Below are 72,089 nucleotides of genomic sequence, written 5' to 3'. Positions count from 1 at the left end.
TGTGGCAGGACGAATAATGTCCCTCCCACAGATAATCCATGTCCTAACCCCCAGGACCTGTGAACGTTACCGTATGTGCAAAAGGGATTTTGCGGATATGGTCAAGGGTCTGGAGATGGGGAGGTGATCCTGGATTATCCGGGTGGACCTAATGTCATCACAAGTGTCCTTATACAATGGACGTGAGAGGAATCAGTCTTACAGTAGGAGATAGGGCAAGAGGAGGGAGTGATGTAAGGGGAGGGCCACCAGCCAAGGAATGCAGGCGACTGCTAAAAGTTGGGAAAGACAAGGAAAAGCTTTCTCCTCTGAAGCCTCCAGAAAGAATCTGCCCTGCAGACACCTTGATGTTAGGCTCCTGACCCCAGAACTTTGAGAGAATAATTGTGTTTAAGCCATTAAATCTATGGTAATTTGTTATAGCAGCAATAGAACACTAACTCATGTCCAAATTTTGGGGAGCTATACTGAAGTGTCACATCCTGGGGTACATGGCCTCATACAAACACCCCACCCACCCACGATTTTTCCCAAGGGCATGAGTCAAAAGTGTTTTCAGTGGCAGGTAATGCGATACCAGACACCTGCTACCTTATCTTCCCCAGTGTGGAGGTCAATGCAACATGGCAGCTCTTAAAACTCTGCCTTCAAGGTGCCAAGGAGGCTGCTGTGACTCTATAAATCACAGTCACACCCAATCCTAGAAGAAGGGATGCCAGGTGCGTCAGTCCCTTTTATCATAAAGTGAACGTTTTCCCAGAAACCTCCGGAGCTGTCTTACCTTTTAGTCTCATTGTCCAGAACACGGTCCCATGACCATCTTTCATCTTCAAGGGAGTCTGGGAAATAATAGAACAGGATTATAAGAGTTCGCTTAACCCAAATATGATCCATTGCCTTGACACACTGGTGTTGCAAACAAAACCAGGCTACATTAACAAGGAACAAAGGTGCTAGATGGGCTAGTGCCCCTGTAATAGCTGCTCTGCCCTCAGCACCCATCAGCCCAAGTTCCAACTGCCAGCACCCTTACTCTTTTGCCTGAGGGTGGGAGCGGCAGGAGGTGCTTCAGGGTTATCACCCGCCCCCAGCAGCACTCCACCCATGATGGATGGGAGGTGGCGGGAAACCTCCCAGCTTCCTTCGTCCCTCAGGTGAGATAACCCTGTGAGTGCTGGGCACTGTCTACCAGAGCCCCCTCCGCAGGGTCGGGCTCCAGTTGCCCACAGTGATAACCTACTTGGTGGTGAGCTCTTTACCAGCTGTCGCCACATGCTGCCTCATCTCCCCACTCCTTCAGCGTGTCTCTCTGGATCACATCCCAAATAATCCACTTGCACACAATTCTCAGGGTTTGCTTCTGAGGCGCCCCAAATGACGACAGCCAGTAAAAGAACTTTCTTTATTTTGTCTCCAGTCCCATTCTCATTCAGGAACAGGAAGCATCAATGCCCACCCCAAAAGATCCTTTCCAAAGCAACTTCTCAACAAAAGGGAGATTTTGTTGCTAGAACTTCTCCACAAAGTGTTTGAAAGTAGGAGCTTTCTCCATACCATTACACGTGCATCCATTTATCAAGGAACTGCTGAAGGTCAACAGGACTGGATTCTGGGTTGTTTGCTGGGTTTCCTAAAATGAATTAGATACAACCCCTGCCTGCAAGGAGCAGCCAAAGTAGAAGGAGGGGAGATGAGAAGGCCAGGCAGCCAAGGAAAGGAAGGGATCAAACTTACCGGAAGGATGTCTCACGTGGGAGCTGGTCTGAAAGGATGAGAAGGTCAAGTCAGGGGAGGAAAAGGTTATTTAAGCCAGGGGTACAGCATAGAAAGCCAGAGTAATGGCAGAGAGACCACATTTGGGGGCCTCGTGAGTCAGGTACAAAGGCCGGGTGGTGGGGAGTTACGTATTGGGGAACAGAAGGTGATCTGGAGAGAAAGACAGAACTGAAGAAAGAATGTCCATTTGGAGAAACAACACCCACCTCTTGGGTGTCATCATCTGCTGAGTTCTCAATCCTAGTGTTCATGAAAACAGCCTACTTCTCTCTCTAAGGTGGATATTACTAAACCCTTTCATTTACACAACCATTTACAAGGTGTTGTAACATAGATTCATATTAAATCTTCACCACAAACTTTCCCTCTCATTTCTCAAGGAGAAGGTCAGTCTCTAAATGATAAAGGGTCTTTTCTAAGACCACACAGATACCAGGCAGAACATCCAAGATTTGAATTGAAGTCATGTTCATTCTAAGGAGTTCTAGCCACACTCCTTTCAACTAGGAAAATAAACAGACGAGTCCATTTGCCTAATACACCTGGTTTCATTAATGGCAAGTCTCCATCGTTATGAAAAATATTTTATCTTCTTATCATGTACTTCAAATTCTACTATATAGTCCAATATAAACATAAGGCAAGCCTCTTGCATAACTTTTAATTTTCTAATACCACACTTTCAAAAGAGTAAAAGGAAACAAGTGCAATTAATGTTAATGATATAATTTATCTAACCCAATACACCCAAAATAGCATCATATCAACATGTAATCAACATTTAAAAATCATTCATTATTATGAGATATTTACATTCTTTGGTTTGTACTAAGTCTTCACAATGCAGGTATATTTATACTTACAGCACATCTCACTTTGAACCAGCCACGTTTCAAGTGCTCAAAAGCCACATGCAGTAGTGACTATCATAATTGGCCAGTGCAGCTCTAAAATCACATGCAGAATGGCGCAGTGGTTTGTGCCCTGACTTGGAGTTGTAAGATCTGGCTTGGATTTTTCTCTCAATCTCCATTTCAGGTCCCATTGTCAGCTTTTACGAATTCTGATCAGTGGAGAAAATGGGACCATTGAGCAAGGCCAGGCCATGTGGACCCAAGGACTAACTGGTAGCTAAGAGGCCAGTGATCTTGTTCAGAGGTCAGCCAGCTACAACCCACTCGTGGGCCAAAATCAGTCCCCACCCAGTTTTAATACAGCACATGCACTATGATTGGTCTTTCCATTTTCAAAAGGTAGTAAAAATAAGCAAGCAAACAAATAAATAAGAAGGATATGCAACAGCAACTCTACATGGCTGGCACAGCCTAAAATATTTATTATCTGTCCCTTTACAAAAAACGTGTGCTGACCTCGGGTCTAGTCAATTCTATATGTGGTTTCTTTTACATCAATAGGGTTTATAGGATTTAGATACTATTCTGTCACCATAATTCTACAGGTTTTTACTATTAATTCAATGTTTCTGTAATTTCATTTTTCACCATCCATTCTTTCTCCATAGTGTCTCCATTCTTGAGTTCTTCATTTGATTCTGTGCTTGGTTAGCTGAATTTACGGTCAAGGATTTTTTTTTTCCCAAGAAAATAACTTCTATGATCTGTTATCTGATATGCTACTATTGGACTGACAGTCCACGTTTTGTCTGTTCGTGTCATTATACTTAAGGAGAAAAATTAGGCTCAGCCCCTCCCATTATGGGAGTCATATTTCTTTCCCTGGGGACTTTACATATCACCCCTCTGTCTTGGGACATTGAAGCCTGCACAACTGTTCTTAGCACCATCTTCTACTTATCTTTTGGTCTACTGGACTTTGACATAGAGAACCATTTTCCGCCAGAGTTTCCCAGAGCTCCATTGCCTAACTTCTTTCACATTTCAGAGTACATGCCTGTTGCATTTATATCTGAAACACAACTTTCCTGGGCATAAGATTCTTGATTCATACCTCATATCACTTAGAACGCCATAGCCACTGCTCCATCTTGGTGTGTGACATGTTGCTGGAGGGAAAATCTAAAGCCATATTCTTCTTTCTTCCAGGAAACTTGTGTTTTCTGCTCAGATGTCTGAAGATTTCCATTTACGTTTGATGGTCAGTAAATTAAACAGGATATGTCTTGGTATCAAATGTTCTTTACTTTTTTTATAAAACACAGTGTGGCCTTTTAATATGAATACATTTTCTCCTTCTTTTCGGGGAAATTTTCCTTCAGTTGCATCAATGATTTGTTGGCTTTGGTGTTTCAGGGCCACAGATTAATCTCATAAGGCATTATCTATCAGCCTGCACACTAACACCTTTCCTCTGATTGATTTAATCTCTTTACTTCCTCTTCTGCATTCATCTCAAGCACTTCCTTAATATCAGTAATTCAGTATTTCAACCGCATCATTCTGTTCTTTTGTCATTTGTGATTTATGCATTGATTCAGGCATGCTGTTGCTTCAGTCTCAGATTGTTTTCTTAAGCCCATAACATCACTTTTCTTCTCATCCCGTGATTTTATTGGCTCATCTCTAAGTTCCTATTTTACTAAACTCATGGTCATATTATATTCTTCTATAGTACAAAGCAATTGCTGGGAGTTTTCTTCAGTTCCTGGGGTTATATTTTCTTCAGGACTAGGTTCTTCATTTGCGCTTTATACATACTGTTCTTTAATTTTTGTTTTACACTTAGCTTTTGATGTAGTATATTTGCATAGTGGCCAAACTGTTTCTTTTCATCCAACTTATGCTAAACAAGGGCATCTCTGCCCAGACCTTCTATTTTCTCTGATTAAAAAAAAAAAAAAAAAAAAACTTGCTGTGAAAATTGGGATCAGATCTCTCCTCTGAGATCCTGGGCAAATGTCCTGGACCACTGGTCACTCCGCCCTGTAGCAGTTGCTTCCCTTTCTGATGGCAAGGCCACCAGGGAGGAACATGTTTTATAACTCCAGAAAGAAACAACAACTTCACCTCCAACTCTATCCCATTTCTACCTTGACTGATAAAGGCTAATTGTGCATAAGGATGACTCAGTGAATTATCCTCGACTTTTCCCAAAGGTTCCTATTCGTACCTTCAGTCTGCCTTTTTCAAAATTAGAAAAGGGGGCTATTGGCAAAAATTATTTGAGAATTTGTTCAACTCACTTTTTCATTCCTCTATTACTTGGGGGTATTGGGATAATATGCAGACAGTCATTTCAGAATCTTTTGTTTCTTCCTCTGGCTCTCACTGTTGCATGTGAATAGCATGAGATTATGTTCCATTAATTGCTTTGTTGAATTTTTTTATTCTTGGCTTGTTCTTATTTATTTTTATCCACTTTATTGGGTGTCACAGAAGGAAGATTCTGTGGTCCATCTTTATCTCATCACATGTACTCAGAAGTTCCCTCCCTTTCATAATCCCAAACTTCAGTAAATTGGAATCTACTCCTCCTTTTCTCTATTCATTTTCCCACAGTGGTCCTTTTATCAGCAATACCCTTCCTCTTATCTTCAAATACCTAAATCCCAAATATCCTTTAACACCCAGATCAAATGACGCTCCTACATGAAGTCTTCCTTATCCACTCCACAAAAAATGACCTCTTCATTCCCTTGAAAATGCCCTCCCATCATCTGCTCCATTCTTACACTACTCACCACTCCTTACCTTGTACTAAATTTTCCTGTGCCCATGGAAGTCTCTCTGGCTACATGGTAGTGTCCATGATGGCAAGGTCTGTATGCGATTCACACCTGTATCCTTTATACTTAATGAGGTAAAGAACAGAGTACAAGCTCAGTTAATGCTGTTAAATGAGTTAAAATTCTGTTCAGGAGAAAATTATTTGTCTTATGTCGATGTGTATACACAGAAAGCATAAAGGGATGTGAGGTAGAGCTCAAGTAGAAGATTTCGGATCCACGATAAATCCCATTGTGATGAATGCCATCAAAGCAAAGCACTCTGAGTGACAGTTAGATCTTTAGCTGGACCAGATAGCCCATTTGTTTATAACATGATCTCCACAATAACACAGTAATGTGGATTGACACCATATTTACAATCATTCCGTAGTTATCCAAGTGCCTTCATACTTATTATCCCATGTCATCCTCAGAACAACCTGGGTAAGTCAGTCCTAGTCCAATGTTACAGATGAGGAAAGTGAGGAGTAGAGATGTTAAGAACTTCATCCCAAGTCATACAGTTAGCGGGCAGCAGAGCTAGCACCAGGACAAGTCTGTCTGCTTGTCCCACGACATCTGAGATGCTTCTCTAATCAGTACTTACTAGGTCTCATTGATGACAGGCAGGACCACCCTGTACATTGGTTGTTGACTACACAAGGGCATCTGGATGAGGGGCCAAGCGAGGAGGGAAATCCAACCCATGCTCCTCTTATCAAGTTGTGTGTCCTGGCACAAGGCCACATATGCTTAGAAGGAGCTCCTTTTTCTAATTCACATGAAGACTGGCAGGGGAGCTAATAGCAGGGATCACATTTTCCCAAGTTCTCTCTCCCCAAAGACTTACTCTGCACCTAGCACACAGTAGGCATTTATAACTCATTTGTTGGATAAGCATGTTCTCATTTCCAAAGCTCATTTTCATAAATGACATTGTCTAGTTCTCATAACAAATTCCAGAACAGACAAAATTCTGAGAAGCGTGAGGGATTTCTGGTACCCCTCGGCCCTCCTAGTGGTGGAATTTGACCAGCATGTTGCATGAGGAGTCCAGGATCACTGCAAAGTCAAGGAGAGAGAGCGTGCTCTTCCTCAGCCCCAGAAGAAGTCAAAAAAAGCAACATTTTTCCTTTCTGCTGATCCCATATCTGATCCAGCTCCAGATGTGGGCAATGTGTTCTATGATTTTTAGGGTTAAATTTCCCAAATTTTTCCTACCATCTGTGAAAGTGAAAACCAGGAAATTAATGGGCTGGTGTCTCCATGTAATTAGATGTGCATGACTTTTCTAAAAATGCTGCAAATATGTGGGTCCAGCCATTAGGACACCCAGGTCAGCAGGAGACCCTTAGTGAGCTACAGTGTTCAGAACAAGCAACAAAGAGGAAGAATTTATGAAATCAAGCTGCAGAGATGCTGTGGGGCTTCCTGGGACACCCATGGGAAAGGGTGATTGAGGGATGAGTTGGGAGAGGAATGAAGGGTGGGAGTCTTTGGAGAGGGAAAGGGCAATAAAGGGGAAATGGATGGTGTCCACAGGGCTGAGATTAATCTCAATTTTTAACGGGAAAAGAATCTGCTCACTCGGTCTCAGTTTGACAATCTGGGGAAATATTTCTGCTCTTTCAGGTCTCAGTTTGACAATCTGGGAAAATGCATCTGCTCTTTCAAGCCATAGGACCCCTCTGCTGGAAGAATAAAGACTACCTTATTCATTCCTTCATTCATTTATTCATTTCTTTAGGCATGCATTAAACAAACATTTTCTCTGTCTCCTTTGTGCCAGGTCCTATGCTGTGTACCACAATTCAGAAGGTAAAGATGTGATCCCAGCCATACGAAGTTTATATCCTGGTGGGACAGATGGATCTGGCCACAAGCATCTCTTTGAGAAGTTAGGAATGGTCAGCTAGGGAGGAGAAGAGAAAGCCCTACGAAAGTTGAGAAGAAGGTCAGTCCATGCAGGATGAAGGAATCCACTCAGGAGGCTGCCTTCTTATGAGGCCACAGGTGAGGAAGGCCTGGTGGGCTCCAAGCAGCACAGAAGGATTCACATCCTCACTTTGCTCTTCCCTGAGCTCTCACCAGCAAATCACATCACAAACTCTAAGTCTTCCATTGCTGCAGAGGGAAAGGAGGAGTAGGTTGGGACCACCAGCCCCGCCAAAATCCTTCATGTCCCATGGTGTAATGATCCTTAAACCAGCAGCCCCCAGGTATAGCCGAGTGCCAGGCACTGTGCAAAGCGCTTTCCTTGCCTTATTTCATTCAATATTCGCGCCCACTACAGAGGGAGGCAGGAGCTGGACCACATGTGAACAGATGCTGAATGAAGTCAGGGAGAATGTCCTGTGAGCATCTCGGGGGAGAGGGTTCCAGGTAGACGGAAAGGTAAGTGCAGAAGCTCTGAGATATTTGGAGAGTCCGAGGCAAAGCAAGGAGCCCGGCATGGGCCAGGTGGCGTGAGGAAGGCAGAGAGGGGTGGGGATGGGTCAGAGCAGTAGCAGGGGCTCTGCCCTCATGGTGGTACCTGCTGTGGTTCAAGGACCTTGGCCGTGACTCTGAGCCAGATGGGAAGCCACTTAGAGAATTGGACAAGAAAAGTGACATGATTTTATGTATGCTTTAAAAGGATCGTTATAAATGTAAATTATACTCCAAAAACTGTCTTAAAAGGCTATTTTGATGGCTGTGTTGCTAATAGACTTGGGTCAGGGAAGTAAGGGAGAGGCAGTAGCAGAGAGGCCAGCTAGAAGCTATTTGCAAAGTAACAGCATCATCGTGCAGGGCACAGAGTGGGTAACCTTAGAGGAGGACGTTGTTATAACAGCCCCTGCTCAGCCCCATGCCAGATGTAGTCATTTGCAGAAGACTGAGTAGACCCAGTCCTGCCAGGGCCTCCATCTACTGCAGCATAGTTTTCCTTTGATAAGTGTTTTTTGAATGAATGAACGAATCACTCCTCTTGTATTTCCAGGCCTAATGGGAAGACCAACAGGGCAACAACTGAGATGCTGTCAGGCAGATGTTACAGTAGAGAGTTATACCCAGTGTCCCAGAGGAAAGGAAAGCTGACTTTTTCTGGAGAGACAAGTGGGATGTGAGCAAAGTCCTCACAATGGCAGTGATATGGAGATGGGTGCTGAAGGGTGCATAGGAGTTTTCCAGGCAGATGGGGAGACCAGGTACACACAATAGAAAGGTCAGCATGAACAAGTGCTCAGAGATAAGAAGCATGTATAATGTTCGTGAACTCACAAAAATGTTCTATACCTGGAACATAGTAGGTGCTCAGTGAATCTTTGTTGCATGAATGAATGATTGCTTAGGGGTGACTGAATGCAAGGCTGTCAAGGCAGCCTGGGGCTCAAGTGGACTTTTCCTAGAAGCACTGAGGAGATATTAAAGTGGTTATTGATGTAAATATTCTGTGACCTTTAAATAAATCCCCGGAGGACAAGAATTGTGTGATTGTCATCTCTGAATTCAAAATGCAGGACTAGGGCTTGAAACAGAGTAAGAGATATTCACTAGTAAATGTACTTTTCTGTACCAGCCCCAGCCTCTCTCCCTGAGTCCAAGCTCTTGTATCCTAGTCCACTTACACCCTTGGACACTTAAGATCAATATGCATAAGGCAAAACTCGTCACCACCTGCCCCAGCCTTGCTCCTTCCCTGCAGCAGTGGACACTGTCAGAATTCACATCTATCTGGTCCACCTCCTCTTCTTGGCACACAGTTTGTTGCCCCTTCTCAGGCCCCTGCAGTGAGGCAGGATGAGGGCTGAGAGCAGAGAGTTGTGTGCACTTCTTGCTTGGGATCTCCATACTCTGCCTTGCCCTGCTCAGGAGGACAAAAGTTTCAGAAGGTGCAGCTACAAAGTAGTGGTTTGGTACCCACCTGCGCTGTTGACATACCATGAACATAAATAAACTTTAGCTGTATTAACACATTGAGATTTGGTGGGGGAGGGGATATTTGTTACCAAGCATAACCTGTCTCACACTGACTAATACACCCTGTCTCTACAATCTTAATTAATAATACTTCTCACTTAGGCCAAAAACGTATAACATCTTTCTTTTTCTCACGCCCTGACATACACATCTAACCCACTGCTAAGTCCTGTCAGATCTATATCTAAAATATTTTTGGAACTCATGTCTTTTCACCATCTCCATCCTGTCCACTCTGTTTGAAACTTACCTCAGGGGTTGTAGCAGCTGCCTAATTGAACTCTCTAGTTCCTTTCTTGTCTTCTCCCCACAGAAGCAAGAGGGACGACTTAAAACATTTTCCATTTCTATTATTTCTTTGCTTACAAAGACCCACTGTCTGGAGATTAAATCCAAATTCCATGTTGTGGTTTACAAAGTCCTGAATGACTGGCTCCATGTTATTTCTCCAGGCTCTTCTGTGACAGTTAACTCCACATTTCTCTAACTCTACCCCAGGCACCCTGGCCTCCCTAAGGTCCCCCCACCCCAGGGCCTTTGCACCAGCTGCTCCTGTTATCTGCAGTGTTCTTTTCCCCCAGCTCTTCCCACACTTGGCAATTACCTATTATCTCTTCTCAGATAATCTGTCACCTCCTCAAAGAAGCCTTCCCTGATACCTCTCAGTTAAGCCAACCATCCTCTCCCCAGCAATGCTATATCACATCACTCTGTTTTACTATCTTCACAAAACTTAACTCCAAATTAAAGTCTTTTTGCGTGTTTGCTTGTTTTTTTTTGACTGTCTATTCCCACCAGGACGTTGTGCCCACCAGATTCCTAATACCTAGGAAAGGTCTCAGCATGTAGCAATCTCTCAATATATGGTTCATGAATGATTGGATGGATGAATGAGCCACTAGCATCATTGTAGCCATTGATAGAATCAAATGAGATCACAGCCCACAACATTAGGACAATGATTTTTTGGGCCCAGCATTGTGTTACGATTCTATCCCCTAATCTAAAATGAAGAAGGAAAAGGAAAACGGAGAAGGAGACAGAACGCCAGAGACTAAAAAAGGATTGTTTGCTCCCCTGCTCAGGGGACCTCTCATGCCTGACAAATAATGAATTAGAGAGAGATCAGAACATCCAAGACCAAAACAGTCATTAACTGCCACTCCCCCCAGACCCCCTCCCCAAACACACTGGCTGCCAGAAGCCATCCCAGACAGTCCAGTCAGGAAACAAAAAGATGGAACAGAAAGACCCCTTTGAGCAGCCCGGTTATTAAGAGCTCTAGACGGGGGGGAGAGAGTGTGCACAGCTTAACTCAAACATTTGTGCAGAAATGTAAAAAACAATTATGACATTCAACTATTCCATTAAGTGAAATTAACCATTCTTCTTGTTCTTTGAAAAGACCAAAGGAAGCACAGATCTGAATAATTAGGTCAGTGAAGAATTGTGAGGAAAGGATGTCTAGACTTTTATTTTCATTAAAAGTAGGAGGGGGTGGTGCATTTGGGCTGTGTGTGTGTGTGTGTGTGTGTGTGTGTGTGTGTGTGTGTCTGCTTGGTCTAAGAGCGCCTTTGAATTCCAGGGGTGGTCATATCCGCAGCTCTGCCCTGGCAGGTACGGCCAAGTCCGGATCAAGGAGTGGCATTCCCACTTTGATGTTGACTGTCACGCTCTGTTGCCTGACGATCTCTTTGGCTGCCTGCAAGTCTGTTGTCCTGGGCGACCAGGTAAACCCGGCCAGGAGTACAGACCCTGCCTTCCATCCTCCCTGGCACCCCTTGCAGAGGAAAGAGGGAGAGATGTATAGGTGGAGACGTCCCTCATCGCTCTTTCAGTTCCGAAGAGGGATTTTGACCCTTGATCATCATCCACTGAAGCTCCACAGGCGACACACATGCATATACCTGTATGCTTACGTGCGTGTATAAACACACTCGCCCACACGGCTCAACTGTGAAGTGAGAGAGGGAAGGGGAAGTGGAAAAACAGCGGTCATCCCCAAGGCCCTGGGTGCATCATTTATTCTCTCAAGCCCCATGTTTGCAGCTACAAATGAGGATAAAGATAAGAACCCACCTGAGCAGGTGGCTGTCTGTGACAAGAATGCTGCCACCTCTCAGCGTCTCAACCCAGCATCTGACTTCCCTGGTTCAGCACGGCACGATTTCTCCAACAAACTATTTCCTATTTCAGTATGTGATTCAGAAGCCTGTAAACATTAAGTATCAGTGCCTCCCGGGGTTTTTTGGAGTTGTTTTGTTTTGTGTTTTTTAAACTGTCTGTCAAGTGGCACATTTCTCCAAGGGTGCCCGGAACATCAAACCTGCTTCTTTGTGATAAGGGTCTCTGTAGTTTAAAAGTTTACACCATGACAAGTCCAAAAGCATGTAACATTAAACTATGCCCTGGACATTGCTTTAAAATAGCTTCCTAAATTTTTTAATCTTTTAAAGTTGTGGTAATATATACATAACATAAAATTCAAATCTTGACCATTTTTAAGCATGCAGTTCGGTGACATTAAGTACATTAACATTGTTTGCCAGCCATTGCCACCATCCATCCACAGAACTGTTTTCATCTTGCAAAACTAAAGCTCTGCCCCCCTTAAATACTAACTCCCTATTCCCCCCTCTGTTCAACCCCTGGCAGCCACCATTCAACCTTCTGTCTCTATAAATTTGACTCTTCTAGATACATCATAAAAGTAGAAACATACATTATGTTTTTTGTGTCTGGTTTATTTCACATAGCATAATATCCTCAAGGTTTATTCATGCTGTTGTGTGTGTCAGAATTACCTTCCTCTTTATGGCTGAGTAACACTCTATCATATGTATAGAACACATTTTGTTTTTCCATTTATCCATTGATGGATACCTGGGTTGCCTCCACCTTTTGGCTATTGTGAATAATTAGCTATGAACATGGGTGTACGAATAGCTCTTCTAGTTTCTGCTTTCAGTTCTTTTGAATATTAAGATAAATATTAAAGGAGAAAACAATAAAAATATCATTTTCTATTCCTGGAAAGGGAGATTCTATTTAATGTATTGAGCTGTTATAGCATCATAAAAAGTATATATTCTTTGTATTCAAACAGAACCTGGATTAAAATTTTGGTTGTAACACGTAAAAGCATTGTCAATTTAGATAAACTAACTTCTTCAATATTCATTTGCTTGACAAGCAAAGTGGAAAAAAAAATAGTCCCTTCCAACCTAGAAAGGTGACTGTGAGAATTGAATTGATGAAGATCAGTTCCAGGAAGACAAGGAAGGAACTGGCCTTGCTCAACATTGTATCCCAAAGTCTTGCATGATGCCTGGCACAGAGAGAGCCCTTAATAAAAAAGCACTCCCATGAGTCAATGTGTAAATGAATATGTAAGGTTCACCTTAAAAGTTATGGGGTACATAGGATGTACCTGGTAACAGGGGGCTGGTGTTACTTTCACCGTCATCTTGGTGATCTCAACATATTCAGTCAGGAAAATCACCAAGGTTCACAGGCTTGACAAGGAGGACTGTTGAGCACAGAAGGGAAGGAATTTGGCCGAGGTCACAAAACAGATTAGAGCAAAACCAGAGTTTAAACTCTGCCTCTAAAGTGCCAGTCTATGGCTCCATCTCATGTATTTCTTGTTTCAACAAAATAGATCAGTCATAGCTCAACAAAAGCCCACCACACGGTCCCCCACATGCCACCTTACAAACCTCCATCTCCAGGGGTGTATCACACCGTAGCAGTCATCTCAGCTAAGAGCCTTGGATTAATTTCCAATAGCTACCGCAACAGATCAGAGGCTGCCTGCATTCCTTGGCTCATGACCCCATCCCTACATCATTCCAACCTCGTGCTTCAGTCATCACCTTTCCTTCCTCCCCCTCTATGGTCAGATCTCCCTCTCTCTCCCTCTATAAGGATACTCATGATTGCATTTGTGGTCCACACAGATAATCCAGGATTGTCTCCCCATCTCAAGATTCTTGACTTAATCACATCTGCAAAGTATGCTTTGCGATGTAAGGTAACATTCACAGGTTTGGGGAAGTAGGACTTGGATACCTTTGGGGATCATTATTCAGCCTAACACAGACCTCCAAGGGGACCCAAGACTGAGGATATATGGCTACCGGTATGTTCTCAATAACTGAGTCCAGAAAATACCAAAAGTAATGGAGGCTGATGAGCCAGGGGAATCTTGACTAAGGATCTACCTCAAGTTTGACCCGACCCCTTTCCTTCCCCTCCAGCACAGCACTGACCCCACCCTCACAGGGTATCTCTGATGGAACCCCCCTCCCTTTCTGCTCCTACACCTGCTCCAGGTCAGGCCCTCATGTTTCATGTCTGCACTCAGTGTTCTTCTTGCCGTCTGCCATCCCAAGAGCCACGAGCTAAAAGCCCAGTGGGGCTGCCCACTCCAGCTTGGGATAGTCCCAACTACTGCTGCAAGTCCTTCGTTTAGTTGATCAGAAACCTGAGACTCTGTAGCTTCTATCCATTTGTGAACTGAAGCTTTGCAGCTTGAGGTCCCAGAGATGAAATCCACTGTCCTTCTAAATGTGGGCAAAGAGGGAGAGGGGAAGTCCATAGAAGGCAAAAGATCAGAATCCAAGGCTACAGAAGGAATATCTGCAAACATCTGCCAAGTTTGATGAGGAAACAGAATTTGAGATCCTGTGTGTTGAGTGGACAGGACTAAAGCAAAGAAAGAAATTGGTTGAAAGCCAAGATCTAGGAGGTTAATAACTGATGTGGCAGCAGCAAGAGAATCACCCTCCCACATGCCAGGTGAGGGACTACGCAGAGGCTCATGCGGAATGGATGGTCTTGGAGAGCCCAGTGGCAGCAGAGCTGATGCCTGGGCCTGGAAAGTTCTAACTGTCATGAAGTAGGGCCCAAAGAATGTCAGTCACAGCAGATGGGGAGCAGCCCCAGCCTGGAACCAAAAACTCAGTGAGAGGCCAGATGCTGCTAGGGAGGTGCTAGAAAGAAGCACTGTTGGGTGTTCATATAGAATGAACCTATGTTTCACCGGAGACCAGCTCCAGCCAGGCCAATGTAAGCAAGGAAGAAAAGAAGACTTCTGGAAACAGCCAGCCCATCACTGTCACCTAGGATGGAGCAGGAACTAAAAGGCTCTTAAGTGACTCAGCAATCACTGGGCAGAAACCACTACAGGGTGTGCCAACCTGGTTCCATTGATGATATAATTGATATTACGCCCATTTTGCAGATAGGCAAATTGAGGCTCAGAGAGGCTGATTGGCCCAAGGACAGTTTGGGGGAACCAAAGAGCTTGTGTTCTCTTCACCTGACTGCTACCCGCTCACTGTCTTAACATGCAATATTTAACTGTGACTCAGCTGGGTGTCCTGACAATCAGAGGGAGTGTCCCAAATACTCAACACAGAGAAGGCAGACACCCAGCTAATCAGAAGAGACAGAGGCCGTAGGGCTGAAGCAGGGTCCCAGAGACACCCTGCAGGGCTGGACGCTGACCCTTCGGTACCTGGATGGTGGATCCCAAGGAGGAGGCTGAGGTGGACAGGACAGCACTCAGAGACCCCGGAGAGAGGCTGTTTACCAACTAGGTTTTTTTGTTTTGTTTTGTTTTGTGTTGTTTTTATTTTTATTTTTAACATCTTTATTGGAGTATAATTGCTTTACAATGGTGTGTTAGTTTCTGCTTTATAACGAAGTGAATCAGCTATACATATACATATATCTCCATATCTCCTCCCTCTTGTGTCTCCCTCTCACCCTCCCTATGCGACCCCTCTAGGTGGTCACAAAGCACTGAGTTGATCTCCCTGTGCTATGCGGCTGTTTCCCACTAGCTATCTCTTTTACATTTGATAGTGTATATAAGTCCATGCCACTCTCTCACTTCGTCCCAGCTTACCCTGCCCCCCTGACAAAGATGTGGCACATATATACAATGGAATATTACTCAGCCATAAAAGGAAACGAAATTGAGTTATTTGTAGTGAGATGGTTGGACCTAGAGTCTGTCATACAGAGTGAAGTAAACCAACTAGTTTTACTGAGAAGTATTTTGGTATTTGAGCGTCCAATATAAAGGGGGCTTTGCCCACACACTGAATGCAGTAAGTCCCCTACATATGAACAAGTTCCACTCCTAGAGTGTGTTCCTAAGTCCAACAGAGTTAGCCTAGGTACCCAACTAACACAATCGGCTTTATAGTACTGTACTGTAGTAGGTTTATAATACTTTTCACACAAATAATACCTAAAAACCAAACAAACACAAAAAATAAAGAAAACATTTTTAATCTTACAGTACAGTATCCTGAAAAGTACAGTAGTCCAGTACAACAGTTGGCACACAGGGGCTGGCATCGAGTGAACAGGCAAGAAGAGTTACTGACAGGAGGAGGGAGAGGAGGTGGGAGATGGTAGAGCTGAAGAATCGTCAGCAATAGGAGACGGAGGCAAGCTGCAATTTTATTCACTCCTGACTTTGATGGCAGAGGTTCTCGTTCCTTGCTGGATTCAGTTATATTCACACTCTTGAAAAAATGATCCAATGGTGTCTGGGTAGTAGCTCTTTCTTTCCTGGTCATCGATGACACAGTAGCACTGGATTTCATTCTGAACGGCTACTGCAACTTTCACGTACTGTTCTGCGTTCCGGTCCTTTGCCTCAAAAACTAACTGTGCCTCCTCAGAGAAAATCCCCTTGCCATTTCCTGCGTCATGAATCTCTTCGGTTCTTCAGTTACTTCTTCTTCTTCTTGTCTCTCTTCATCCTTTCTCTGAGCCTCCAATTCCATGACGTCTTCATTAGTAAGCTCCATGTTCACATCTTTGAGAGTTTTCCATTCGTAGGTGGGGGACTTCCTGTATCAGCTCTATTTTTATGGGATAGGTTTTAGGTGTACCCTTGGGTGTCAATGGGACCCAGACTCAGGCTATTGGTATAAGAACAGTGAAACCCTCAGATATTCTGCTTCGGAAGCTTCCTCCCTTTCTGGGGGTTGCCTCGTCTGGAGAATTGTGGGCATCCCCATAATTCTGGGTCAGTGGTAAACCAAGGTGGCCCCAGAGCCTCCACCTGGCTCCCCAAATCTGACCAGCCCCCTGGGGTCTATGTTAGATCAGAAGCCTCCAGAAAGCCCCAGGCTGAGCCTCTGGAGCCCAGATGTCCTTGTGGCATCAAATCCTGAGGTTCCAAAGTTCCAGGAAGCAGCCCAAGCCAGCAGAGTCTCACAGGCTCTGAGATGGAAATGCAACTCCAGTTCACTTCCTGGGCCAGGTTCTATCCAGGGAGAAGTCAGGAGACATCGGAGGAACCCCAAGGCCGACACAGCCATAAAAGAGCTCTTAGCGGGCAGCGTTCCGATGACTGGAGTATAAATGAATCAGACACATGCCGACCACATTTCCCCTGGAAGAGGCATGAGCGCGCATGTGCACACGCACACGTCCACACTCCTTCATACACACTCCACACACACGGAGTCTTTCATACACAGGTACTCACACTCACGCATACTCACTGACTCACCATATGAGTCTCCTTATTGCTGTTGTAACAAATTGCCACAAACGTGGTGATTTATTATCTGGCAGTTCTGGAGGACAGAAGTCCCCAGGCATCTCACCAGGCCAAGATCAGGGCTGCATTCCTTCTGGAGGCTCTAGGAGAGGATTTGTTTCTTGTCTTTTCCAGCTTCTGGAGGCTCCCACAGCCCTTCTTCAATCTTCACGCCTGGCGACAGCAGGCGAGGTGCATCTCCTGTAACAGCAGCCTGCCCTCTTCTCCCGCCTCCCCCTCTCACTGCTAAGGACCCTCACCCTCGTGATGACATTGAGCCACCAGGGGAACCTCCTATGTCAAGGTCAGCTGTTAGAAACCTCCCTCCCATCTCCAGTCTTAATTCCCTTTCTCCACGTTAACATTTAACATATTTGCAGGTTCTGGGAATTAGGACCTGGACATCCAAGGAGCCATTATCCAGCCCACCACACACATCTACACACCATACTAACTCATACACACACACTTTTGAAAAACGAAAAACAAAATAACTTGGATGGGTCTCCTTAAGGTTTTGCTGAGCCCGAAACATTTGGCAATAAATGGTGACATCAGACCCATCTACAGGCTGCCCTCCATTCTCAATCTGTTCTTTCTTTACAGGGGTACAAACACCAACAGAAGCAGAAAGGTGTGCCCTTCTGATCTATACTCTCTGGCCAGGCAGCATTCGAGGGCTCCGCCAAGGGTGTCAGAGCCAGCGCGAAAGGACCCTGCACGCAACAGGTGTTGCCCTGGATGACTGGGGAATGCAGATCAGAAGGAATCGGAGGAAGCCAATCAGGCCAGAAAGGCGGAAGTCCCAGTGTCTAAGGACCCCTGAGCCATGCAGACCCCCACCTGTGCAAAGGCAGTTTCCAAACGCCCAAATTTGGAGCCAGTAACTCCTGTGCAAGGATGGGGATGCTGAGGAACTTGGAGTCCAAGGGGGATGATGGGGCTTATGCTTGTGACAGAGTTTATTAGGACCAAAGGGCTCTAAGTAACCAGATTGTCCAAGCACCCATTTTGTAGACTAGGAAACCGAGGCATGGAGAGAAGAATCTGGCTCAAGTTCCTGCAGCTGGTGCAGAAGCAGAGCTAGAACTCAGTGTCCCAAGCTCCTAGACTGGGGTCTTCTCTGCATCACATCTGGCGCTCACCCGCTTTCTATGGAGTCGAAGCTTCCCTGAAGTTAGGTGAGCTGTACCTTCATTTCCTGGTGATGATATCTGTGCCTCCGTGGGACCATCCTCACATGTGCGTATCCAGCATATTTTTACTGCAGACCAGCTCTGCCCCAGGGCCTGGGACTGGCTGGGCACCGAGGCCTCAGAGGTGGACAAGATATGGCTGTGGCCTCAGCGTCACTTTCCCATCACAAGACAGACGGGACCAGGGCTGGGACGGAGGTGGTACCCTCTCAAGAGGGGTGCACTCAAGGCCGTGGAGCACAGGGGGCAGCAGGGGATGGGGAAGAGTTCAAAAAGCAAGAGGACTTAGGAGTCCAGCAAACCTGGACTGAAATCTCAGCTCTGTCACATGCCGGCTGTGTGACATGGAGAGAGTTACCTAACCTCTCTGAGAACCAGTTTTCTCAAGTGGGACCTGATTCATACGATTATCATGAACTTAACACACTTTATCAGCTCAAAGGCACCTCTGACCCTCCCATATCTGAGGTGCCTGGGTCTACATGGCTGAGTGTGGCCTGACTGACCACTCACAGCAGGTTCTGAGAAGTTAGAGGAGGGTGTGGAGAGGGTGGATGGACAGCCCCTGTGGAAAACAGTATGGCGGTTCTCCAGAAAGTCAAACATGGAATTACCATATGATCCAGCAATTTCACTCCCAGGCATATACCCAAAAGAACTGAAATCAGGGACTCGAATAGATACATGTACACCTATTTGTAGTGTCATAGGAGCATTAGCCACAATAGCCAAAAAAGCAGAAACAACCCAAGTGTCCTTGGTGGGATGATTGGATAAGTAAAATGTAGTCTTTCCATACATTGGAATATTATTCAGCCTTAAAAAGAAAGGAAATTCTGACACAGGCTACAACATCGGTAAACCTTTAAAACAGTATGCTAAGTGACATAGGCAAACACAAGAACAAATAGTGTGTATTCCACTTGCATGAGTATCTAGAATAGACCAATTCATAGCGAAAGAAAGTATAATGGTGGTTACCAGGAGCTGGAGGGAGGAGAGGGGGGAGGGGAGAATTATTGTTTAATGAGTACATTGCTTCTGTTTGTGGTCAAGAACAAGGTTTTTCATGGATGGATGGTAGTGATGGTTTCACAACAATGTGAAGGTACTTGATGCCAGTGAATTGCACACCTTAAAAAGGTTACTATAGTAAATGTTATGCTATGTATATTTTACCACAATAAAAAAGGTGATTTAAGAGGCAATGGCCATTGGCAGAGTGGCTGTGCCACCTAGTAAAGCAGGGACCAGTCGGAATGATCATGAGTGCTCCATGAGAGAGAGGAGAGGGTAAGGGGACAGTAGTGTGTCCACCCCGCAGAGGTGAGAACCAAGAAGAGGCAAGAAGAGTGAGACCCTCACACTCCACCCAACATCATCCATCCAGTGCCTGTCAGGAGAGACAACAAAACAAGCATGAGAACCCAGAGTGGGGACTCCAACTTCATCCCTATGCTCCCGTGCATGAGACTTCCTTCCACCGAAGGTCCACTTGGCGCCATAACCCAAAGGCACCATATTGTCACCCTCATCCACTCACTCAAGGGGGTGATTTTTTCTTCCAGGAACACCATTCTTTCTCTTTTTTTAAATTTATTTTACTGAAGTATAGTTGATTTACAATGTTGTGTTAATTTCTACAGCAAAGTGATTCAGTTTTATATGTATGTATATATATACACACACACACATTCTTTTTCATATTATTTTCTTTTTTTTTTTTCGTTTTGTTATTCCATGGTTTTTTTGTAGTTTTTTTTTTAACATCTTTATTGGAGTATAATTGCTTTACAATGGTGTGTTAGTTTCTGCTTCATAACAAAGTGAATCAGTTATACATATACATATGTTCCCATATTATTTTTCCCATGGTTTATCACAGGATATTGAATATAGTTCCCTGTGCTATAGAGTAGGAGCTTGGTGTTTATCTATTTTATATATAATAGTTGGCATCTACTAATCCCAAACTCCTAATCCATCCTCCCCTCCTCCTTGGCAACCACAAGCCTGTTCTCTATGTCTGTTTGTTTCGTAGATAAGTCCATTTGTGTCATTTTTTTAGATTCGACATATGTTATGTCACATGGAATCTGTCTTTCTCTGTCTGACTTATTTCACTTAGTATGATCATCTCTAGTTCCACCCATGTGGCTGCAAATGGCATTATTTTGTTCTTTTTTATGGCTGAGTAATATTCCATTGTATATATGTACCATATCTTCTTTATCCATTCATCTGTCAAGGGGCACTTAGGTTGGTTCCATGTCTTGGCTATTGTGAATAGAGCTGCAATGAACACCGAGGTGCAGAACACCATCCTTTCTCTTCTTCAACAGAGCAATTGCTCCAGACTCTGCCCTGGGCCCCCCAAGTTAGCTGAGCCTCACCCACCCCTCCCATCACTCCTGTTCTCATCTCCATCAGTTCACTCACCACACCAAATTATACATAGCCATTTCCCCATCAGGACCTACTACAAAAGTTAGAGTTTCTTAAGGTTGGGGACCCCATGGTACTTGTGCAGTACACTCAGCCCAACATGTTCCCTGGCACTAGTAGATATTCACTTTATGGTCTGTGGGTAAGTGCTGTAAGTGAATGGATGAGAGTGAATGAATGCATGCATTGTAGCGATGGCAGCTCTCATTGGAGGGCAGGATGCAGTGCTCTGGGCTTCACATCTATCTGGCCGTTTAATGCACACAGCAATTCAATGAAAGGAGCTCTGTTGTTACTGTCAATATTCAACAAGAAAGGTGATATTTCAAGCAGTGTTCACCCAGCCAGAGATGGAGGCACATTTTGAATGGATTAAAGGAAACATGAGTGCCTACTCATTGGTCCTAGTTTATTCTCCAGCTTCAATTCCAAAGTTTAGAGACACCACCTCCCCACGCCCCAAGCTCCCCATGTTGGGCTCCCACCAGAAATTGCCTTTGTTTTTACACAATTCAAAATGGTGCTTAAGAACATGAGATTTGGGACTTCCCTGGTGGTTCAGTGGTTAAGAATCCGCCTGCCAATGCAGGAGACATGGGTGCGAGCCCTGGTCCGGGAAGATCCCACGTGCTGCGGAGCAACTAAGCCCGTGCGCCACAACTACTGAACCCTGCGCCTAGAGCCTGTGCTCTGCAACAAGAGAAGCCACCGCAATGAGAAGTCTGCGCACTGCAAAGAAGAGTAGCCCCTGCTCGCTGCAACTAGAGAAAGTCTGCGTGCAGCAAGGAAGACCCAACACAGCCAAAAAATTTTTTTAAAAAAGGAACGTGAGATTTGGAATCACACGGATTTAAATTATCACCTTGGTCCTCCTACTTCCTGGGGCAAGTCAGCTTCTCAGAGAGCCAGTTTCCTCGTCTGTCAAATAGTGATAAGTGTAGATTAGAAGCCACCACACACATGAAGCCCTTAGCACACAGACATCAGGCAACAAGAGGCCAAGTTTATCATCCATGGGCGTCGGATCAGGGCTCTTGGGAGATTGTGCATTGGCTGGTCATTCTCATGAATCTAATCAAGAAGATATTGCCAACAAAGATGTGTGGTGAGGAGGAGAGGACCGAGATCAAGGCAGGAGGATGGGTCCCAGATGGGTTTCGAGCTTGGGATGCAGGACACAGGAATCCAGTTCCAAGGTTTGGAGTAAATAGGGCTGGAGACCCAGGAGAGAAAGTCAGATGGGAGAGTGTGCGCAAAGAACACACTGTGGATTCCAGAGACAAGAGGTCATGCCCCAGGCTGGGCTTTTGCTTTTGCTTTCTTTTGCTATTTCTTTTTCTTTACTGAGCTCCAACACACAAGTGCATGGGTGGGCTGGTCCCACTTACAGGGGCGTGTGACAGGAAGGACCATATTCCCCACAGCTGGAGACTCTTGGCACGCTGGAATTCAATCCCCCTTTGGATGGGTGGTCTGCTGTGCCCTCCGCCCCCTCCCCGCCCTTATTCCTATGTTGGAATATGTCTTTGCAGCTCTGGATCCAGCCAACACAGAACATTTTCCTTGCTGCTGAAATTAGCACATGAGAAATAACTAGAGATAGAAATCACAGTTCACTTAACACTCATTATTTCCCTGGAAATGAAGATTAATATTGAACTTGTTACTTGCAGGGAGGAGTGTAAACACACACACAGGCACACACCCTCCAAGTAAACGTGCAGATCTAATCCTTCAATTACTTCAGACCCAACACACCAAGCAGCTCTGGTGGCTAAATGTTTCCTAGTTGGTTGCTATGATCAAATCCAGGAATTGGGGGATGTTCATGGCTGGCCCCAGTGGTAGAGACACAACGCTCTACCTAACTCCGAGGAGACAGGAGTTCCAGGGTAACTGGGTGAGTTCTGGGGCTCCAGTGTTCCCCAGAGGTGTATCCATCCTCCCCAAAGGGACAACAGGTGTCCAGGTTTGCCTGCCCTGTGTCCGCAGCAGCTCTGTAAGAAACTCTGGTTATAGAAGCTCAGACCACAGAGCAGTGAGTGGATGGATGAATGGGTGAGGGACCTCATGAGTAATGAGTAACCGAGCAACAGTGAAGCAGCTCACCCAGGACAAGGAGTCAGAGGTCCCGATGCCCAGTCCAAACCTTGGTCTATCCTGTCGTGTACAGCCTGCTACCAGACAGGCTTCACAGAGGAGGCAGCATGGGAACATATGTATATGTATAACTGATTCACTTTGTTATAAAGCAGAAACTAACACACCATTGTAAAGCAATTATACTCCAAGAAAGATGTTAAAAAAAAAAGAAAAAAGTAGGCAACATTTTAAGGAGTGAAGGGTATTCCCGCAGAAGAGTCAGTAGGAACTAAGATCTGAAAGCAGGAAAGTTGGAGGCATAAATGTGGAAGAGTGAGAGGTGTGTGTGTGTGTGTGTGTGTATTTTCTCTCTGGCAGGAACAAAAAGGATTGGGAGGGATAATATTAACCACATTTGTGTGGTAAGCTCTGGGGTTTACAGAGCACTTTATACCATTATCATGGGGAATTCTCAAGGCGGTTCTACGTGGTGGGTATCTGCCCCATCAAGGAACCTGACATGCGGGGAGGTGAAATAAATTGCCCAGAGCCACAGAGATGGAGAGTCACGAAGCAGGAATGTGAACTTCAGCCTCCTGGGTCCAAACCGAGAGCTCTCTCCATGCCTAGGTGCCTTAAAGTGGGGAGAGGCTTCGAGCACCTGTCCAAGAAATGAGGCTGGCGGTCTCTCCATCATCAGCAAGTTCCGTCAGGATCCCAGTGATAATAGGGAGTTCAGAACTCAGCTGCCGGGCACTGCTCACCTTCTGAAACATCTCCAGCTATTCAGTGACCAGGGTAGGAAGACGAGAGGTGAAAACTGGGTCTTTTATCATCAATTGCACATTAATTACCTAAACTTCATAGCAGCCATGCCATGCTCCCCAAACCTTGCACATCTGTGTGCCCCAAAGTTATTATTCCCAACTGCCAAGCTATGGTGTCCCTGAGATAGCATTTGTGATTCAAGTTCAAGTGCAGAGTAAAGATTGTCAGCTGTCTTACCCTTCTTCCCCTGCTCAACAAAGCCACTACAGACCCAAACATACACCTCCTGACCCTTCCCTGCCACAGGACTCAGGCTGGTCCCCTGAGGTTACTGATCTGAGAAAAGCTGAAGGAAAAATAAGGCTATTGCCTATCACCTCTGTGTGAGCCCAGTGTGGGTGTATCCAGAAAATTCGGAGCAAGGGACTCACTCCTGTTAGCTTAGTCCTGCCAGCTCAGAGACCACAGGACAGAATTTAGAGCTACACAGATGCAGGTTTAAATCTTAGCTCCACCAGAATGCAGTGGGGTGACCCTGAACTAGTTCACTAACCTGTCAGCCTCAGCCATTCCATGTGTCATAAAGTGGTCATTCCACCTGGCAGAGGTGTCCTGAGGATGGGAGAGTCACCTGTAAAATGCCTGGCATACTGAAAATACCCAGTAAACATCAGTCCCCTCTTTGGGGAGACTGCTTATCAGTCTTAGAGGCACTAAGTATCCTAGGTAGGGCCTCCCCTTGGTAGGAATGAAACTTACATGAAATAAGTGCTTCCAGTGGGGAGGATTGGGTTCAACATGCCCCATTCTAAGGCTGGTCGTCTGTAAATCACTTTGGGGGACTTTGGCTGCTTTCCAGGCTACGTCTACAGCCTACGTCTATAGGATCCATGCCTTTGGGAAATGGGAGAATGAATGTGATTTCCTCCTTCTGGTCGGCAGGACTGCAAATATGGAGACTGGATGTGAGTTCTTGAGGAGGGGATGGTGGCTAAGGCAGTGTGAACCCTGAGGAACATCATGGCCAGCAGGGCACAGACCAAGACCTGCTCCAACCCTCCCTCTGCTTCAGGATTCCCTTTGATGTTCCCGTCTGGGAAGCATGCGGCCTCGGCGTACACACGCAGTTGGTGGGATCTCACTATCCCTCAGTGGGTCCAATCCATCCTTGAACGGTGGCTATTAGAAAGCTGGCACTTAGTTGGGAAAGACAGGAGCAAATGCTTGAGACTGAATGGTAAGCAAATGAAAATGGTCCATTAAAATTGATATTCATTAGTGTATGTATAGCATACATACATAGCAAAGTGACTACAATGATATACTAAAACGGTAAGTTTTTAATCAATGGATGGCAGGATGAGGGGTGATTGTAAGCTTCTCAATCTTTGCTGTATTTTCCATAATGAATATCTGTTTACTTTTCTAATCAAGAAGAAATTAAGCATTAATCAAAGGAAGTGATTCCTTATGTCAAGCAGATGTGTGTGTGTATATATATATATATATATATATATATAAAATACCTTTCTAAAATCCAGGTTTCTTGATTGCCAGCCCCACGCTCTTATCAATAAAAGGAATAATGTAGATGGAAACATTTGTGAGCTACCTGCGTTCTACCAGGCTGACTCATAATATAATTAACATGTAAACTCCAGCACATAATAAAAGGATGACCCTTCACTGCATAAAGAGATTCTTTACTTTGTTTAAGGAATTGCCAGAGGTACATTAAGCTGACACACACAAACAGTCACAGATCAATTGAAGAGAGACCAAGGGCTCAGTAGCCCCGAAACAGTGTTAAAGTAGGTGGTTTTGATGGCTGGTCACTTCACAGACCTTTCAGTGCCTCAGTTTCCCCAGGTAAAGACAAGTTGGACTAGATGATTTTGAAAGGATCTATGAGCTCTTCAGGAGTGATCAGAGGAAAAAAAATTTTTTAAGTTGGCATCCAGACATTAAAACTCTGAAAGCAACTGATGATTGGATACCCAACCCTTAAGAATCTCCATATCTAGAGATTCAAAAGATCCAGACTCAGCATAACTAAAACAAAAAAACTAATATCAGTGAAAATTGAAACTAGTAAACAAAATATCAACATTTGAGAACCATTGCCCCTAGAAGATCAGATAAGAACAAAGACAAAACAGCTCTGAAATGTTAATATGAGCCAGCAGAAAAGTAGACTTTATCTGTAAAAACCACACACACACACACACACACACACAGCACTCAGATATGACACAGGAAGCTTCACCTATTGATACAAACCATCTAATTATTTTAAAATAGTAGAAAATTATAGAAGGGTCTTCAGAGATCATGCAACCACTGCTTTTCAATATTTCTTTTAATCCACAAAACCCTTTCTTCAAATGAAATCTTACATGGAACCGTTAAAAGCAGAGCTTCTCTGATTGAAGGTGTGCAGAGATACATGCCTGCCGTGTGGCACCCAAAGGGGACACCCACGTCTTTCCACAGAACATCGGGAGCTCCACAGAGCACAGGTGAAAAGCCACTGGTCTCACCGGGGCCCAGAGAGGACACGTGACTTGCTTAATGTCACACAGCAAGCTGGTAGCATATTGAGGATTGGCCCATGATGCAACATCACGCTGCCTCCAAACCCAAGAGGATATGACCAGAGGTCAACTTTTCAGGCTCACCTGCTTGTTCCACATCAGACACCCCAATCACCTCTCACCCCTGGCAGAGATATCCCTGGACCAGGCACACTTGGACATCATCCTGTTCCCCGCTCTCTCCCTTGCACCCCACATCTTATTGGTCAACTTGTCGTTTTGATTCTACCTCTTTAATCACTATTATCTCTAGGGTGAAGCCAAGATTTAGGCTCAGATCTCAAGACAGCTCAGCTCCTGCTCTGCCCACCTCCAGGGCTGATCCAAAACCTCCTCATTAAAAGGATCTCAGACCTTCAGTGGCCTCCAAAAGACCCAGCCACGTGACCATCCACGAGTGTCGGCAAACACAGAACTTTTCCCGAAACCAACAGCAGAGGCAGTCTCTCTGTGAAGTGCGCACAATGGCCATAACTTCCTTGAAAATGTCATTTCTTTTTTAATCCTTCTTTTTTTTTTTTAATTTTGTCATGACGCTTTGTTTTTCTGTTAAAGGATGAACGATAGCTCCTGGTAAAACTGATGACCCTGGGATTTGTCTCCATATCTTAGCAATCTGTTCCGTAGTCCATCAAAGAGGTGGTGAGACAGTAATGATGCTTTTATTAGCAACCTTTACACTTTGTCAAAATTAAAATGAAAACACAACATTCATATGTAAATGCAGTTACCTTTGAGGTTCCCCGTATCCTTTATCCCTTTCACAAAATTACAGATTATTAAGAAATGTTTAAAGAGTGGGAGACAGGTTTCAGGGGAGTGTGAAAGAGGCAGAGCGAGACAAAGGGGCAGAGAGGATGAGGTGCTTTGACCTTGTCCTTCTCTTTCACACTCACTAGCATCTCAGTCTGTGGTTCAGCGCTCATCCTTTGTCCGACACAGCCAACCCCTGGCCGAGCCTGACTCACGTGTCACAGTTCCCCCAGACCCAAAGCCTGGGAAAGGACAGTAGGAAGGCATAAAACAGGAAGGAGCTCCTGTTTACAAAGATTTCTCCTTGAGGATGAACTATTTATAGCAGAAGATGACCATGGACACTGATTGGCAAAAGGCCTTATTTAAAATTATGCAGCCAAACTCCCTAACTGACAGGCACACACTGCTATATTTAAAATAGATAACCAACAAGGACCTACTGTATAGCACAGGGAACTCTGCTCAATATACTGTAACAACCTAATTGGGAAAAGAATTTGAAAAAGAATACATACATGTATATGTATAAATGAATCACTTTGCTGTACACCTGAAACTAACACAACATTTCTTTACTTTGTTTTTTTAACATCTTTATTGGAGTATAATTGCTTTACAATGTTGTGTTAGTTTCTGCTATGTAACAAAGTGAATCAGCTATATGTATACATATATCCCTATATACCCTCCCTCTTGCATCTCCCTTCCACCCTCCCTATCCCACCCCTCTAGGTGGTCACAAAGCACAGACCTGATCTCTCTGTGCTATGTAGCTGCTTCCCACTAGCTATCAATTTTACATTTGGTAGTGTATATATGTCAGTGCTACTCTCTCACTTCGTCCCAGCTTATCTTTCCCCCTCCCCGTGTCCTCAAGTCCATTCTCTACGTCTTGCATCTTTATTCCAGTCCTGCCCCTAGGTTCATCAGAACCACTTTTTTTTTTTTTAGATTCTTTATATATGTGTTAGCATACAGTATTTGTTTTTCTCTTTCTGACTTACTTCACTCTGTATGACAGACTCTAGGTCCATCCACCTCACTACAAATAACTCAATTTCATTTCTTTTTATGACTGAGTAATATTCCATTGTTTATATGTGCCACATCTTCTTTATCCATTCATCTGTTGATGGACACTTAGGTTGCTTCCATGTCCTGGCTTTTGTAAATAGTGCTGCAATGAACGTTGTGGTACATGACTGTTTTTGAATTATGGTTTTCTCAGGGTATATGCCCAGTAGTGGGATTGCTGGGTCATATGGTAGTTCTATTTTTAGTTTTCTAAGGAACCTCCATACTGTTCTCCATAGTGGCTGTATCAATTTTCATTCCCACCAACAGTGCAAGAGGGTTCCCTTTTCTCCACACCCTCTCCAGCATTTATTCTTTCTAGATTTTTTGATGATGGCCATTCTGACTGGTGTGAGGTGATACTTCATTGTAGTTTAGATTTGCATTTCTCTAATGATTAGTGATGTTGAGCATTCTTTCATGTGTTTGTTGGCAATCTGGATATCTTCTTTGGAGAAATGTCTATTTAGATCTTCTACCCATTTTTGGATTGGGTTGTTTGTTTTTTTTTGATATTGAGCTGCATGAGCTACTTGTATATTTTGGAGATTAATCCTTTGTCCATTGATTCTTTTGTAAATATTTTCTCCCATTCTCAGAGTTGTCTTTTCGTCTTTTTTATGGTTTCCTCTGCTGTGCAAAAGCCTTTAAGTTTCATTAGGTCCCATTTGTTTATTTTTGTTTTTACTTCCATTTCTCTAGGAGGTGGGTCAAAAAGGATCTTGCTGTAATTTATATCAAAGAGTGTTCTGCCTATGTTTTCCTCTAAGAGTTTTATAGTGTCTGGCCTTATATTTAGGTCTTTAATCCATTTTGAGTTTATTTTTGTGTATAGTGTTAGGAAGTGTTCTAATTTCATTCTTTTACATGTAGCTGAGCAGTTTTCCCAGCACCACTTATTGAAGAGGCTGTCTTTTCTCCATTGTATATTCTTGCCTCCTTTATCAAAGATAAGGTGACCATATGTGCATGGGTTTATCTCTGGGCTTTCTATCCTGTTCCATTGATCTATATTTCTGTTTTTGTGCCAGTACCATACTGTCTTGATTACTGTAGCTTTGTACTATAGTCTGAAGTCAGGGAGCCTGATTCCTCCAGCTCTGTTTTTCTTTCTCAAGATTGCTTTGGCTATTCGGGGTCTTTTGTGTTACCATACAAATTGTGAAATTTTTTGTTTTAGTTCAGTGAAAAATGCCATTGGTAGTTTGATAGGGATTGCATTGAATCTGTAGATTGCTTTGGGTAGTATAGTTATTTTCACAATGTTGATTCTTCCAATCCAAGAACATGGTATATCTCTCCATATGTTTGTATCATTTTTAATTTCTTTCATCAGTGTCTTATAGTTTTCTGCAAACAGGTCTTTTGTCTCCTTAGGTAGGTTTATTCCTAGGTATTTTATTCTTTCTGTTGCAATGGTAAATGGGCATGTTTCCTTAGTTTCTCTTTCAGATTTTTCATCATTAGTGTATAGGAATGCAAGAGATTTCTGTGCATTAATTTTGTATCCTGCTACTTTATCAAATTCATTGATTAGCTCTAGTAGATTTCTGGTAGCATCTTTAGGATTGTCTATGTATAGTATCATGTCATCTGCAAACAATGACAGCTTTACTTCTTCTTTTCTGATTTGGATTCCTTTTATTTTTTTTTCTTCTCTGATTGCTGTGGCTAAACCTCCCAAACTATGTTGAATAATAGTGATAGCACAACATTGTTAATCAACTGTACTCCAATATAAAATAAAAAGTTTTAAAATTAATTAATTAATTAGTTAGCTAAATAAAATAAAATTATGCAGCCAAATATGAGATTTGAGAATTGAAAGAAACAGTAATCCAAAGGGAGAAAACTCTCCAGACTGTTTCCATGTATCTTTTTCAGATATGAGCTGAGATTGGACAGTTCATACTAATAAACACATTGCCATAGAAAGCCTGAAGGATGGGCAACTAGTTCTCCCCAGGGTCATCTGGGAAGGTTTCAGAGAGGAGGTGACTTTTTTAGTAGGATTGTAGCAGGCAGACTCTTAATGTAGCCCATATGATGCCCACCTCTTGCGGTTCACACCTGTATGATCTTCTCCCCTGAGTGTTGTTAGGACCGTGGTTGCTTCTAGCCAATAGAATATGGCAAAGCTGATGAGAGGTAATGATTATGTGTAAGTGATAACATTATTATGTTACATAAGATTATAGCACCCTCCTTGCTGGAGTCTCTCTCCCTCCCTGGCTGACTGTGAGGAAGTGAACATCCATGGTGGGAAACCCCACAGACAAAGAACTGCAGGCAGACTCTGGAAACCAAAGACAGCCTCCATCTGATGGTCAGCAAGAAACCGAAGCTCTCAGTCCTATGATTTCGAGGAACTAGATGCTGCCACCAACACAGGAGTGGAGAAGCAGATCCTCACCAGTCGAGCCTCCAGATGAGCTCCCAGCCCTGATAGACTTCTTGATGGAAGCCTTGAGGGACCCTCAGCAGATGACCCAGCTAAGCTGTGCACAGTCCCCTGACTCACAGAAACGGTGCAATGAGCAATACAGTGTGGTGTTGTAAGCCACTACATCTACAGTTATTTCTTACAGAGCGATAGAAAACTTATACAGGGAAGTTGGGGAAGGAGTTAGAATTTGCCAATTGTAGGAAGTGAAGGAAATTCCAGACAAAGGGAACAGCAGATGCAAAAGCATAGTAACAAGAAGGTGTATATTTTACTCCAAGAAAGGTATGCATTTAGATATCCCTAGGTTAAGAAAGTGGGTAGGAGGTGGAAGATAAAAGGGCAACTCAAAGAAAAGAGTTAAAAAATATTAACCTCAGGCCAGTGTTTCCTTGACATGGCCTGACATCTAATCCTCCTGGGGAACTTTGTGTCAATCCAAGGCTCTGGTGCCACCCACAGAGATTCTTCTTCACGGCGTGTGGAATGGGGCAGAGATATGGTAGGTCTAACAAATGCCCCAGGTGATCCTGAGGCAGCCCCTCCATAGAGCAGGATTGGGAACCACTTCTGCACCACACGACACCCTGCAAGAGGTCTCTCAGTACAAGAGTGACCTTAAAAAGTTGATTTTCAAGAGGTGTAACCCAGAAGCAGTCTGGAGGATGGTCTAGTGGGAAAAGAAGGGCTGGAGACTATGGTCCAGGGGTCACCTAGGAGAACACTGCAACAATGGCAATCTGAACTAGGGAATGGCCAGGCACTGAGGAGAACTGTACACAAGGGAGAGGTATGAATGACCCTTGGCAGGATCTGATGATGAGTCAGATGTAAACAGTCAAGAAAAGAGAGATGTGGGGGAGATCTGACAGAGAGAGAGAGAGAAGGGATGGAAACAAGGAAGGAGGAGAGGAGGTGGAGCTTTGGGGGGATGATAAGGGGCTCTGTTTTCATGAGCTGAGTTTTGCAGGCTCTGTCTTCACTGACCTGCAGACCTGCTAACTGGGCCTTGGGAGATTTTGAGTGTTGATTTTGGCTCTGTCTGTACTGAAATTGTCCAGACTCCAAATTTCCAGAAAATGAGATCCTCTCCACGTGGAGGCCATTTACAGAGAAAACTGCTAAACCCCGATAATCCCTGCTAGTGGGACAGTGGCTGTTTGGCCACGTCAGGCCTATAATTGCCACCAAATTCAACTGTGGAGGCAACGTAGCCAGAACTGCTTCAAGGAACACTGGACAGGGTTGCCCTCCTCCCATGAGCCATGAGTATAAAAGGCCAGTTCCTGGACCCGGCCTCAGCGGACTGATCCCACTGCAAGCCTTTGAGCTGAGGATTGCGTTCATTCAGTCAACATTTGCTGAGAACACACTGAGTGCCCAGCACTGTTCCAGGCTTGGGGGGGGGGCTACTGCCCTGAACTTGACAGGGGTGTCCCCATTTGATGGAGCACCCCACCTTTTCTCTCCTGTGAGAACCCTCAGGGGGTCACAGAGTTTAGAGACTCCGGGGGGGTGGAGGCTGTAGGAGGTGGCACCTTCTTGGCCCTCACACAGTCTCCATTCCTCCAAAACTGTCTTTCCTGCTAGGGCTGTGTTTTCCAAAGTGGGTTCTGTGGAGCCTTGTTTCTGGGGGGATACAAATAAACATCAGACCTTCAAGAAGGAGGTTCAGTGATAGTAACTGACACATACGTAGCCCTCGTTGCATTCCAGGCATGTTCTAAGCACATAATGATATAAACTCACAGGACCCCTCCAACTAGCATGATCCTTATTTTTCTCAGGGGGATGCCAAGGCATAGAGGGTTAAGTTGCTGTCAAAGCTCACAAGGCTAGTCAGTGTTGGAGCTGATAGTCACACCCAGGGATCAGGATCAAGAGTCTGAGCTTTCATACTACACATCACTAGCATTATGATGGTCAAACGAGCCAGGAAAACCCTGGGTTTAAAAAACATAGAGTCACACATACCCCTGATAAATATGTTTTCATGAGCTTTTTGGCCATTCAATAATCTTTTGTGAAATACCTGTTTAAATATTTTGCACATTTTATTGAGTTGTTTGTCTTTTTATTATTGATTTGTGGAGTATCTTTATATATGATGGAAACCAGTCCTTTGCAGATATTATATGTATTGCACATATTTTCTCCCAGTTGGTGGCTTGCCTGTTCATTTTCTTGATGATCAGAGGTATTTCATTTTGATGAAGCCCAATTTATCAAATTTTTCTTTTATAGTTAACGCTTGCTCTGTCCTGTTTAAAAATATGTTTCCCTGCCCCAAGGTCATAAAAATACTTGTCTATGTTTGTTTATAGTTCTACCTTTGACATTTAGTCCTATGATCCATCTTGAGTTACTTTTCCCATATGGTGTAGGGTGAGGGTTGAGAGATTTTATTTTCCATGTGTATATCCAGCTGTTTTGGCACCATTTTTTGAAAGGACTTTCTCTGTTGAATTGCTTTGTTGTCTGTGGCAGATCAGTTGACCACATAAGTGTGCATCTATTTCTGGGCTCCCTATTCTCTTCCATCAATGTATGTGTCTATCTTTATACCAGTGCTGCTTTGATTACAGTAACTTTTATTATGTATCAAGGAAATGAAAATTAAAATCTTAATGAGATACAAACATACCCCCATCGGAATGGCTAAAATTAAAGGACGGACAGCACCAAATGCTAGCAAGGATGTTGAGTAACCAAAACTCATATTCGTTGCTGGTAGGAATGTAAAATGGCCCAACCACTCTGAAAAGCTGTTTGCCAGTTTCCTGTGAAACTGAAGTTACACTCACCCCATGACCCTGAAATTCTACTCTGAAATGTAGAAATTAAAATGTAGGTTCACATATAAACACTCACATGTGAGTGGTCATAGCTGCTTTACTTGTAATAGCCAAATCTGGAAACAACCCAAATGTCCTTCAACAGGTGAATGAATAAACAAACTCTGCTACGTCCACACAATGGAATTCTACCCGGCAATAAAAAGGAGCAAACTGGGTAAATACAACAAGATGAATCACAAAGACATTACGCTGAGTAAAAGTAATGGATTCAAAAGCCTACCTACTAAGTAATTCAAATTAGAAGAAGTTCTGGAATGGGCAAGTTAACCTACGATAAAAGAAATTTTATCATCAGTGGTTGTTTCCTGCAAGGAATGACTGGGAAGAGGCATGAAGACCTCTCTGAGACGATGAAATTTCTCTATCTTCATGAAATATGGGTTACACGGGTATAGGCACACCTGTAAAAAATTACCAAGCTCTGCATTTTATCTCAATAAAAAATTAAAATTGAATGAAAGTTACATTTGAATGTAAGGAAAAAAAGTATAAAAGAGGTTTCTTCTTAAATGGCATTTAGGTAAGCTAAAACAACCTGGAAATCTCTAGAAGAGGGCTAACGGGTTTCATTTTGGTTGTTGAGATGGGTTGAATTGTGTCTCCCGAAACTCACACGTTGAAGTACTAACCCACAGCACCTCAAAATGTGACCTTATCTGGAAATAGGGTCTTTGAAAATGTAATTTGTTAAGATGAGGTCGTACTGGAGTGGAGTCAACCCCAATCCAACGTAAGCAGTGTTCTTATAAACGGGGGAATTTGGACACAGTTTCGCGCACGGGGAGAACACCATGCAAAGAGAGGCGTTATGTCACCACAAGCCAAGAAACTACCAGAAGTTGGGAGAGAGGCCTGGATCAGGTCCTTCCCTAGAGCCTTCAGAGGGAGCACGGCCCTGCCAACACTTTGATCTCAGACTTCTGGCCTCCAGAGCTGTGAGGCGATACATTTCTGTTGTTTAAACCACTCAGTTTGTGATACTTTGCTACTGCAGCCCGAGCAAAGCGTACAGCCATAGATCCATTTTTTTCCCCTTGGTGTGTCTTTGGTAATAGACTCTAGATAATGTTCCTTGTTCTAAGAAATAGCTCATTCACTTATGTTTTTTTTTTTCCCCAAAGAGATAAAAGCATCTATTGTGACCAGGGCTGCTGCATTCACATAAATGAAGAATTATAAAAAATGATAAATGACCCCTGACCCACCATACACAAACGATGTTCCAATGAACTTTCTCCTTTCATCTCCAAAATCTAAAAGGCGGAATCATTGCTCCCATTTTGCAGATGAGGCAAATAAGGTTCCCGTCAGGCAGCAGTTACCCTGAACAAATGCAGCTTTCGCTCCATACCTGGATGTCAGGTCATCTCACTTCTAGGTTTCCCCAAGGCCACTGCCGGCTGCGGGGTTGGGCTTCCTCTAGGTGAGAGGAAGGAAGGATGGAGAAGCAGGATCTTGAGCACCTGGTTGGTCTCCTTATATGTTCGTGGAGCGGGGCGTGAATCAGGCACAACCACGTGAGAATTCTACTCTGCTCGTCACTCACTGTCACTGGTGACCCCAGTCACACCTCCCTGAGCCCCCATTTCTCTCCCTGCAAATCATCATACCCCCTAAGCCACAGGCTCCAGTGATGCCCAGGAGACAAGAGCTCCCCTCAGGGCTTGGGGCAAACTATGGAAGCTGCTCTTTGGTTCTGTCTCCAGAAGTCTCCCCTCCGCTCCACTGTCCGGTCTCCTCACTGCTTGTCCGGCTGATGGCACAGAGGTGGCCTGGAGCTGGGTTTGGAAAATGATAGTCCACTTCATAATCTTTTCCAAAACGGGTTAAACAGCGTGATCTCTCCTTACCCACTGACGGAAATGGGAAACGCGGAATAATGGGCAGTAACTAGTTTCAGCCGATTCTGATGTGCAATATCTCTCCTTTTTAACTGAGATAATAACAGAGAAGTATGCCTTCGTGAGGTTTAGTAAAGAAGGCCCAGATTAATACCCCAGTCAGATGGCTTTTGAAGCAAAGCTTCTATTCAAGTCGCTGCCAAAAAGTCACTTTATCTTCCCTCCGATGCATCTCAGATTTTATCTACCCTTTTATTCTTTTTGTCCTTAATTTTAAATCCTTTTTATTATTATTTTTTCCCATGTAAGCAGCAAGGGGGTTATTTGGTACTCATTCTTTTGGAAGCAATTATCCACAGGAGAGAGACTCACTTCATTTGGGCTGCATTTTATATCCAGACTGGATAAAAATGCACAAAATTGAATTAGCTTGTGCAGCTCAGACACCAAATGTTCTTCCTTGTGAATTTCAACTCAGTTGCCTGTTGACTAAGCCCTCTTTGGAAGACTAGGTGAGTGGTGATCCCTTCTACAACATTCTCTCTGGTAGCCCTAAGATTATCTCCTTGCTGCCTAATCAGGCAAATAAAGAACTTCATTTAATTGCCCATTAATTCAGACCTTTTAGACCCCCAAGCTGTCTGTGAATTTGAACACAGAGTATTCTTGCTTGGTCTAAAAAAGAATATCTCTTCCCTAGACGGGGGCAAAATCCTCTTAATTCAAAGTCTTTATTTTTTTTTAACAAATGAGTTCCTCATGTCTAGGGAAGGGGTGGGAAAGGGGAGATTTGGTACCCAAGCCCTACCAAATCCATTACAAGCATAAAATTGCTGTGTGACATCTCCCAGATCTTAAACTGTTACGTGACTATTGCATTCTACTCTGTACACGTCTGCATTTCATTTTAATATACTAACGATGTTTTAAATTAATACCATAGGTAACCAAAAAAATAATAATAACTTTCCTATCTGTCTTGTAGTTGTTAAGCAAGAGACAACTGACTTGATGTTCATCAATTTTAAAAAACATGTCTGAGCTAAAGAGAATTTACATCAAATGGTACATCACTGTTGGCATGGAGGCAACTCCTCTTTTCTCTGCTTCTGTCTCAAAATTTTTAAAAACCACAACCATGAGCATATGTGAATAGAACATCATCGCCTCTTTTTCTGCTTCATGGGCTCTTTCCAGGCACTGGCTAAGGGGTGAACATGCCCTAAAAGTGGCAGGACTCATCCTGCAGGTGACATGACGATGATGATACTAGCTTCTTGTTGACTGGTTAAGGTGCCTGTGTCTGATCCCCTGATCCAACAGCCAAAATACTCACTGCCTCTGGAAGATATTTGTCAATGAACACTTCCACTAAGAAAGCCCCTGATGGTGGGCTTTGTTTTCCCATTGCTGCTCTAATTTCATCCCATGTAAATGAGCTCATCTGGGCAGCCTCATCTGCACCCCTTCCCCTCTCTCCCCTGGCCCTGGAAGGTCAGCTGTGAGGAAGACGCTTATTCTGCACGTTTTAACATGAAAGGAAGTGGATCTTTATGCTGGTGGCTAAGAACATTCAGACTTTTAGGATCAAAAACCTTCTAAATAAATGAACTCCATGAGCTTTATTTACCATTAGTGGGAACAATTCTTAACTCATTTTATTTGGGTTTTACCTTTTGCGCTGGAGCCTTTGCTTTTTCCCTCCAGGAAGAAAAATAGCCACGCACCCCCAACTTCACGAACCCTGCCCTCACCTTCTGTGCTGGAGGTGGCCCACGTTGGGGCAGGGAGCAAGCTTTGGGGTGCACTTTCCATTTTATCCTAAGCCGAAAAAGTGAGTGCCCGGGTCCTCGTGGTTCAATGGAGAGGGTACTGTGCCCACAACAGGGGCCACCTCTTAGAGGGGTGACTGTGAAGGGGTCTTGGCTACTGGAGGTGAGTGGACAGAATCCCACCCTCTGGACCTCCTCATCAGGTTGGGATCTGGCCCCTCTGCCTTTCAAATTGATGGGTCCTGCTGGGGACCTCCACTCGGTCTCTCTCCTCCTCCAGAAAACCCTCCATCCCCCCACTGAGTCTAAAAGTATCCATCCACTAGGCCAAAAAATGGGGAAGGGCATCCTGATGCCCTCCCGCCTTAAATCATCTTAAATTACCTTCCACCAATAGACGGTGACCCCCGTGAGGCTGCGTTTGCGTCCACCTGCTCTGTGCGTGTGCGTGCGTGTGTGTGTGTGTGTGTGCGCTCACCCTCGGCCCAAGTCTGGCTCATACCCATCGAATGGACAGAGTGGACGGAGGCACAGGTGCTCAACCACTAAAGGACTTCACCAGCAGTCCTGGACTCATCACTGGGCACTAGTGTTTCCACTTTTACACAGGATGTGCCTTTCTTCTCCGTAAAGCATGTGGCTGAATTTCTAAGCCTTTTCTAAATAAGCTCTACTCCTGACCTAAACCCAGGGCCTCCCCTACACATCACTGGGGGGGACAACAAGGGGTTCCCACTGTGTCCCAGTGTTGGTCATTTGTTCCTATGTATCTCCTCACATCTCTCTGCTCCATCTGGGGATGCAGGGCTGGGATGCTGTGCTAGGTCTCCTGCCTGCTCCTCAGCTAAGGAAGAGGGCGCATTTAATTGCTGGACCCTCTGATAATACACACAGCAGTGTCCCTGTCCCCAGCAGTCGGCATGCTGACACCAAAGAAGCTAGAAATTAATGACGAATATCCTGGACACGAAAGCAAGGCAGACCCTCAAAATCTTGGCTGTCGTCACGGGCGTTTGAGCCGTGTTTATAATTCCAACCCTCCCCCACTGTTGAAAGAAAATTGCCTTCTCCTCCATCACTACAACCTTCTCATCAAAAACAAGATCATCCCTCGCTGTGAAATATTGCAGGTGAACAGCTGCTGTTTCCTTAAATCAGGACATTTGTCAAAGAGCTTTGACAGGTCCTTGTCAATAAAGACAAAAAATTCAAAATATGTGTCCACCCTGTGTTAGGGGGGAAAAAGTGACAACATGTGTTGTTCTTTCCACTCAACGTTTTGCCCTTGCAGTGAGTTATTTTTTCCTTATTACTTGGAACGTACACGGTGCCCCAATGTTTAATCTTCTGCTTAAACTTTGATCTAGAACCAACGTTCCTTTAAACGATATACCCAAGTCAGAAAGGGTCCAAGCCAAAAGCATGAAACATTAGATTCTTGGTGTGGTGGGAAAGCTTTGCTATCAGACAGAACTGGTTTCTAAATCCAGCTCCATCATTTACTGGATGGACCACATTGAGTAATTAATCTAAGCCTCCATTTCCTTATCTGTAAAATGGGAGTAAAAAGAGCACCTACATTATCTGGGGTCTTGTGAAGATTCAGTGTGATAATGCCTAACCATCATTATTCATCATCCCTCTCCTCCGCGGTACTTAATAAACTGCTGTTACTTGAGTGAATGCTACATATTATAAGCTTTGTATATAATATTTCTGTTTTATAATGACTTTACAAGGTTGTTTAATCCCCATTTTACAGATGAGCAAACCGAGGTTGGAGAAGTGATGTCACCTCCTGAAGTTTCTGAAGCTAGCATACTCTTGCAGGACTGCTGGCCACCTGCACAACCGGAAATTATATCAGCTACCATGAGCTTCCCAAGGATGCGCCACCAATGGGCCCCAAGGGTCAGAGGTATGCTTTCTTGCAGCCAGGTAGGGACTGGAGGGTTGGGGCCCCCAGCTGATCACCTGATGTGCCGTGAAATTGTTAGCACAATCATTTTTTCTGTGTGTCAAGACATTTTAATGGTTGGAAAGCAAGGAGTCTAAGAGCTGAGAAAATCCCAGAAGGTGAAATGGGGCTGAATTATTTAGAGGCTCCAGCTCATTGAGTCATCAGAAGCTTTCCCCTCTCCCCCCGGCTCACCGGTGGCTTCTCAGAGACCGTCCCTGCATCCCACATGGGCAGCCGGACTCCCCTCTGCTTCTCAAAGAAGCAAAGGTCCGGGCAGCTGACGCCTGTTTGCCCGGCTATCTGTCCCCTCACAGATTAGATTACTCATATCTCAACTTGGGAAATGAAAGAGACCAGGTGAAGGGAGAAGGTTATCCAGGTGGAGAAGGTGAAAAAATTTCAATATCACCGTCTCGTTCCTTATTCAGGCAAAATGAAAAGTCCTCATTATTAAATCACAAAGCAATTAAAAAATTAAAAATTTCATAAGACCCTACATAAAAGAAATACAAGTATTTAGTGATGGATTAGAAAGTGGAAGTAGCGGGAGAGAAAAAGTAAAAGCCCGCTGGCCTCAGGGGTTTCCCTCTCCGGCGGCGACGAGAGTGGTTTCTGCCCGCACCCTCGTGCCAGCCGCAAGAACTAATAAATTCCGGGCTCCCCTGCCTAGAAGCCAAGGCCGATTAATATCTGCCTACCTTGTTACCTAATTCATTATGGAATAGCAGTTAATTTGATTTGATATTATTTTAATAAAATTCTGTAATATATTAGATTGTTTCAGGCTATCAAAATAATTTTCCAATTATTACAGTTACTCAAGCAAGTCTTTTTTTTCCCCCTTCATGAGCGGCAGTTGGTCTGACTCAGAATATATTAGCTCCTACAGCTTCATCCTGGCCAGGGGAGCAGGGGAGCCATGCATGGTTACCCAGAAGAGCTCCTGCCAAAAGCAGGTGCCCGCAATTCACAGCAAAATGGCCATGGCCACAGACTGATGGGGAGTTCTGGCCTCATGACTCTCTGACCATGAGGGTGGCCCCTCTTCAACCACTGCTAAGTTTTAAGGAAACACGGAGATAAATTTCTATTCAAAAATAACCCTGGAGATCAGTTGACTGGAGGATTGGCAATAGCTCGGAAGCTGGGTGATCAGTAACGCCTGGTAGAGAGAGTGTGTGCTGTAAAAGTTCAAATTCAAGTGCTCTTTCTGTTATCATCTGACCTCCCCGAACCTCCAGTTCATGGTGCAGAGAACAAAGAAGGCTCACCTGATTGGAAGCACAGCGTGAGGTTTCAAAGGTGATCACTTTTGCAAAAGTGGTGAATGCCAACATATAACTGGCATCAAGAAATCAATTCTGCTCTGGGCAGTGACGGATGTTAACTAGACTTGTGGTGATCGCTTCAAAATATATACAAATATGGCATCAGTGTTTTGTACACCCAAAACCAATATAACACACATCAATTATAGCTCAAAACGATAAATAAAAAGAGATCAATTCCCTCTCTTCCTTGTCAGTCCCCTTGGGAGGTGAGGATGGGGGAAGATCAAAACTTAGGAGGCAATTTGGGGGAAAGATGCTGGCCTTGGAGGAAGAAACCTGGTTTGGGTTCTTGAAGTGTGTAGATCCCTGTACGATGGTAGGTGACACCAAGCCGTGGTGTCTGGATCAGAACTGGAGACTTAGGTCACTGGGCCTCTGATAGGGCCTCCCCAGCATGCTGAGACAGTTGATGAGCTCAGTCTTTCATTTATTCACTCAGCAAACGTTTACAGAGCTCCAAAGGAGTGATGGTACTGCGGGTGGTGAGCAAGGCTGGCAGCTTGCAGGGCCCCCTGATGCAGGCTCTGCAGCCAACAGCATCACTGGCACTGAGCAGGCATCCAATAAACATGGTTGGATGACTTACTCGGTCGGTGAGGGGACACCAGATATTAACCAAATAATCACATAAGCAAATTACAAGTGAAATAATCCAATGTAATTACAATCTACAAAGGACAAGCACAGCAGACTGTGAGACCTGAATACAAGGGGACTTGGTTCACAAAGTATGCAGGGATCCAGAGGATGGGTGGGGATTCGCCAGGAGAAGAGGGAGGGAAGCATGCTCCTGGCAGAGCAGATGGCATAAGCAAAGGCCCTGAGGCGGGACTGGCAGAGGGTTTCCAGGGACTGAAAGAGGGCCCCCCTAGGGGAGTGGAGGGCGGCTGGTGGGTGGAGGCCAGGTCCCCGAGGCGCCAGGCCCGTGGACACAGTACGGTCTGTGGTTTTGCCCCGTGGACGGGAAGCAGTGAGATCACAAGCCTGGCAGCCGCATGCTCAGGTCTGTGTTTTTAAAGCTTGCTCCGTGCGGTGTGGGGAATGGATTGGCCCAGGCAAGAGCAGGTGTGAACGGCCGTGAAGAGGCCATGGCAGGTGCCCCGGGAAGAAGTGACGTCAGCCTGGAAGTGGGCAGATGTCAGGATCAGACTCCGCAAGTCCCAGAGGTCGCTCGGCAAGGGATGCTCTGAACAGGCTCCCTCAACCTGAAGGCCGGCTACCTGGTGTTGTGGCCATGCCCGGCCATCCTCCGTTTCACCCCGGAACCCTGGGCATCCGCAGCCCCGGCCTCTGACCCCGTGGATAATTCTGCATACCAGGCTACCCGCCACCCTGGCCAGGGTGCTGCTACTCAGCTCGCAGCTGTCCAGCCCTGGTCTGAGCCGATGCTGCCCCATCAAGACCCAGACGCCACCTTGTCGTTGCTGACTCCGTCCTGCCAGGCCAGGCACGGGAGGAATTCCAACTTCCCTCCCAAGGAGGAGGCCTGACCCCACTGTGTGTGCGCTCAGGGGCTGTGCCTATAGCTGCCCCACACTCTGTCCATCTTCACCTCTCTGCCCTTAGAATACGGCTCCCAATTACAATGAGAGAATTGTAACCGAGTCTCAATGGCCTGTTATGGGAAATTAGGGTGACTTTGTGGGGTAGAGAGAGGAATGCTAAGAAGTTGGTGGATAGACCCCGGTCAGCAAGGGGGCAGCGTTGGGGGCTGAGGAAGACCCAGGCTCAGAGGGAACAACAGAGGTGACTGGGCTCTGTGCCCCTCGGGATCGTGCCTCGCAGCCCAGATCTGGAAGGGACACGGCCCAGAGTGGAATCACCCGTGGAGCACTGTTCACTGGGCGGGGGTGGATTGGGAGACGGAAATGCACAGACCCTCCGGAGGGCTGCAGGGTGCAGGGTCCCTGAGACCCCGTGCGTATTTCCTGCCACTCTCCCCCAGCCTCCGTAAATCTAGCTGGAAACCAAGAAGCCTGGCCTCAGCTGTGCTGCAGATCAGACGGGCGTCACTTGGCCACACCTGGGCCTGATCAGGGACCTGGGGAGGAAGGGGGTGTTGCAGGGTCAGGGCTGCTCCAGTGCCCAGAGGCCAGGGAGGGGGCGTCTTCCATTCTCCGAGCAAACACTCGCCGAGCACCTGCTCTGTGAAGTCCCAGTCACCTGTGGGGGACCTGGAATGAACAACACTGGACCTTGGGTCACAGAGGGCTCCCTCGAGGCTTCATGGGAGGCAGTCTGTTGTCCAAAAGGGGGTGGGGCAGCGGGTGGGAGAAGGAGCTGCGCTGGGGGGATGGCAGCACCGCCCAGGAAAACTGCCCAGGGGAGAGGTCTGAACGGTGGCCACAGTTAGAGATTGGCAACACTGCGGCTCTGAGACACGGCTCCAAATTCAGCCGGGGGATGACGGGGGAGGGGATGGAATGGAGCCATGGGCTGCAGAGGCAGGGAACCCGCAAGGGACAGGAGGTGGAGAGCACCTCACAGGTGCCTTCTAGAGAGATGAGATGACCGTGCGGGGAATTGCAGGGCAGGTGTCAGAGATGGAGACGGAGGCTGGTAGCCTTGGGGGCTCACAGGGAAAGCCCGGCCCAGGGCCTTGACACGTGGCCAAGCAGAAGCCGTCAGAGGCCAAGTGAGGAGCCCGGTGGACAAGGGGTGAGCATAGCGGGTGAGCCGGACTGCTCTGGGATTCTGGATGAAGTAGGGAGTACGGCCCAAGCCCACTCGATGGAGACCTAGGGAGGACCAAGGTGGGGATGCCGTGAGAGTGCCTGGAGCATTCTGTGGCACCTGCACAACGGTAACCAGTTAGCTTTCAAATGTGTGTCAGTCTCAGAAAAGCAGCTGTGCGATTTCCTTTAACCACTAGGTTTGGAGAACCTCACGTGTGTGCCCGACACGGTGACCATGCCAAGAAGACTTCCTCCCTTGTGGGCCTGCGGGAACTGGAGGACAACCGTCTCCAGGTTTCCAATCCACCTCCCGTCTTGCAGCCTAGGATCCTGAGGTCCCCAAGCCCCAGGAGGCTTGCCCCATGGTCTTCAGCTGCCCAGCTTCTTCAAGAAACCCCGACAGAGATCATAACAGCTCAGAATGCGTGCCCTCCCCCTCAGAGACACGCGCTGGGCTTGATTTCCATGCTGGTGAATCACTCTGTTCTCTTCTCTACTTGGCTGGGCTCAGGCGAAGGGGAGAGGGTCACGGAGAGCCTCGCTGTTCCTGTTCCAAGTGGATGAGAATAAAGAAAGGAAGTATTTTCAAAGCACCACGATGCTATCAATTCCCTGGAGGAGGAGGCATTTTTGTCTGGGCATTAATATTATTTTCTTTAAATTCCCACTCTGGTGGGCTTCCTGCCTAACAGAAAACTCTGTAGTGAGACAAACAAAGAAGTAAAGTGAGTGTTTCATGCCAGCTTGTGTCCGCTTGAAGTGACATAAAAGGTTGGCTCCGAAGACCATCCTCCAGAGGAGAGCCACCTATGGTCAAAGTAAGGTCTTAATCTTCCACAGGTACCCACTGTAGTGGTTGAATGCTGGCCCCTCGGGAGATGTGTCCGCGGGAAACTGGGAATGTGAACTTATTTGGATAAAGCGTCTTTGCCGATGATGTGAAACTAAGGATCTTGAATTCTATGAGACATCCTTGATTACATGGTGGAGCCAATTCAATGACAAGCGTCTTTATGAGAGGAAGGCGGAGGGATCTTTGAGACATTATGAAAAAGGGGACAGAGAATGGAATTGTGCTGTCACAAGCCAAGGAACACCTGGAGCCACCAAAGCTGGGAGAAGCCAAGAATGGATGCTCCCCGAGAGCCTTCAGAGGGTCCACAGCCCTGCACCTTGACATTGGACTTCTGGCCTCCAGAACTGCGAGAATAAAGTTCCGTTGCTTTAAGCTTCCCAGTTTGTCATCATCTGTGTGGCAGTCCTAGGAACTAACCCACCTAGGTGGTACGAATATATGATTTTTAGATCAGAGAGCAGAACAAAGTGAGGGTTTTATTTTATTTTTTTAACATCTTTATTGGAGTATGATTGCTTTACAATGGTGTGTTAGTTTCTGCTATGTAACAAAGTGAATCAGCTATATGTATACATATATCCCTATATACCCTCCCTCTTGCAACTCCCTCCCACCCTCCCTATCCCACCCCTCTAGGTGGTCACAAAGCACCAAGCTGATCTCCCTGTGCTATGTAGCTGCTTCCCACTAGCTATATACATTTGGTAGTGTATATATGTCAATGCTACTCTTTTACTTCATCCCAGCTTATCCTTCCCACTCCCCATGTCCTCAAGTCCATTCTCTACGCCTGCGTCTTTATTCCTGTCCTGCCCCTAGGTTCTTCAGAACCTTTTTTTTTTTTTTTAGATTCCATATATATGTGTTAGCATACAGTATTTGTTTTTCTCTTTCTGACTTACTTCACTCTGTATGACAGACTCTAGGTCCATCCACCTCACTACAAATAACTCAATTTCATTTCTTTTTAAGGCTGAGGAATATTCCATTGTATTTATGTGCCACACCTTCTTTATCCATTCATCTGTCGATGGACACTTAGGTTGCTTCCATGTCCTGGCTATTGTAAATAGTGCTGCAATGAACATTGTGGTACATGACTCTTTCTGAATTATGGTTTTCTCAGGGTATATGCCCAGTAGTGGGATTGCTGGGTCATATGGTAGTTCTATTTTTAGTTAAATCTACAAACAATAAATGCTGGAGAGGGTGTGGAGAAAAGGGAACGCTCTTGAACTGTTGGTGGGAATGTAAATTGATACAGCCACTATGGAGAACAGTATGGAGGTTTCTTAAAAAAGTGAGGGTTTTAAACAAAACAGTTACTACCTTAAATAGACTCATCCCCAGGAGAAAAGCTCGAGCATTATGTATGATTTATACATGCAATGCTTTTACTGAACAATATTAAATGAAGCTAATGTTAACAAAAATCTGAGTCAACCTATGTAACAGGAGAAGCTAGGCCTGGCGTTGTAACATCCGGCCTCTACTTAGAACAATACTGTGACAATATCTTTGTCCACTTTTCACCTGTGGAAACTGAGGCTCAGGAAGCTGCAGTGATGTTTCTAAACCTTATCACTCAGGAGCAACAAATTTGTGGTGGGATCCCAGGCCTTCCGATTCAACAGCTTCTTACCATGTTACAGGAGCTGCTCCCCACCAGCATGACTTTTACAGCGGTAGTAAATAGCTTATATTTCTATCCTGAATTTCTAAAAGATAGTATGTCTGAGAGAGGGTCGGTCTGATCCAAAGAAATCAATCTAGTCAACTAACATAAACATGCCCCACTCTTGAGAAAATCCAGTTTCCATGCCCCAACCTTGAAACCCAGAAGCTCTATTGTCGCCTTTCTGTCTTGTCCATACAAGACCAAAGGTTAGAGCCTCTTTTAAAGATTTCTTTCATGAAGAATCAGCTAAAATGATGGCAGAGCTTCAAAATTGCTCCAAGATGGTTCTGAAGTCTTTGTGTGGACAACTTTTCCATTCGGTGGTAAAACTGGAAAGCTTTATCACTCTTTTATAACTTTCCATATAATTTTTATGAAACCAAACAGCCGGCATCAAAGACTGTGGGCTGAAATCGTGCCTGTGATCACAACCAAGGAGCAGAATCCAGTCCTGAGGATGGGAAGGCTCACATCTGGCACATGGCCTCCCCAGATGACTTGGCCAGAGAACACAGCCCAGGAGCAGGCAGAGGCAGGAGGAGCCTCGAATTTAATAATCGTGCTCGGGTACCAAACCCAGCCATGACGATGGAGGTGCTGAAACATGCACCCTGCATCCTCACTCCCCGCGTATCCATGGACCAGGAGATATCATGAAAGAGAAACAGAACTTGGAGGCAGGTCGACACCAGGGGTCAGCCAGGAGGTCTACCACCTCGTTGAGCAACTACAGATGCTGAGGCCCCTGATGGCCCCCAGTGCTCTGTGCGACACTACGTAAAGGATGCAAAAAAGAGTGCAGAGTCTGGAGGTGGTCCACGCAGGGTCCAGACTCACTCTTGCCCTCTTATCAGCTGAATGACAGTGGGTGAGACATTTCACCTTTTCAGCTTCAGTGACGACCAACTGCACAAGGCAACTGTACTACCAACTGTACTACCACCAGGCAGGGTTGACTCTAAGGTTAGAGAAAAAGTATGTCAATTACTAGATACCATAAATGGTGGCTGTTATTGTTAGGAACATGGAATAAGGGGAAATATCCGTCTGATAGTTGAGATTGTTGGCTTTTGAAGTCAGAGGCACCTGGATTGAGTTCTGGCTCTATCAGTAATTGTTAAGTTGAGAACAATTTATTTTGCTTTTCTGAGACTCTGGTGTCTCAGCTGTGAAGTGGGAGGGTGTAGCAGTACCTACCTGTAGTGGGTTGAATGGTGCCTCATCACCAGAAGATAGCCCAACCAGAACCTGTGAATTGATCTTATTTGGAGAAAAGTTCTTTACAGATGCTGTCAAGTGAAGGATCTCGAGATGAGACCCTGCCGGCTTATCCAGAGTGGCCCAAATCCAATGACAAGTGTCCTTGTTGGAGAAAAGGTAGAGGGGGTTACACACCAACACAGAGGGGCAGCCCACGTGAAGATGGAGGCACACACCAGAGTGGTGTGTCTACCATTCAAGGAACAAGGATGACCAGCAGCCACCAGAAGCTGGGAGACAGGCATGGACCAGATTCACCCTCAGACCCTCCAGAAGGAACCAAGCCTGCTGCCACCTTGATTTTGGACTTCTCTTTCCTGAACCGAGTGAGAATCAACTTCTGTGACTTCAAGCCCCTCAGTGTGTGGTCATTTGCTACAACTGCCTTAGCACAGAGCCTGGCCCATGAGAAGCCCTCCTGGACATCACCCTGCAGAGTCGACAGAAGGGCAGTATCTTAGCCTTCATGGCACGAACCAGGAAAATACACACCCACAGGGCTCCCCAGCCACACATAGCCTGCTAACCAAACCCACTCATAGGTGGTTCCGCAGGGCCTAGAAGGATCTTCCTAGTCTAATACCTCACCATATGTCAAGTGGAGTCAAGGGAACCATCCTGATTTTGTAGCTGTGAAGGCAGTGTAGTGAAGGGCACATAAACAGCAGAGCTGGGACACAAGCTTATTTCAAATCCTGACTATCAATCAAGTAGGTTTTTTCTTCCTTTTGCTTTGATTTGCTTAGGTTGAAAGGAGGCGTGTGTGTGTGTGTGTGTGTGTGTGTGTGTGTGTGTGTGTGTGTGTGTATTTTAAGTATTGTACAGAAATTCTTTGCCCTTTTGACAAGCCCCCTAAGATATCAGTCTCTACCTGGGACACCCTGGTTTTGCAACAAGGCTGGAATTGTCTCACGTTGGTCCCAAACATCCTGAAATGGCATTCTCAAAATGCTCTTGTAAAGTTAGCTGTAATTTACCTTAATGGGTAGAGAAGGGAAAGTTCGTACACATCCTTCTGCAGCTGTTGAGAGAGGAGTCAAGTTCTAAACACGTGCCTGCAAACACATGCACATGTGCACACGCAAGTACACACCTGCACACACACAGTCACTCACTGCCACTCTGAAGTTAGGGATGGGGTCTCTGACACCAATCTTTGAGATGCAAATTTAAAACCACAAGTGGGCATTGCCAGATGTACTGTATCCTTAAACCAACCTCTCTGAAAGACAGTGGAAGCTCTTACAATAGCTGTGAAGGTTCCCAAGACTGTTTCAGGAAGGACGTGGAATGTGTCTCAAGGCAGGGGAACGTCCACCTGCTCGGTATCCCCCTTGAGCAGGTCTGCCCCACGGCGCTGACCTCTCTGCACCACCGCCTTTACCCGGGAGGGTACAGGCAGCCTCTCCTGCATCCCCCACCTCTGTAATGACACGGCAGGAGGTGTGAGCACCACGCAGAGCTCAGCACCTCCTGGAATGAAAGCAAGACTGGGGAAGCCGGGGGTGCCCATGGGTGCCCACGTGCCTGGCCAGGTGGAGCGGGGCTGTCATTACTGTCCCAGTCATCGTGGTTGAGAGGCCAGCACCCCGAGAGCCATGTCCCTCCAGGACATCCGGTCCACTCTGCTGTGCACCACGGGGAGTTTTGCCAGCATCTCTGTTTCTGATCTCCAGGCCCCATGTGCCGCTCCTCTTTCTCATTTGCTGAATGAAAGATGAAGTTAAAGACCCTGGACAGGCTTCCTCTGTCCTTCCCACCGCATCCCCGCCTGCCTTTCCCGCCTCCAGGGAACCTGGGGAGCATCCAGAGGTGCCCGCTGTGTGACTTTAGCCCAGACCTCAGGGCCCCCTGCAGACCCACGCCCCCGGTGGGGCGTCGTGATCCATCGAGCTCTCCGTCTCCGCACTTCCCTCACCCTCTTCCAGAAAGTTCCTTCCTCCTCCACCTTCTCCTCCCAAACATGCCCTAGAAGGGATGTGGGACCAGTTCACTGTTGCACAATAAACCCCTGCAAAGAAAGCCACAGCCCTGTCCTCCGTGCCTGCCGCCGTGAGATCCGGACATCTCTCACCCTGGCCCAGCTGTGCTGCCTCTGCAGCTGGTCAGGGGTGACCCAGCCACCAGCCCCGGGCTCTGAGGGTGGACATCACAGCAACATCCTTGTACGGTGGGTCACACCAGGGGGGTGAGCATGGCAGACACAGGCACCCCCCCTGCTCCCTGTGTCCACACCCATCCTCCCCCAACTAGAGCTTCATCTTTTTGGTCTGATTTTTCTTCTCTTGGGAGTTTCACTCCCTCCTCCTCCTCCTCTTGGTTGGAGCCCCTTGTTCTGAAGGGTCTTGGGTAGGTTTGGGTTTGACACCCAGCTGTGCTGTTTTCCAGCTGTGTGATCTTCAGAGAGCCAATCTCTCTGTGCCTCAGTTTCTCCCTCAATGAAGTGGGTAGAACGCTGTCACCTTGAAGAGGTGCTGAGAAGATGCATAATAGGACAAACAGCATGGAACGTCTGCCTACAGAAGCACTGATCCTGGCATGCCTGTTGGCTTCTTATCCAGTTGAACTTCACACCAACAGGCTTCTGGCATCTCCATTTGAGGGACAAACAGTGACTCTGCAAGGGGGAATGAATGGCCCATGATGTGGAGCTGTGCACACATTTGAAAGGGCTTTGGGAATTATTAAGAGTTTACAGCTGTCGGGAGATTAACTGAAGCTCTAAGAGCACAAGCCCTGGAAACCCTCTAAGAGGATCTTCAGCACGTGGGTGCTGAGAACGATGGAGAGTAACCCTGGGCACCCACACCCACCTTGAAAGTCCAGCTTGAGAAGGGAGGGCACATGGAGGGGCCTCTGCATTGGGGATCAAGGCCAGTGTCGCCCTCTGACCCCCTGTGGGCCCCTGAACAAGCCATTACCCTCTCAGACCCTCAGTGTCCCCTTGGGGGGCCCTCCAGTGGTCCTTCCTGCTGTATCTGTGAATGACACATGAGCTCATGGACACGTGTCCTTGAACATTCAACCAGATGTCACGGACATCACGAAGGATGGAGAAAGCCCAGGGTCTGTGGGAGCTCACAGTGGGGCAGCCCCCAACCAGCAGGGCTGGGAGGACCTCTCAGAGGAGACTGAGCTGAGGGCTGAAGAACAGCAAGTTTTCCAGGGAAACATGGAAGCCCAGGGGAGCCCAGACAGAGTGACAAGGATGGCAAATCATGGCATATTCACTGACCACACCTGTTTTGGTGACCGCTGGCACCTGAAGCTCCCACCTGGATGGCGTCATCCCAGCTGCGTGACCTTGGGTGGCTTATTCAACTTTTCTGTGACTCAGGTTCCCCATCTACAAAATGGGGGCGATAGTAGTACGTACCTCAGATGGTTGTGTATGAAGTTCAAATGCAGTAATCCATGCAGAGCACTTAGATCAGGACTGGGCAGGCTCGGCCGAGCCATGACTCAGGTATAAAGCATCACAAGCTAACAGATGCTCCATCCGCCCCCGCCCCTGCTCCTCCCGCCTCTCCCAGAATCTCCACGGGATGTCCCCGCTGGAGCAGGCTGGCCCACACGGCACTCGGGGAGGGTGAAAGGATGTCCACCATCGTCTTTAAAAGCATCTGAGAGTCCCCTGCCTGCATTTCGCTCTGGCTATTTTATAAGCTTCTGGTGTCATACCCCTGGCTCTTTCACTCCTGCACTGTCTTAGTCAACTCGGGAGCTTAAACATCAGTTGAGTTACATCAACTCGGGTTGATGGAACAAAACACAATCAACTGGGAGCTTAAACGACAGACATTTATTTCTCACGGTTCTGGAGACTGGAAGTCCAAGATCAAGATGCCAGCAGATCCAGAGTCTGGGGAGATCTCTTCCTGGTTTGTAGACAGCTGCCTGGGTGGTGAGGAGAAAGGGAAAGCTCTCATATCTCTCCTTATTCGGCACTAATCCCATCATGAGGACTCCACCCAATGACCTCACCTAATCCTAATTACCTCCCAAAGGCCCCACCTCCAAACATCACCACGTTGAGGATTAGGGCTCAACCTAGGACCTTTGCAAGGATGCAAACATCTGCCTCCATAGAATGAACACGCCTTGTCCGCATCCTGCCTCCACCTGGACTCCCTTTGCTTTTTGCTCCTTTACTTTCGCTTTCCTATTGCTGCCCTCTAAGAGCTTCTTGTTGGGAGAAATTCCAGACACCATGTTCTCCAGGGCTGGAGGGAAGCAGTGAAAGCAGACAGAGAAGTCACAGTGAGACCTCACTGCGTTGATGTCTCAGAGACGTTTTCCTCATCCCCAAACAGTGACTGAGGGCTTAGCAGGTTCAGAGTCCTGTGGGTCCCCAGGACACAGAAGTGAGCAAGGTGAATGAGACCCAGGCCTTGCCCTCAGGGAGCTCAGACATAGTGTGGACACACCCAGGAACCAAACATGACAGAGCAGGTGAGAGATGGTGGGATGGAGGCCTGGCTGGACATCCCCCAGATCCAGGCAGCAGGCCCTGCTTTAGGAGCTCACCTGAGCCAGTCCTTGCTGGCAGAGGATGCTTACCGAGGAGAAGCAGCATTTCAGTCAACGGCCAGACCCAGCCCACAGATATACTACCTTCAGCTTAGAGTGTTTAAAAATTTTCGGTTGACTTATGATTACCAAAGGGGAAAGGGGGAGATAAATTAGAACTTAGGGATTAACAAATACACACTACTATGTATAAAATAGATCAACCACAAGGACCTACCATATAGCACAGGGAACTATATTCAATATCTTGTAAAAACCTATAATGGAAAAGAATCTGAAAAAGAGTATATATATACACACACACACATATGTATAACTGAATCACTTTGCTATACACCTGAAACTATCCCAACATTGTAAATCAACTATACTTTAAAAAAAAAATGTCAGATGTCATTTGACAAAAATCAGATTTCACATAAGATCTGACAGCACAGGCCCTTCCCAGCTACATATCCTCAGCCAACTGGAGCTAAACAGTAGTCACCCCACTTAGACAAGACATGCCCCCTCCAGTCTGTCAGGCTCCCCACCCCACCCACTCCAGTTAGCTTATTCCTCCCGCCCGGCTCCTGTAGACATTTGAGTGGGCAGCCTCTGGTATCACAGATTTCCGCAGTGCCATTAACCAATGTCTGTTTGTTTTATTAACCATGTCACCATGTGACTGTTCTTCAGGACAATACCCCCAGAAGTCCCAGGATCCACTTCCCTTTGTACAGAAGAAACACGCTGGCCAGAAGGGCATAGGGACTGGGCCTGCTTCCCATGTTCGCTTTACGTTTAATTGAACTGCACAGCAACTTATCAAAGTAGGTGCTGGTCTCGTGTCACAATAGTCAAAGCACAGTTTGGAGGAGTTGGAAGACTTGCCCAAGGTCACCGGCCAGTAGGAGTCAGAGCCTGGATGGGACCCAGGAGTTCTGTCTCCATGTCAGGCAATTTTCCACCGCATCACAAGGGCTGCCACCCACATAGAAAGGAGAGCCCGCAATCCAAGGACATTCCAAACCACAGAGGGTCCAGTGTCACCCAACTGTCCCCAGCAGAGCAGTCAGCTGATGTTCAAATGATTTTCATCTGTTCCACAGATACTTCTCTGAAACCCCAAAAGTTTAAAGTATTGTATATAGGAAAAACTTCTCTTTCACACACACACACACACACACACACACACACACACTGACTTGTTTGTTAAAATACACTCAAGCATCACCAGCCCCTTCGGCCCAGAGACAGCCCGGCAAGCATCAGCCCGGGGCTGCCAAAGGGACTTTTGTTTCATATTAAGCCAATCTGGTCTAGATCAGAGACAAGGCTGGGATAATGTCTCCAAATGAAAAAGCACAATCTTTGAACAGAATCTCCCAATCAACAGTCATCAGGGGCCGGGGCCTGGGGGTCTGAGGTCATGACATGTGCGGCATCCTATCACAGCAGGGAGAAGAGAAGATATCAGAGGGGAAATGATAATCCTTTGTGATGACCTCAGATTTGGAGAACATCTCTCCTCTCAGGAACAACTGCAGAATGAGTGAGTCACTCATTCAGCCCTCGGCCTGGTTCAGGGTGTGCAAGATGACAAAGGCCCAGCCCCTTCCTGCAGGAAGTCCTGGTCTGGAGGGAAGAGAATGGCACAGAAATGAGGGACGGCAAAAAACTACTCCTCCCAAACGTGTCCTCCCCTACGTGCCTTTAAACAGCCACCATCAGGAATGCAACTTGGTGCAGCCACTGCAGAAAACAGTATGGAGATTCCTCAAAAACTAAAAATAGAGCTACCATATGATCCAGCAATCCCACTCCTGGACATTTATCCAGAGAAAAACATAATTTGAAAAGATACATGCACCCCAATGTTCATTGCAGCACTATTCACAATAGCCAGGACATGGACGCAACCTAAATGTCCATCAACAGAGGAATGGATAAAGAAGATGTGGTACATATATACAATGGAATATTAGCCATAAAAAGGAACGAAATAATGCCATTTGCAGCAACATGGATGAAGCTAGAGATGATCATACTAAGTGAAGTAAGTCAGACAGAGAAAGACAAATATCGTATAATAGCTCTTATATGTGGAATCTAAAATAATGATACAAATGAACTTATTTACAAAACAGAAATAGACTCACAGACAGAAAACAAACTTATGGCTACCAAAGGGGAAAGGAAGTGGGGAGGGATAAATTCAGAGTTTGGAGATATTAGCAGATATTATATATAAAATAGATAAACAACAAGGTCCTACTGTATAGCACAGGAAACTATATTCAATATCTTGTAATAACCTATAATGGAAAAGAATCTGAAAAAATTCATATATATACATATATATATATGAATCACTTTGCTATACACCAGAAACTAACATCACATTGTAAATCAGCTATACTTCAATTTAAAAAATAACTAAATTAACTGCCACCATCCACCCAGTTGGGAAGGTCCAGCCCTGGTGTCACACCTGAATCTTCTATCTCCAGCACTGTCCACTTCCAAGCCAGAGGGACCCAGCCAACCTCCGGAATAGATTTCTATTCCTGCTGCCCCGCACCTTCTCTACCTCCCAGCCCGCACCTTCGTCAGGGCCACCAGCGTCTCTCACCTGGGCTCCCTGCTGCCATCCCCCACACCAGCCTCCAAGAAACCTCTCAGAGTTTGCAGTCAGATCCCCTCCAGCCTCTGACCCTTCAGTGACTTCCCAACACTCATGCAACAACATGGAAACCCCCTGCACACATGCTCAGCCCCTACCCCCCCCCTGCACCCAACTCATGGCTCCCCGCACTCACAAGGCTCAGTCACCCATACCCCTCGACTGTGCCGGTTCCGGCTCTTCTCACCCATGGCCTCCACCCTTCCCAATCCCCCAGCCTGGGTGCCTTTTCTGGGCTCTCCAATCTGCCTGATCCTTCTGACCTCTCGGACCCTCCATCAGTGGGCTTCTTCTCCTTGAAGAAGCCTCCCCTGCCCATCCCTACGTGAAGGAAATATTTATCCTAGCATCTTTTTCATGTCATAATGATCATTATCACACTTTGGGAGGGGAGTTTATTTGTGTGTGTGTGTGTGTGTGTGTGTGTGTGTCTTCCTCACTAGACTAGAAGCTCCTTGAGGGCAGGAACATGGTTTGATTTTACAGTCCAGGGGTGTTTAGAACAGTAATAGTAATAGAATCTTGGAACTGAGAGGGAACTCACCCAGTTATTTTGTTCCTTTTTATGGCATGAGCCACACGAATCCCTCTGCAGCTCCTTAGAAGCAGCTGAACATCATCTGCTTGGCTGCTTCCCATGACAAGGAACTCATGCTCTCTCAAGACAGCTGACCCCATCCTTGAATGACTTTGATTATTAAAAAGGTCTTCCTCATCTGGAGCCAAAATTTATATTCTGCAGTTTCTGCTCCCTGGTACTCAAACTGTCCTTTAGGGCCTTTCAGAATAAGCTGCTTCTCTACCCACTTCAGTGGCACTCCAGGTGTTTGAAGACAGTGAGCTAGTTCCTCTTGAGTTTTCTCAAAGGGAATATCTCAGGTCCTCTAACTCTTCCTCATATAACTTCTTTTGGAAATCTTGAACACCCTTGGCCACATTCCCCTGTACCTGCTTATGTTTCATTACAACATCTTAACTGGCCAAAGCCAACAGTCCAGTCATGGTCTGAGTAGTATAAAGTTGAATTTTCACCTCCCTCATCCTAAGTACTATACTACTGTTATTGCAACCAAACCATAAACTGCTTTGGTGCATGTCTGTAGTTAGGTTTCCAAGAAGTGACCCTGAGGTGAAGATTCATGGGCTAGGGATTTACTACAGGAATCTCCCAGGAGAAACTAGCAAGAGAGTAAGGGAAGGAACCCAGCAAGGCTGGGAAGCCCCATGAAGGGCAGCTCCAGACTGACCCTGAAGGGGGTTCTCAACTCTGACACCAGTCTGTCATTGGCTAAGGAAACCCCAGCGTGTTGTAACCTCCCAGGCTGTTCCTATTCTCTTCCTGGGATGTCAAGGCAGCTCCAATAGCCTGAGGGCAGTCCCCAAAGAGCCGCACAGTTGCAGCAGGTCAGAAGCCAAAGCATATGGAAGCAAAGGGAAGGGTGGGTCTGAAGGATGCAAGCAGGGCATCAACAAGGTCCACCCTGGAGGGCCGCCCAGCTTATATCTCCCAATTGTCCATCCACCCCCCTCAGTCTTTTTCTCACAAATTCCCCCTAAGCTCCCCATTTTTAGTCTGTTCCTGTGCTGTTTTAATTTTAGACACAAGTACATGACCACATGTTCGTCCTTGCATCTTTTAAATTTCAGTGCCTGCTTTAGCGAGTCAAGATAACATTGAACCTTGTTTCTATCATCTGGTATATTCATTATCCTCCCAGCTTTGTCCCATCTGCAAATCTGATTCAGATTCAACTACCTTGTATTGAATGTCTACTATTTGCACAACACTACATTTAGCCTTTCTTTTATGTATGTATATCTTTATTTGAGATGTGACCCTCCCGGTCTCCCTCTGAGTCCATGAAGGAACATTACCCTTTGTGACTCAGAACCTACCTTTGACCACAGCTGATCCAAGGTCAGGCAACCAGAAGAGGAGCCCACCCAGGACAAAAACACACCACAAAGAAATCATGAGGAATTGTTAAAGGATTTAAACACCCAGCACGGGGACTTCCCTGGCAGTCCAGTGGTTAAGGCTCTTCACTCTCAATGCATGGGACACAACGTCAATCCCTGGTTGGGGAACTAAGATCCCACATGCTGCACGGTGCAGCCAAAATAGTAATAATAATAATAATAATAATAATAATAATAATAATAATAATAAACATCTAACATGATCTGTAAGATAAAGATGCTACTCAATCCAATAGGAAGCATAGCATAGGTACTAGAGACCATAAGAAGTGGTGAGACCTTTCTCCAACAGAGAATGGCCTTCTGGAAAGCCTGTGATGATGGAATTTCAACAGTGATGCAAACTAGTTGCATGGGAGATAGGCAGCCTCTTTGCCATCTCTCCAATGTGATTTTTCCATCCATAAAATGAGGATAATATTAATCGTGCCTACTTTATAGGGTCGTCCTGAGGACTAGATGAGACAATTGCTTTGTGAAAGATGCTGTAAAGACCCTGAAATGCTCTGTGTGCACAGCGGGCAGTGATAACAATGTAACTGACATTTCCTACTTCTACCTGAGTCACGGGCTCTCTTACTCTATTTTAAATTTCCTTTTCTGAGGCCAGTTTTTTTAAATGTCCCCTTAATAACTGGTTTTGAATTCAAATAAGAGAAAGGAAACAAGTGGATAAATTTAGAACAAAAAAAAAAGAAAAAAAAAAAAAAGGATTGTTTAACCCTGGATTACAATCATGAAGTTGTCAAACAAATCCCATGTCATAGCCTCTGACAGACCCCACGTTAATTTCTAAGGTCAGTGTCAAAAACAACAACTTTCTAATGAGGCTAAAAACATGTAATAATTCTCCAGGCAATTAAATGAATATCATCTGCTTTATCTCACCCTGAATTTGTCATTTTCAACATTTCTTCTTAAGGGTAGAATAACTCTGTTGGATCCGATGATATTTCCCCCAATTGGATGGTATCCCAAAAGTCACAGGACCATAGAATCTCAGCGAGGACATAAGATGTCATCTAGTCTGAATCTCTCATTTCAGGATGGAGCATTTTGGATGCAGAGAGAGGAAGGGGACTGCCCGTGGCCACAGTGGCAGAACCAGGGCTAGAACCTACACATGCGTTGTAGATCTTTTATGAATTGAAAAGGCAGTGACCTGGATAAGCACAGGGTTTAAAGCTACTTCAAGGCAATTCAAAAGCTCTCTGGGCAAGGTGCTCAGCCCTCTAACAGCCTGTGGCCTTCACTTGTGAATCAGAAGGAAGTGAATGCCAAAGCAACCTTGAAAAAGAAGAACAAAGTTAAAGGGCTCATGCTTCCTGATTTCAAAACTTACTACAGCATTACAGTAATCAAGACAGTGTGGTACTGGCACAGGGATAAACATATATATATCAATGGACTAGAAATGAGAACCCTGAATAAAGCCTTTCATTTACGGACAATTGGTTTTTTACAATCAACTTGAGAAAAAATAGTCTTTTCCCCAAATAATGCTGGGACAACTGTATATCCACATGCAAAAGAATGAAGTTGGACCCCTTTCCGCACACATATACAAAAATCAACTCCAAAATGGATCAAAAAACTAAATGTAAGGGCTAAAATTATAAAACTTTTAGAAGGAAATGTCAATGTAGATCTTTGTGAGCTTAGGTTAAGCAATGTTTTCTTAGATATGACAACAAAAGCACAAAAACAAAGGCACAAAAGCACAAACAACAATAGGAAAAAAGTAGATAAACTGGACTTCATCTAAATTTAAAACTTTTATGCTTCATAGGATATCATCAAAAATTGGAAAGGCAGCCCACAGAATGGGAAACATTATTTACAAATCACATATTTGATAAGGGATTTTAATCCAGAACATACAACTCACTCTTACAACTCCATAATAAAAACATACATAACCTAACTTAAAAATGAGCGAAGGATCTAAACAGACATTTCTCCAGAGAAAATATACAAATGACCAATAAGAACATGAAAAACTGCTCAATATTGTTAGTCATCAGGGAATGCAAATCAATACTACAATGCAACACCACTTCACACACACTAGGATGGCTGGAATCAAATGGATGAATAATAACAATTGTAGAGGAGGATACAGAGAACTCCCATCATGGGTGGAAACGTAAAACAGAGCAGCCCCTTTGGAAAAGAGTTTGATGCTCTCTCAGAATATTAAACACAGAGTTACTGTAGGACTCAACAATTCTACTCCTAGGTATACACCCAAGAGAAATGAAAACATACGTTCTCACAAAGCTTGTACATGAATGTTCATAGAAGCATTATTCATTGCCCATATTTCAAAAGTGGAAACACTCAAACGTCCATCACCTGATGAATGGATGAATAAAATGTGGTGTAGCCACAAAATGGAATATTATTTAGCAAAAAAAGGAATGAAGTTGTGATACATGCTACAACATGGATGAATCTTGAAAACATTATGCTAAATGAAAGAAGCCAGTCACATAAAGCCTCATATTGTATGATTCCACTTTTTTTGAAATGGCAAAAACAGGCAAATCCATACAGACAGAAATAGATTAATAGTTGCCAACAGTTGGCAACAGGAGATGAGGGCTGTTAATAGGATAGAGTTTCTTTTTGGAGCAGTAAAAGTGTTCCAAATTGAGATTGTGATGATGATTGTACAACTTTGTAAATATACTAAAACTCATTGAACTCTACATGTCAAATGAGTGAACTTTATGTATGTGAATTATACCTCAAAAAGTTCTTTTTAAAAGGAAAGGGATAAATTTAAACATTCATTTATTCATGATTCAATGTTCATTGAATGACTGCTATGTTCTAGGTTCTGGGATACAATAATGAATCCACCCTATATTCTATTGGATGATATAGACAGGAAGCAGTAAACAAACTATGTGGGCCAAATCCCACCTATTGTCTGTTTCTGTAAATAAAGTTTTATTGAAACACAGCCATGTTCATCCATCTATGTATTGTCTGTGGAGATTTTCCTACCACAGTGGCAAGATGACCACAACTACAGTCTGTGGGCCAAATCCTGCCCATTGTCTATTTCTGTAAATAAAGTTTTATTTAAACACAGCCATGTTCATCCATCTATGTATTGTCTGTGGAGGTTTTCCTACCACAATGGCAGAGACCATATAGCCCACAAAGCTGAAAATATTTGCAGGCAGGCTTTGTTTTATTGCACTTCACAAATACTGCATGTATTGTAAATTGAAGTTTTGTGGCAACCCTGTATCTAGCAAGTCTATTGCTGCTGTTTTTCCACCAGCATTTGCTCACTTCATGTCTCTGTGTTTTAGTAATTCTTGCCATATTTCAAACTTTTTCATTATTATTATATTTGTTATGGTGATCTGCGATCAGTGATCTTTGATGTTACTATCGTAACTGCAGATGTGGTGGAAACAGCAAGAGAACTAGAATTAGAAGTGGAGTTTGAAGATGTGACTGAATTGCTGCAATCTCTTGATAAAGCTTTAATGGATGGATGAGCAAAGAGAGTGGTTTCTTGAGATGGAAACTACTCCTGGTGAAGATGCTGTGAAGATTGTTGAAATGACAACAAAGGATTTAGAATATTCCATAAACTTAGTTGATAAAGCAGAGGCAGGGTTTGAGACTATTGACTCCAATTTTGAAAGAAGTTCTACTGTGGGTAAAATGCTATCACACAGCATTGCCTGCAACAGAGAAATTGTTCATGAAAGAAAGAGTCACTCGATGCAGCAAACTTCATCGTTGTCTTACTTTAAGAAATTGTCACAGCCACCCCAATCTTCAGCAACTACCACCCTGATCAGCCAGCGACCATCAACGTGGAGACCAGACCCGCCTCCAGCAAAAAGATTATGATTCACTGAAGGCTCAGGTGATGGTCACCATTTTTTAGCAATAAAGTATTTTTAATGAAGGTATATACATTGTTTTCTTAGACATAATGCTATTTCCCATGTAACAGACTACAGTATTATGTAAACATAACTTTTAATGCACTGGGAAACCAAACTACTCTTGTGACTTACTTTATTGCACTATTCACTTTGCTGCAGCCACCTGGTACCAAACCTGCAGTATCTCCAAGGTCTGCCTGAACTATCTGTCCCTTTATAGAAAGTTTGCCAGCCCTTGTAGTAGAGTATCAGGTAAAGATAGGCGTTACAAGTTCACATAAAGCAGGGTAAATGATAAGAAGTGGCTGGAGCTGCTATTTTAGGTAGGGGAAGAGAGAGGACTTTCTAAGAAGGTGGCATTGGAGACCCGAAATGAGGGGATGGAGCGAATCATGTGACCCTCTGTGTGAAAAGTGTTCCAGGAAGAGGGAACAGAAAGTGAAACTTTCTGGCCCAATGCGGGCCAGTATAGCAAGACTGTGTCCCGGGAGCCAAATGAGCTACAGGAGCCAAATGGGGATGAGTCACAGCTGGGAGCAACCTCCCCCAGATGGACGAGCCCATGACACCACCCAAGCCAGGAGATGGTAATGGCTGAGATAATTTCAGACACTCATAGGAAAGCAGACACATTTTACTTTGAGATGGGAGAGACTCTGAACCAAAAGAATCACCAACAGCCATTCATGAGAAGTCTGTTGGATAAAGCTATGCTTTAAAAAAAACCATCAAGATCAACCCCACTACTCAGTCAGGACCGTGGAAACTACCAAGGACCATGTAAGGAGTGCTGCAGGGTGAGGCACAGCAATGGCCATGGAGAACCTAAGTTAGAAAAGTAACTTTGTCATTTACTGGCTGTGTGATACAGGAATGGATTTATTTATATATGTTCTTATAATGGGGACTTATTATCTTACCTCAGGTAAGGCACCTGCCCTTTCTGAGTCCCAACTTCCTCAGATATGAATGATAATATCCACTTCCCAATATATACAATTGCCCATCTTGAGACCCAACGTGACTGACTCCTCCGTCTGTGCTGTGGAAGCTGAAAAGGAATGATCGTCAGGGTAGCTGACAGTTTACACTCTTGAAGGCAACTCCTCTTGAGTCCCACAAGTCTCCAAAGTCAATTGACAAATAAACGCCCCAAGTAGAGTCAAGGGTGCGCTCTCCTGCCTAATCTAGGATAAGAAAAACACAAATATCATCACTTCACATCTGCAAGCCTCGAAAAATAAAATAAATTAATGCTCTGTAGGACACACTGAAAACTCCAATTGCATGTTTGCAAAGTCACTTTGGAGACAATGTCCAGAACGTTTCAGAAAAACGTCTGGATCCTTGTGTCATTTCAAGGTATGGCCGTGCACTCTTTCCTATTGATCTAATACAGATTTGGGAGAATGAGAACGCCACCCTGCAGGCATTGCACCCACCTAAATGGACCTGGTGACATTACAGCACAGGAGATCTGCAGGGTGACGCTTGCATTTGTGAGTGAGCAAAGGGTTCGCCTCTCGTTGGGCAATTGGCATTTCAGAGACGCGCACCCTGCAGTTATTTTAACAGCCATGAAGTTCACTGCTGCTGAGATGAAGAGGCTAGAGGGAATTGCTCTGTCCATTCTGCCTTGAAGAACTCTTTGGCGCCAAGGTCTCCAGAGATTAACCCAACCCCCTTCAGCAAATGGCATCACCACAAAATCCAATCTGACTCCGAGGGCCTCCTTCCTGCTCCAACAGAGAACAGCTGCATTCATCATTGGAAATTCTCCCCAACCTAAAGGATCGTGTCTCCTCCTGCTAACTTGCCTTCCACAAATCCACGATCCACTGGGAATCACGAGATCCAGGACGTATCCAGCTCATTCTCGTCGCCAGGCCGAAAACATTTTCTAAAGTGAAGGAATTCTTTGCCCAAAGGAAACCTTGAGTAGAATGCATCTGACCTGGGGATATAAGACAGATACAAATAGAGATGCTCTGGATAAATTGGTGGGTGTGGGCTTTCACCCCTGCCCCACAAGTCTATGTTCCTCCCACTTCACTCCAGGGTCTATTGAGCACACACACCACCCATCCCCCGCCCCCTGCCCCGCCCCAGGGATCCAGAAAGCACAATTTGAAAACTACAGTCAAACCTAATTCTTTCATTTTACAGATGGGAAAACTGAGACCCAGGGAAGGAAAATGTCTTGCTCAAAGGCAATGGCAATATCTGGTCCAGGTCCCGGTTCCATTCGTTGAGGAGTTGGCAAATATTTTCTGTAAAGGGACAGATGATGAATATTTTCAGCTTTGAGGACACATGGTCTCCACCACCACTGTAGTGCAAAAGAAGTCATCAACAATATATAAACTAGTGGGCATGGTTGTGTTCCAATCAAACTCTACAAAAACAAGTGATAATTCCTACACCCATGTTTATAGCGACATTATTCACAGTAGCCAAAGGTGGAAGCAACCCAAGTGTCCCTAGAAGGATGAATGGTTAAACAATATGTGGCCTATCCATAAAACTGAATATTATTCAGCCTTAAAAAGAAAAAAAATTCTGATGATAATGGATGAACTTTGAGGACATTATGCTAAGTGAAATAAACCAGACACAAAAGGACAAATACTGTAGGATTCCACTTATAAAACGTACCTAGAGCAGGAAATTCATAGAGACTGAAAGTAGAATGGTGGTTGCCAGGGGCTGGGGGAGGGGGAATGAGGATTTAGAGTTTAATAGGTACAGAGTTTCAGTTTGGAAAGATGAAAAGTTCTGGAGGTGCATGGTGGGGATGGTAGCACAATGTAATGTAACTACACCACTGAACTGTACACTGGCAAATGGTTAAGATGGAAAATTTTTATGTGTATTTTATCACAATAAAAAAATAACAATTAAAAAAAAGTGATGGGCCAGATTTGGCCCATGGACTGTAGTGTACCAATCCCTGTGACAGTTCAGGCTACTTGTCTCTGGACAGAAAGGTGATCAGACAGCAGATAACACCGAGGATCATGGCTGTGCCAGGGGAGTGGGATGGGTAGCCATTGACCTTTAAAGTAGCTGCCATCCATTGAATCAAGAGGTCAGTTGTGGGTCAAATAAAGTTAGACAGTGGCTAGAACCATCCACTTTCACCCACTCTGGCCACAGCCAGACTAAAGCCAGCAGTTTTCATGGCCTGGCAGAGTAATCAGAAATCAGGTTTCTCATCAGGCTAAGTGAGATTTGCATTTTCCATCCAAAAACCACCACTCAATGGCAGTATGCTTTTGGGCAAGGATCTAGCACTCTGAGCCTCAGTTTCTCCATCTATAAAATGAATTTCTTGTACCATATGATCTCTTAAGTTAGATAATAAACCTACTGTGCCAAGTTATGCTAACATTTATGTTATAAAAAAATACATGCAGGGACATCCCTGGTGGTCCAGTGGTAAAGAATCCTCCTTCCAATACAGGGGACACAGGTTTGATTCCTGGTCAGGGAACTAAGATCCCACATGCCATGGAGCCCACAACAACAGAGCGCACACGCCTTGGAGCCTGTGCACCACAATTAGAGAGAGAAAACCCACATGCCACAACTAAAGAGAAGCCCGCGCAATGCAATGAAGAGCCTACCTGACGCAACAAAAGATCTCACATGTCGCAAATAAGACCTGATGCAGCCAAAAAAAAAAAAAAGAAAATAAATAAATAAATAAATAAAATAATTTTTTTTAAAATATGTGCAAAGAAACTACTACATGATAAAAGCTCGATAAGGGTGATCTAATTTCTTTCTGTTTGGGGGCCTTAAATTATCAATAACTAAAGAGTAGAGGACTTTTCCCTGAAGGGAAAAGAAAAACAATTAAAAAAAAAAAAAGGGCAGAAGAATCTCCAAAGAACTGTCATGGCTGCTGAGATGGAGCCATTTCTAGGAGTATAGAGAAAGATGGTGAACCTTGAATGTCGTGCAAAGATACTGGTTGTTATTATCAGCAAAACACATGAAAATTTCTCCCTGAGAACAAAAAAATTTTTTTCAGCTCAGAAAATGTGGTCAGTCAAAAGAGAGAGAAGTTTAAGTATCTGCCTGCTTCCTTTTTATTATGGACTAAATATTTGTGTTTCCCTAAATTCATATGTTGAAGCCTTAATCTCCAATGTGCTGGTATTTGGAGGTGGGGCTTTGGGGAGGTAATTAGGATTAGATGAGGTCATGAGGGTGGGGCCTTCATGATAGGATTAGTGGCCTTATAGGAAGAAGAAAGAGATAACTCTCTCTCCTCCATGTGAGGACACAGTAAGAAGGCAACTGTCTACAAGACAGGAAGAGTGCCCTCACCAGCACCCAACCATGTTGGCACCCTGATCTAGAATGCTCTGCCTCCAGAAATGTAAGAAAATAAATTTCTGTTGTTTAAGCTACCTGGTCTATGATATTTTATGTCAGTCTGAGCAGACTAAGGCACTCTCCCTGCCCAGAGTTTTAAAAAATATGTATTTCAATAGCCAATTCCAGGGCCCCTGAAGATTATTTCAATTCCCCTTCAGCTATAGAGACTTAGAGATAATGGTCAAGCAAACATGGAATTAGGGAGGTTTTAGCATCTCTGCCATGAGCCAGGCTGTCAGAGAGAGGGCAGATGCTAGGACAGGAGTATCTCAGACTGGGTTGCCCCAGGAACAGACCCAGTAGGAGAGAGAGGTAAGTGAGGCAGGGAAGAAAAGACATTCATGAAAAGGTTGTTATTAAGTCAGTTACCACTGTGGGCAACTAGCACTTAATCCTACTGGGAAACTGTGGGATCCAATGTAGAACACGTTCCTCAGAGCTACCCCAGATACAGTGAGAGAGCTGGGGTATTTATACCCCCATGATGTCAGTCATTGTGGAGGTGGGTGGGTACCAATAGCAACACTGCAATGAAACAGTGGTGTTGCCTCCTGTTCATTTTATTTTTATACTTATTTCTTTTGAATACATTGCAATAGGGGAAGATCCTCTCTTCAAACTTACAAAGCCAAAGACTCCAAAGGATAAGACCAAAAAGCAGAGAAATGATAAATAGTCAATTAACTAATTATTAATTCATTTAATGATTACTTGCAGAACCCAACCATTAATCTAAGACTGAGGACTCACACTGGACTTGTGCTCATCTCCCTGACCCTCCGTGTCCAACCTGCTCCAGAACTTGGGCATTCAATCTCCTTCTTTTCTTTCCCATTCACTGCCGCCTCTCCATCCTCATGGGCCTTAGTCATGTCCTAACCAGTCTCCCTGCCTCTCTTCTTCCCTATCCCTACCCTGCGACCACCAGAGAGACCTTTAAAAACCATGCATGTTATCAATTGTTCCCTGGCTTCACACTCTGATGGGGATGCGGGGCAATATCCCATAGCCCTCCCAACTGACCCCAGCCCAGCACTCAGCTCCTGCCCCGTGGTTCTAGCCCCACCGACCTGCAGGTGGCCCCTGTTCCCAACTCTTTCACCCCTTCACACTGCTGGTTCACTGTATCCCTCTGTCTGGATTTTCTTCCCTCTTCTTCCCTCCTCTCTTCACCCTGGAGGGCACAGCTCAGACATTGCCTCCTCCAAGAAGCCCCTCTGGGTTCCTACAATATCCATGCCATGTCCAGCACTGCACTTAGGAAATCATATTTTGACAGTTCTGGAGGATTCTGGTGCTCCCCTGGGTGATCACAGGAATCCCACCTTCTCACGCCTGAATCCCAGCCGCTGGTCCAAGTCTTGACCTCCAGCAGTGGTCCTGTCTCTGTGTCTGCAAAATACTCTCTGTCCCTGTATTCTAGCTTTGTTTTTCCCCTTTCCTTGCTGAGGGTGGGGGAAGACATGTCTCTTTCTGCCAGGACAAAAAGTAGAGACGCATATTTGCTGGTCACCTCTTTGAGTGCTCTTGTGGTACTTGGAAAGGAAATGATTCTGTCCCTAGCTAAATGTGAGACTCATTTAGCTAAACTTTGCTGCCTCCCAGGGACTTCCAGAGCTGGCCTGAGCAAACCAGACCCAGCTCTGAGCACTTCCAGCCGAGGGCCAGTCTTGAGGGCATGGGGGCTGGCTGTGGGGAGGCTCAGGCAGGCCGGTCCACCATACCTGCACACCACAGAGGCGACCACAGGCTGCAGGGCTAGTTGTAAACACGCAGGTGGCAGGACGACGGCCACAGCAGAAGCCGTCGGGCCTGCTCTGGGGCTCCGCCTCCCAAACCAGTAAAGCTACATGCACATCCCTGTGTAGACTCAGCCAGAGGTCAGGCCCCCTCTCCCGGCACCTTCGGGGTAGGGGGGTATGGAGGTACCAAGAACAGGGCCCCATCCTTTCTGCTTTCCTTCCTCCTTCCTTTCCTTTTCCTTCTTTTCTTCCTTCAATAAATATAAATGTTTAGTCAGCCCAGCCCTGGCAGGCCCTGGGACACACAAAGCAAAATATTTTGATCCCATAAATAATTTCTTTTCACTCTACCTTGATAACATGAATACAGCCACACCCTGTTTTCGGCTCAGGGGATGTACTGGTGAGAAGGACAGATACACTCTTTGCTCTCATGGAGCTTAGAATGTGAGTGACAGGCAGAGTCAGACAGTACTCAAATAATCCCACAAATAAACATGGAGCTACAACCGTGGTATGTGCTGAGAAGGGGAAGGGGATGGGGTTAAGGGACAGAAGGACAGCAACAACAGTAATAATAACAGCCATAGGTATACAGCCCTTACCCTGTGCTGGGTGCTGCTCCAAGAGCTTGATCAGTATTTCTTCACAACCACCCTAAGAACTAGGCACTCCTATCATCCCCCTTTTAAAACAGAAGCACAGAAAAGATAAGAAAATTTCCTAAGTTCACCCAGCCATGAAGGGGTGGGGCAGGGGTTCATCAAACACAGAAAGGCTCACTGAGGATGGACATTTGATCAGAGCATGGAAGGATGAGTAGGAGTTCATTGGTGGAAATCTGGGCCATTCCAGGCAGAGGAGATCCAGGGCAAAGGTCCTGGGGCAGGCACCAATGCAGGAGGGAAGTACTCTGAAAATCTAAAAATTGAGTAATGAGCCAATTACACCAAGTGATTGGGCTCCTTCTCTTGATTCTACATCCCTAGTAACTGTAGGTCTCCACTGGCTCTTCCATCATTGCACTGAGATACCATGGGTTTGTCCCTCTGCCTCTCCTCCAATGGCCAAGCTCCTTATGTGTTTGTGGGGGAGGGAACAGAAAAGACCCTCTTGTTTCACTTTGGATTTCCAGAGCCTAGCACATGCCTGACAAATAGTAAGTGCAGGAGAAATGTTTGCTGGAGTCGTGCATAGCCGCATGGCTGTCCCCCACGATATGGGGAGCTCTGGTGGATGGAGTAGGTGCAGACAGGGTGCATGATACGGCTCCTTCAGCTCCCCGACATCCCCCTCAAGGAGCTCACAGTTGAGGAAAGAGAGAGATTTATGAGACTAAATGCTATGCGGTGCCGTGGACTGGGTCCTAGAACACAAAATGTCCGGAAAAACTAGAACGTCCAAATAGAGTCTGTAGTTTAGTTCATGGGAATGCAGTTTTCTTAGTTATGACAAATGCACCACAGAGATGTGAGGTGATAACATTATAGGGAACTGAAACTGGATGAGGGGTTTATAGGATTTTCTGTAAATTCAAAAGTATTCCAAAATGAAAAGTGTATTTCACAAAATTGGGAGACAATTAGGAAAATTTGAACGTTGCATAGTTGCTACTATTAAGGAATCATTGTTTCTTTTTAGGCCTGATATTTGTATTAAGGCTCTGCTTCTCATTAAGCTCCTATCTGCTAAAAAGATACACTGAAGAATTTACTGATGCAATTATTTTGCTTCAAAAATCCTGAGTGGGTTAGGGTGGGGTGTAGCAGGAGAGGACTTATACAAATAACTTAAGGTTGTCCATAAGCTAATAATAATTGAAGCAAAAATGGGTACAGGGAGATTTATCTGTATGGGTTTGAAATTGTCTACAATAAAAAAATATTTTTTATGTTAACTCTATTAGATAAGCACCCACCTGGCAATGGGATTGCTGGATCATATGGTAGTAATTCATGAAATCAGAATCTCAAAGAGATATCCATACTCCTATGTTCATGGCAGCATTATTCACAATAAGCAAGATGTTGAAACAACTTAAATGTTCATCGACAGATGTTAATAAAGAAAATGGATAAAGAAGATATGATATATACTCAGCCTTAAAAAAGAAGGAAATCCTGCCACATGTAACAACATGGATGAACCTTGAGGAAATGATGCTAAATGAAATAAGCCAGACACAGGGAGCAAATACTGCAAGATCCCACTTATATGAAGTTTCTAAAACGGTCACACTCGTAGAAGCAAAGAACAGAATGGTGGATGACGGGGTGGGGAGGGGAAGGAGGAGGAGCTATCAATGGGTATAAAACTGTAGTTATACAAGATGGCTAAGTTCTAGAAATCTGCTGTACGACATTGTGCCTGTAGATAATAATACTGTACTACAGTATTATTACTACACATAAACATCTGTGAAGAGGGTAGAGCTCATATTAAATATTCTTAATATAATATAATACAATATTAGTATAAAATAAGCACTAGACCCAGGTTGTATGGGTTCGAAGTCTAACTCATGGCTATGATGTTTAACCTTTCTGAGGCTCAGTTTCTTCATCTGCAGAATGGCCTCATTAAAACACTACTCCATAGAAGAGGGAGGAACACTCCCAAACTCATTCTACCAGGCCACCATCACCCTGATACCAAAACCAGACAAAGATGTCACAAAGAAAGAAAACTACAGGCCAATATCACTGATGAACATAGATGTAAAAATCCTCAACAGGGGGCTTCCCTGGTGGTGCAGTGGTTGAGAGTCTGCCTGCTAATGCAGGGGACACGGGTTCGAGCCCTGGTCTGGGAGGATCCCACATGCCGCAGAGCAACTGGGCCCGTGAGCCACAACTACTGAGCCTGCGTGTCTGGAGCCTGTGCCCCGCACCGGGAGGGGCCGCGATAGTGAAAGGCCTGCGCACTGCAATGAAGAGTGGCCCCAGCACCGCGATGAAGAGTGTCCCCCGCTTGCCGCAACTAGAGAAAGCCCTCGCACGAAACGAAGACCCAACACAGCCATAAATAAATAAATAAATAAATAAATAAATAAATAAAATCCTCAACAAACCACTAGCAAACAGAATCCAACAGCACATTAAAAGATTCATACACCATGATCAAGTGGGGTTTATCCCAGGAATGCAAGGATTCGTCAATATATGCAGGTCAATCAATGTGATACACCATATTAACAAATTGAACGATAAAAACCATATGATCATCTCAATAGATGCAGAAAAAGCTTCTGACAAAGCTCAACACCGATTTATGAAAAAAAACCCTCCAGAAAGTAGGCATAGAGGGAACTTAACTCAACATAATAAAGACCATATATGACAAACCCACAGCCAACATCGTTCTCAATGGTGAAAAACTGAAACCATTTCCACTAAGATCAGGAACAAGACAAGGTTGCCCACTCTCACCACTATTATTTAACATAGTCATGGAGGTTTTAGCCACAGCAATCAGAGAAGAAAAAGAAACAAATGAATCCAAATCAGAAAAGAAGAAGTAAAACAGTCACTGTTTGCAGATGACATGATACTATACATAGACAATCCTAAAGATGCTACCAGAAAACTACTAAGCTGATCAATGAATTTGGTAAAGTAGCAGAATACAAAATTAATGCACAGAAATCTTTTCCATTCCTATACACTAATGATGAAAAACCTGAAAGAGAAATTAAGGAAACACTCCCATTTACCACTGCAACAAGAAGAATAAAATACCTAGGAATAAACCTACCTAAGGAGACAAAAGACCTGTATGCAGAAAACTACAAGACACTGATGAAAGAAATTAAAGATGATACTAACAGATGGAGAGATATACCATGTTCTTGGATTGGAAGAATCAACATTGTGAAAATAACTATACTACCCAGAGCAATCTACAGATTCAATGCAATCCCTATCAAACTACCAATGGCATTACTCACAGAACTACAATAAAAAAGTTCACAATTTGTATGGAAACACAAAAGACCCCCAAGAGCCAAAGCAACCTTGAGAAAGAAGAATGGAGCTGGAGGAATCAGGCTCCCTGACTTCAGACTATACTACAAAGCTACAGTAATCAAGACAATATGGCACTGGCACAAAAATAGAAATATGGATCAATGGAACAGGATAGAAAGCCCAGAGAAAAACCCATGCACATATGGTCACCTTATTTTTGATAAAGGAGGCAAGAATATACAATGGAGAAAAGACAGCCTCTTCAATAAGTGGTGCTGGGAAAACTAGACAGCTACATGTAAAAGAATGAAATTAGAACACCTCCTAACACCGTACACAAAAATAAACTCAAAATGCATTAAAGACCTAAATGTAAGGCCAGACACTACAAAACTCTTAGAGGAAAACATAGGCAGAACACTCTGTGACATAAATCACAGCAAGATCCTTTTTGACCCACTTCCTAGAGAAATGGAAATAAAAACAAAAATAAACAAAGGGACCTAATGAAACTTAAAAGCTCTTGCACAGCAAAGGAAACCATAAATAAGACAAAAAGACACCCCTCAGGATGGGAGAAAATATTTGCAAATGAAGCAACTGACAAAGGATTAATCTCCAAAATATACAAGCAGCTCATGCAGCTCAATATCACAAAAACAAACAACCCAATCCAAAAATGGGCAGAAGACCTAAATAGACATTTCTCCAAAGAAGATATACAGATTGCCAACAAACACATGAAAGAATGCTCAACATCACTAATCATTAGAGAAATGCAAATCTAAACTACAATGAAGTATCGCCTCACACCAGTCAGAATGGCCATCATCAAAAAATCTAGAAAGAATAAATGCTGGAGAGGGTGTGGAGAAAAGGGAACCCTCTTGCACTGTTGGTGGGAATGAAAATTGATACAGCCACTATGGAGTACAGTATGGAGGTTCCTTAGAAAACTAAAAATAGAACTACCATATGACCCAGCAATCCCACTACTTGTCATATACTCTGAGAAAACCATAATTCAAAAAGAGTCATTTACCACAGTGTTCATTGCAGCTCTATTTACAATAGCCAGGACATGGAAGCAACCTAAGTGTCCATTGACAGATGAATGGATAAAGAAGATGTGGCACATATATACAATGGAATATTACTCACATAAAAAGAAACGAAATTGAGTTATTTATAGTGAGGTGGATGGGCCTAGAGTCTGTCATACAGAAAGAAGTAAGTCAGAAAGAGAAAAACAAATACTGTATGCTAACACATATATATGGAATCTAAAAAAAAAAAAATGGTTATGAAGAACCTAGGGTCAGGACAGGAATAAAGACACAGACGTAGAGAATGGACTTGAGGACACGGGGAGGGGGAAGGGTAAGCTGGGATGAAGTGAGAGAGTGGAATGGACATATATACACTACCACATGTGAAATAGATAGCTAGTGGGAAGCAGCCGCATAGCACAGGGAGATCAGCTCAGTGTTTTGTGACCACCTAGAGGGTTGGGATAGGGAGGGTGGGAGGGATACGCAAGAGGGAGGAGATATGGGCATATATGCATAGCTGATTCACTTTGTTATAAAGCAGAAACTATGACACCATTGTAAAGCAATTATACTCCAATAAAGATGTTAAAAAAAAAAAAAAAAACACTACCCCATAGGGGCAGCGTGGGAATTAAGTCAGTGACTACAAGCCAAGCCCTGAGAACATGGCCTGGCATGTGCCCAGAGCTCCACAAACATTAGCTGTTGTTCCTAAAGTGAGTGTAGGGGTCGTGTTACTGTTATGCCATCGTGCTTGTTCAGGAAGCTGCCTATTCCAAGGCAGTGGAGCGTCCCGGGGAAGGGCTGGCTGAGGGTAGGGAAGCAGCTCTCTAAATCCAGGTCAATTTCAGAGCCGTGAAGACAGGCCTGTGGTGGGAAGTTCTGACGGAGCTGGCAGGCGAGCAAGCGGGGACTAGACTCCGGGGCCCTCCCACAACAGAGGAGGAAAGAACAGGGCGGAGCAGGTCTGTGTAGGAAAGAAGGGGGCAGAGGACAAACACAGGTGGGCCTTTGTCCCCTGAGAGGACTGAGGGACAGTGAGAGGGAGGCAGGACGGAGGATGCTGTGAGAGGACAAGTCAGCCAGCGGTGAGCACAGGGAGTGACAGGGAGATCCAGGCGGAGGAAAGCTCCAGAAGGGCAGAGAGGCCAGCAGGAGGGGGCAGCAGGCTGACCTCTGAAAGGGCCCTTCCAGGGAGAGACACAGGCAGGCAGCTGGCCTCCTCGTCCAGGTGTGCTGAGCAGGGGAGACAGGTGGCCGGGGTGAGACAGG

General features: G+C 45.0%; 1 long non-coding RNA gene across 3 annotated transcripts; it reads right to left on the bottom strand.

Moving 5' to 3' along the window:
• Positions 1 to 42,441: 42,441 nt before the first annotated feature.
• LOC309654751 lies at positions 42,442 to 52,269 on the bottom strand. 3 transcript variants are annotated; one of them, XR_014260432.1, is made up of 3 exons: positions 50,381 to 52,269; positions 46,158 to 49,926; positions 42,442 to 44,063 (listed from the first exon to the last, which is right to left on the bottom strand). It is a non-coding gene; the product is annotated as an uncharacterized lncRNA (long non-coding RNA). The 3 variants fall into 3 exon arrangements; XR_014260434.1 differs by lacking the exon at positions 42,442 to 44,063 and having other exon boundaries at positions 44,760 to 49,197; positions 49,821 to 49,926; XR_014260433.1 differs by lacking the exon at positions 42,442 to 44,063 and having other exon boundaries at positions 44,760 to 49,926.
• Between the last annotated feature and the right edge of the window lie 19,820 nt (positions 52,270 to 72,089).

This window comes from Balaenoptera physalus (genome assembly GCF_965194825.1).
Source record: "Balaenoptera physalus genome assembly, chromosome: 2".
NCBI classification, from domain to species: Eukaryota; Metazoa; Chordata; class Mammalia; order Artiodactyla; family Balaenopteridae; genus Balaenoptera; species Balaenoptera physalus.
The sequence above is the reverse complement of the archived record's forward strand: the minus strand, read 5'-3'. Positions and strand labels throughout refer to the sequence as shown.